General features: G+C 35.1%; 6 protein-coding genes, 1 long non-coding RNA gene and 1 pseudogene across 13 annotated transcripts; 6 read left to right on the top strand and 2 right to left on the bottom strand.

The window, feature by feature from the left end:
- The first annotated feature begins 3,635 nt into the window (after positions 1 to 3,635).
- On the top strand, positions 3,636 to 4,857 carry LOC110817199 (uncharacterized). The gene is made up of 2 exons (XM_022045633.2): positions 3,636 to 4,021; positions 4,189 to 4,857. The coding sequence occupies exons 1-2, from the start codon at positions 3,841 to 3,843 to the stop codon at positions 4,611 to 4,613; spliced, it is 606 nt and encodes a 201-aa protein (XP_021901325.1). The 5' UTR covers positions 3,636 to 3,840; the 3' UTR covers positions 4,614 to 4,857.
- LOC110817198 (MAK16 protein-like protein) lies at positions 4,728 to 12,121 on the top strand. Of its 2 annotated transcripts, XM_022045632.2 has the most exons (11): positions 4,797 to 4,867; positions 5,384 to 5,454; positions 5,996 to 8,478; positions 8,619 to 8,728; positions 9,099 to 9,217; positions 9,319 to 9,416; positions 10,073 to 10,160; positions 10,242 to 10,376; positions 10,481 to 10,589; positions 10,986 to 11,122; positions 11,829 to 12,121. In XM_022045632.2, exons 3-11 carry the CDS (start codon positions 8,417 to 8,419, stop codon positions 11,883 to 11,885), a joined length of 915 nt encoding a protein of 304 aa, XP_021901324.1. In that variant the 5' UTR covers positions 4,797 to 4,867; positions 5,384 to 5,454; positions 5,996 to 8,416; the 3' UTR covers positions 11,886 to 12,121. The 2 variants fall into 2 exon arrangements, with proteins under 2 accessions (XP_088064963.1, XP_021901324.1); XM_088208837.1 differs by lacking the exon at positions 5,996 to 8,478 and having other exon boundaries at positions 4,728 to 4,867.
- Positions 12,122 to 12,260: 139 nt separating this feature from the next.
- PIRL2 (plant intracellular ras group-related LRR 2) lies at positions 12,261 to 25,509 on the top strand. The gene is made up of 3 exons (XM_022045603.2): positions 12,261 to 13,318; positions 24,074 to 24,240; positions 24,430 to 25,509. Exons 1-3 carry the CDS (start codon positions 12,737 to 12,739, stop codon positions 25,076 to 25,078), a joined length of 1,398 nt encoding a protein of 465 aa, XP_021901295.1. The 5' UTR covers positions 12,261 to 12,736; the 3' UTR covers positions 25,079 to 25,509.
- A 694-nt stretch (positions 25,510 to 26,203) lies between these two features.
- LOC148252771 (uncharacterized) lies at positions 26,204 to 28,309 on the bottom strand. The gene is made up of 2 exons (XR_015813793.1): positions 28,085 to 28,309; positions 26,204 to 27,272 (listed from the first exon to the last, which is right to left on the bottom strand). It is a non-coding gene; the product is annotated as an uncharacterized LOC148252771 (long non-coding RNA).
- LOC110817176 (non-functional NADPH-dependent codeinone reductase 2-like) lies at positions 26,407 to 27,844 on the top strand. The gene is made up of 4 exons (XM_022045604.2): positions 26,407 to 26,750; positions 26,900 to 27,143; positions 27,229 to 27,408; positions 27,506 to 27,844. The coding sequence occupies exons 1-4, from the start codon at positions 26,407 to 26,409 to the stop codon at positions 27,728 to 27,730; spliced, it is 993 nt and encodes a 330-aa protein (XP_021901296.1). The 3' UTR covers positions 27,731 to 27,844.
- Positions 28,310 to 28,336: 27 nt separating the features above from the next.
- On the top strand, positions 28,337 to 30,467 carry LOC110817092 (non-functional NADPH-dependent codeinone reductase 2-like; annotated as a pseudogene). Its single transcript, XR_015813792.1, has 4 exons — positions 28,337 to 28,994; positions 29,332 to 29,577; positions 29,663 to 29,845; positions 29,952 to 30,467. The product of XR_015813792.1 is annotated as a non-functional NADPH-dependent codeinone reductase 2-like (transcript).
- Positions 30,468 to 40,732: 10,265 nt separating this feature from the next.
- LOC110817193 (ethylene-responsive transcription factor ESR2-like) lies at positions 40,733 to 42,207 on the top strand. The gene has a single exon (XM_022045627.2). It carries the CDS (start codon positions 40,863 to 40,865, stop codon positions 41,973 to 41,975), a length of 1,113 nt encoding a protein of 370 aa, XP_021901319.1. The 5' UTR covers positions 40,733 to 40,862; the 3' UTR covers positions 41,976 to 42,207.
- A 4,932-nt stretch (positions 42,208 to 47,139) lies between these two features.
- LOC110817063 (BTB/POZ domain-containing protein At1g67900) lies at positions 47,140 to 52,044 on the bottom strand. Of its 5 annotated transcripts, none has more exons than XM_088209645.1 (5): positions 51,887 to 52,044; positions 49,863 to 50,150; positions 49,705 to 49,774; positions 48,307 to 49,575; positions 47,140 to 47,811 (listed from the first exon to the last, which is right to left on the bottom strand). In XM_088209645.1, the coding sequence occupies exons 2-5, from the start codon at positions 49,919 to 49,921 to the stop codon at positions 47,314 to 47,316; spliced, it is 1,896 nt and encodes a 631-aa protein (XP_088065771.1). In that variant the 5' UTR covers positions 49,922 to 50,150; positions 51,887 to 52,044; the 3' UTR covers positions 47,140 to 47,313. The 5 variants fall into 5 exon arrangements, with proteins under 5 accessions (XP_088065771.1, XP_021901151.2, XP_088065772.1 ...); XM_022045459.2 differs by having other exon boundaries at positions 49,863 to 50,147; positions 51,887 to 52,027; XM_088209646.1 differs by lacking the exon at positions 51,887 to 52,044 and adding an exon at positions 50,613 to 50,768.
- Between the last annotated feature and the right edge of the window lie 1,420 nt (positions 52,045 to 53,464).

Below are 53,464 nucleotides of genomic sequence, written 5' to 3'. Positions count from 1 at the left end.
GAAGAAGAGGTTCTGTTTGATCAAACAATAGCCGTCCGATTCATCATGTTTGCGATGGACGGCGATGAGTGGTCGAGGAGCCGCGATACGTAGGATACAAGGATGTATCACAATAAACTTATATCTAGAATAATAAGAGGTGGGGTTTAAAGTAATTTCCTGGAGACGTCAGAATCGGTCTCCATCCAAATTGGAGCATGAGATTCCAAAAACCGAGTATCAGTGGAAACATATAGATATAGAGTTGGCACGTGTGGCGTCACACGCTTTTTGGAAATGGGCACATAAGGACAACCGACCCTCTCTCTCTCTCTCTCCCACAAGTTGGGTGGTTGCGTGTTCGACACTGAGGACCGTTATCATCTCTTATTACAAGTGGCCAAACTATGCCCATGCCACGTGTAAATAACCAGAAAAACAAATTGAAGACCATGTTTTAACTTAATATTAAAAGGTCAAAAAAAGAAGAACGAAAGCAAAGGAAAAAAATAAAAAAAATAAAAAAATTTACTACGCGAGGAGGGCAGTTTGCTGTGTGAATGCAGAGTGATTGTTAGAAAAGTATAGAAGGAGAAGGGGCAAAAGAGGTACGTGAATGAAAGAAAGCAAAGTGCATGATTCTCTTGTCAAAAGGATAAGGAGATAAAAGGTGGATATGCTTTGAAATTTAGAATTGAGGGACAAGGATATACAGTCGGTGGCTGAGTACTGGACCCAAACCACGCCGTAAGGACTCCTATTCCGGATTTATGCCATGACATAATCCATGAAAGCGACAATAAAAAAACCATTTTAATTACCTTAAAAAACTTTTAAAAATTTCAGCCCACTTAATTTTCCCAAACTGGATTAAACCCGTATGTACGAAACCTGCAAGTTTGATCGCATGCGTAATGCATTTTGCGTGTGGTATTGTCGTGCGAAACATGTTCTTACTCGCAATATTTTAAAACGGTGTTTGAATTAGACCTAATTAACGAGCTGCCTTGCCCCTAAATTGATTTTTGTATGGGAATATTTCAATCAGTCGGCATCAAGTACTAGAGTTGTTTTATAAAAAAATAAATAAATATCTACTGTGAGACCATTATCGTATATGTTAATTGGTCCAAAAAAATTATACTAATTAAGAAAAAAAAAAAAAAAAAAAAACAATTATAAAAAGACTTGGGGACATATTTATGATGCGTTCACTTTCGTGGGTAATTTGACGGGAGAAAAAACAAATTAAATACAAGTCCTAAAGACTTTATTTTCAGTAGTCATAATTCAAAATCGGTAATTCACTGCATATTAATATATTTTGTGAAAAACTATTCGCACATGACAACGTTATCTTATCATTTTGGACAGATTAACATGATAATGATGACGTTCGTTGAACTCAATTAATTAGTTATGTGTATCCAGCTGTATTCTCATTTTATATTTATTCATTTATAATAATCTTACTAACAATATACCGAACAGCCTTCTTGCTTTGGTAAAAGAAATTCCGACTTCCAGTCTTGTGCCTCCGGGAAAGAAAGAATAAATAAATAAATAAAAAAGGTTGAACCGCGGACAATAACAAAGCCACGTGTCACGAAATCCGAAATAAACGGAAGGAACTACTTACATCCGTGCGATTCTTTCGTTTATTTAATTTTATATTTACTTTTGAATTTAAAAATATATTTTTACTTCCAAAGAACTTTTAATTATCTCCGTCAATTATTTATTTTTTTTAAATATTTCTCTACTCATCTAATTGCAATAAAATTATTTTATTTTGTGTTTAAGATACTAATCATGCCACGAATGATGACTGGAGAGGTGGGACTGACGGGTCCCACTCAGTATTCCGGTTCCTTCCTCCATAAAAATAAAAAAGAAAAAATGACGTGGAGCCCATGAACACTGTTCATACGTGAGTACGACCGAAAGGTGGGCCACCCTTGGACTATTATTTAATCCGCATGTCAAAGGTATTATCTTTTATGCAAAATCAACTAATTTAAATATTTATCAACTTTTTAATTTACTAATCCAAATTAATTTCTAACCTTTTTTTAGTAAATATAATAAATATTTCAATTTTTACTTACTTTAAAATATATATCGCTTACAATTATTTGTGGACTAATTTTTTTATATTAAATATGATCATTACCGAAATTAAATCTAAAGGTATTAATACGTATTAAAAAAATATTGAAGATATTATGCCTCGAAATCTTAATTTTTTATGAAATATCCATTTGAAAATATGTTATTTATACTCATAACTTATTATTTTTTTTTAAAAAAAGAAATTCTTCCCTTTCACCTTTAAAAAAAAAACAAAATGCTTATAATTTTTTGATAAAAATATTTATTTTTATCAAAGCATTTGTACAAACAGTTATAAATTTAAAAAAGTAATAATTTTTTTAGTAAAAAATTAAACGGTTGATATGTAGCATGAAGATTTTTTGTGGTTGCCAAATAGAAAATGAACTTTAAAACGTAATTCCCATGTGGATCACCTGTTCACCTACAAAGAAAGCAAAATATTACAAATCTATATGTATATATGTGTGTGTGTGTGTGTGCATTATATATTTCTATTTCTTTGAGGTTATAAAATTTTAAATCCAATTTTTTAGAAAATAATGCTAGAATAAATTTTTTATTTTTTTAAATTTATAAATCTATAAAAATAAATATACAATATTATAATAAATTAATAAAAAATATAAACCTGAATCTATCATAAAAAAAATTATTCGCATCCAGCAATAAAATTTTTTAAATTAATACGATAAATTTTTGTAATTTTTATTTTATCTATTATAAAATAAAAATATTATAAAAATAGTATATACGTATTATAAATTAATGTTTAAATTTAATATATTAAAATTCAATACTTTTTAATTATATTTAAATAAATTTATTAAATTAATATTATGATACGCGTATTAAAATTCAACAAACAATAATATTCATAGGCATACAAAAGGAAGGAAGAAAAAAAATCTTTAATGACACGTTGATAAATTATTTATCAAATGAAGAAAGGAGAAAAAAACCCTGAGAATTCGTGGGTTGCCAATTAGGACAAATATTATTCTAATATATGTAATGGTTGAAATTTTTGTAATATATTTAAATATGATTTGTTTAAATAATTGAAGAACTAGAATTTATGTGTATTATTAATTGACGAAGATTCATTATAAATTTTTTTTAATGTAATTTATAATTTTAATTATTAATGTATTAATAAAATTATAGTAATTATATTAAAAATTTTGATAAAACATTTTTTTTTTTCTTAAATAAAGTTATTTAAGTTTGTCACAATTAAAAAATCAAACTGAAAATTTAGAACATATAATAATTTTCTTTAGTTTAGAACTGGTCAAAAAATTTGCAGGAGACCTTTTTTACTTAAATAAAGTTAAATTAGATTAATGACAATTCAAAAGTTTAACTGAAATTTCGAGCTGAGTTACATTTACATTCAAGGTTGACTTTTAAAGCAAATAAAAGAAAAAGAAAAAGAGAAAGTGTGAACATAGGATTAAATAAAAAACCTGGTGGAGTAAAAGGAAGGAACAACATATACGGCGGTAGTTCGTGGAAGATATTGGTGTGGGGAAGAGGAGAGTTGATGGAGTGTTTGTTAGTTTAGGATGGCCCATGGGCATGGGGCTACCGGGGAATCTTCCTGACGTATTAATGCAATGACCTTCCTCCTCATCTTCACAAAACTCTCTATAAATATGACCTCAACAAGCTCTTGCCTAGGCTTGAACAACCAAGCCCTCTTCTTCAATTCCTCTCTTCCCCCCATCTTCTTCAACTTCAGCAAGCATGGTCAACCCCACTTCTTCACTTGACACCACCACACACAATCTCCTTCTCAAACCCCCCACCATCAAGTTTCTCTGCAGCTATGGCGGCAAAATCCTTCCCCGTTACCCCGACGGCAAACTTCGTTATTTGGGTGGACAAACTCGTGTTCTCGCTGTCCACCGCTCCATTTCTTTCTCTGGTCCGTATTCTATCTTTCTTTCATTTTTCCCATTTATTTTTCATAATGATCTTCCTTCTCTAGTTTTAATACGTATCCTCTGTCCCGGTTTCTTATCATATATTCATATACTTGTTGTGTATGTATAGTAGATGTGGGTTTTTAAGTGCTTTGTGTTGTGTTTACAGAGTTGTTATTGAAGTTGAGGGAGATGTGTGGCACCGTAGTGACTCTACGGTGCCAGTTGCCGACGGAGGACCTGGACGCTCTGATTTCCATTACCTGCGACGAGGATCTCGCCAACCTCATCGAGGAATACGATCGAGTATCACCTCCACCATCTTCCTTAAAGATCAGAGCCTTCCTCTCTCTGCCCAAAAAGCCATCTCCTCCTCCGTCATCCAAATCGTCGTCGTCATCGTCGTCTTCTACGCCTAGGCTTTTAGTGCCGCCGCCATCGGATCGGTGTCTCCGTCAGGTGTCGGCGGCTCCCCCGGTTGCGGTCCCTCACTGGTTGGAGAAATCTGCCGGGAAGGTTCCTCACTATGGCTATCATGCTCATGGGAATCCTCCCCACTTCTACCTCATCCACAACGGAAATCACTGGCAATAACCCAGAACGGAGAACCAAATTGAGAACCCAAACAAAGAAGTATGAAAACAATACTACTGCTATAAATAGATCAACTCGAATCCAAAAGAAGAAAAAAGAAGCAGAAAAAAAGATATTTGAGAAGTAACTCGTATATAAATATATATCATGTAATGGAAGGGACTGTAATTACTCGTTAAGGATTGCTTTTTGATGCGAGGCGATTAATGAATTTCCAGTCCAATTTCGTGTTTGGATGCCAAAACTTTGTGATGGTGAGTTTGTTCATCTTCTTTTTCCCATTTTTTGGTTTAAAAAATTTATGGTATATATATCTCCATTACCATTAAGCGCGTAGCAGCTTCCGTTCTGTCCTTGTATTTGCCGTTAGGATTTTGTCCTTTAGCTCGTAAGCGTAACAGCAGGGTGCATGCTTGATCTGTTGTTTCGGATTCGTGTATGTGCGTGCCGTGTCCCCCCGTCTTGCTTTTATCTTCTCAGGTTTCGTTTTTTGTCGGCATGTATATGTCGTCCAGTCTGCCCTGTAGATTGCCATTATTATCCTCCTTGTTCCCTGTTACGTATTCTTTTCATGTCACCCATGTTCAGTTTTGTACTTTTCTTAATTTGTTTCTTTCGTCTTTCTCCATATCTCTCCCTCTCTCTTATCTTTTCTTTTTCTTTTGGTGTTTAGTTAGCTAGGTCTAATCTTATCTGTTTATTCTATAATTAATCGTTCCCATTTAGAATAATTTATTTGGATTTAATGTTCTTATCATTTGTTTGTGCAGGTCAGTGAAGTGAAGAGATTAGAAAGAATGGAGGTTGAAGATGATGGGGGAGAAAGTGCTGGTAAATCACAGTAAGTAAAACAATTGCTTTCTGGAACTAAATTACCACTTGCCAATAATATTAGTTACTTGCTTACATTCGATTACCAGTTGGCATTTCTGTATGTGCATAAGATATTCTTATCATCAATTAAGTACTTTTATTTTAAATGGGCCCCTTATATACACGCATATGTACATTAGGTTCTTTGAATATATTCGAGGAGATAGCCATTTAATGATTAGGATGCTCTGTTCCTTTCTCCCTTTTCCCTGTTTTTCTTATTCTCAACCCTCCATTTGGGTTTGCCTCTTGAGGACACAAACTGTCACATCCCATTAGCTGCCATGAATTATCATCTTCCCACCCTCCTCCTGAGTTTTAAAACAAATCAATGAGAAGTTTTAATAGAATTTACAGAGAAGATAATATAGTAGAAGCTTGAAAAATAATCCCAAGATTTGTGTTTGGCGTTACTGGTACGAGTTATATGATATTTGTTTGGTGATAAATGGAGCATGAATGACAAGGGGTGATTTTGATTTTGACCAGATACCCTGAATGGCATGCAGCTGGCATGGAACCACTGGTAGTTTGATTCATACCAAACAACAGAAGGGCGATGGCGATGTACTTGAAGAGATTGGTAGATGGGACCATCCGGGTGCTCTGGAATTACCCTCGATTAACTCGAAATTGGGACGTATGGCGAAAGAAACTAACATTCTTTAAAACTGATGGCATATAATAAAGACAGCAGAGAATCATATATGACAAAACCAGAAATTGGAAGTAAACGGAAAGCAATTATTAATGCAAATCCAAAATAGAAATATACCCGATAGAAGGAAAAGGGGAAAGAGCATAGAAGGTTTCTGGGGTAAGGATGTCCAGTAATACATGGCAGCATTTTCAAAAGGAGGATTCCCATGGCGGTGGGTGTTTTGGAGAGAGATAAAGATAACTAATTGTTAATTTGAGACATTAAAAAGAAGAAAGTGATTTTGGTATTGTTGTGGTCGTGGAGAGTAAAAGATAAAAAGTGATTTAAGGTTTAGGGTATACCCCCACCCATGTGCTGTCCCTATTTATTCCCTTTCATCTCCATCTCCATTTTATTTTTTTGTGGGAGAAGAGAAGATGATGTAGGGTAGGGGTAGGGTTTTCAGTCGTTTTTAGTAAAGAAGAAGAAGAAGAAGTGGGCATTGTCATGGATCCCACAACATTGAGAGTTGAGAGTGTTTGTTATGAAACATTAATTGCTGATAATGTGGACATCCACTGGGCTGCTGACGCTGATGAAAAGCCCTCTTGAGGGCTGTTGTTTCTGGGGGGGGACTCTTTTCAACCACCACTAATTTTGAAATCTGAATTATTATGAAAAAAAAAAGGTGTAGATTTTAAAGCTCTGTTCGTAAAGGAAGATATAACTTTAGGAAGGAGTTCCGGTTTTCTCTCTCTTGCTCGACCCTTCTTCGCCCGCCGCCCTGTCCTTGTCGTACTTACTCGTCAAAATTAAAATTCTTAAAAAGATTTTCTTTTAATATTATGTATTTTCATGTCTGAATCAACTCCAATTTGATACTTAACAATTTATTCTCTCTCATAATTATTTCCAAAGTAATTTATACAAGACATATAGTAATCGATAAATAAATGTGCCGACGACTTATTTGATGGAAATTAATTCCTTAATTGGCGAGCTGAACTACTCTAGTTGCGTTGCTTGGTCGAGCTAATGACTAATTAATTGGGTTACCCAATTTTATTATCTTTAAGTTAAGAAGGGTCATAAATGAGCTCCAAGTATAAACTAAACATCCATATAAAAGAAAATAGTGATGCTGGTTATCATTGAAGACTGAGTCAAGGTTAAATTTTGATTAGTATTTAATTAAAGAGATGTTACGATAAAATTTTTATATAAAAAGCATATCTTATATCTGATATGCACCGGGGTATTTCAATATAATTTTATTATGTGATTATTTTTTGTTTTAATTTTTAAAATTGGTTGTTCCGTTTGGTATCAACATTTTAGTGTTTGTTTATGACACAAATTTTTATAATTTAAATTATTAAATTTTTTATTTTTATGTGGATTTGGAACATATAAATGGTGGAAGGAAGTTAGTAAATTAGAGAAATTTTAAAGATAGGATTAACATTCAAAATTTGATACTAAACAAACTTTTTGTGCAAGCATAAATATGTTGAATGCTACTTCTTTTTAGACGTACAAAAGTCACCTTAGTATGATTTAAGATGAAATTATAATTTACTACTTTTTTCAAAAAATAAAAATAAAAATAAAAAAAGATAAAAATTTGTTTATTTTAATTTTGCAGATAAATTTGAAACTAAATACAAAATTTTAGTTATAAGATTTTAAACATTAAGTTAATAAAACTAAACTGAAATAGTATAGAGATTATAAAAAATAAAACCAAGCAAACTGCTATACTTTGAATATGTTTATGTTTTGGGTTTTATTATTTAAGTGTGTAAACATTAATATTTGCTTAACCGAAGGCCGAAATCGGTTGTTCCCTAACCACAGTGGCCCGGCCCATCTAGCAGCTTACAGTGGCCTGTGAGCCTACTCATCTAAGCATTTGCAATCCCTAGCCCCTTCGCCTCTTCTCCCCGTCGAGCGTTCACTCCCACAGCTCCTCTCCTCCTGTGTTTCGGTGCCTCCTTAGTAGCAGCTATTCTTCCCTTCTGACCCAAAAACAGAAACTTCATTTGACTTATTTGGGAACTTGATTCGAAGTGGCAGCAGGTTTGGTTTACGCCAAAACATCTTCAGAATCCAGTGTTTTTTTGCGGCTGCGGGCTTGCAGTTTTCTGTACTGCAAATATATCCCGTAGTACTTATAATTAGCCTCGTTTTCAATTTTCCCCTATAAACCCTAGCTTAACCCTTGGGGGTCTCGTCCAACGAAGAAATAGCTTTCATTGGAAAAACAAGCGACATAATTTATTGATAGAAGATGCAGCAGGACGAGGTTATATGGCAGGTTATCAGGCACAACCATTGCAGTTTCATGGCCAAGTAAATATATTTCTAAATAAATTTCAAATTCAAGAGCCTTGTAGTTTGTGTTCGTAATTATTAGCAATCGATTTACTCATTGATGTCTAGCTGGGTTTTACTTACATCATTTTATTAATGATTTTTTTTTTTTTGCATAGAATTGCAACCGGGAATTTCTGTAGAAATCCATATAACGTTACTGGGATTTGTAATCGAAGCTCGTGCCCTCTTGCAAATAGTCGCTATGCCACCATTCGGGACCATGATGGTACTTTAGTCTTATACTTCCTATTTTTTTTCTGCAGGAAAAAAGAAAATTGATTTATGCATTTTTGGAGTTTAGGTGACGGAATTGTTTCAGGGTAGAGAAAATAGGGTTACGCTGGCATTTTATTTTACTTTTATTCTCAATTTTCAAGTGTTCATGGCAGTGTAAGAGAAACATCTACGTTCTCTTCTCAAAAGACTTGGCTATGTTATGTTCTTTATCAAATGCAGCTTCAAATTAAGCTTCTCATGGCTATTTGTCCTATTCTTCGAGGACACCTTGAAATTGTAGCTGTTTAAGAGATTGATTCAGGTTGGTTTCTGGGTATTATTAACATGCGTGATATTTGTGTGTGGTTGGTTTTGAGCAGGAGTCTTCTATTTATATATGAAAACTATAGAAAGAGCTCACAAACCTAATGAGTTGTGGGAGAGAGTTAAGCTGCCAAGAAACTATGAAAAGGCACTTGAACTTATTGACAAGCACCTGGTATGCAGCATACCACCTATTTAGTTGTCTGAGATGATTTCTATTTTTGTTATATTCATGTCTGTTGGAATGCCTACTCTGAACTTGCCTTGTCTTTCCAGATGTACTGGCCGAAGTTGTTAGTTCATAAAACCAAGCAAAGGCTGACCAAAATGACTCAGATGCGAATTCGCATGAGAAAACTTGCTTTGAAAACGAGGTTCACATCTTCTGTTGTTTTCAACTGCTCCTGTTCTTACAATATAGTTTTTTAGGGGTTTTCCATTAGGAAATATTGTCTAGTAAAGTAAAATGGTAAAAACCTGTCCCACTGCATTAATTTGACTTTTGATATATAGTTGAAGTTCTTTTGTCAATTTGAGCTTTAGGCATTGCAGGCTTGTTCGTTCTTCTGAATGTTCATCTTGATCCAAGAAAAAGCTATTTCTTTAATTTCAAGTTTTCGGTCAGCATGGTTTTATCATTATGTCGTCTTTTTATCATGCTGCAATTCTAATATGCTATGTGTCTGACATTACTGGTCTTTGTACTTTTCTGGTCATTGTCTCTGACATTATAAGTTTCTGATAAACTTGTGCGAAGCTAAGATGTAACTGGTCTTTGTGAAGTATGGTTTCTGGGGAATACATTTGGATTGGGAGTTTGTTTTGCTGGGGATCTTCCTTTAGACATGATAGGATAACTGGAAATAATTGTGGAACTAAGGAAATGTGTTATCCTATCACTTATCATTTCTTTTTGGGGTAAATAATCTCTTAGTAGAGGTAGGCTGAAATCAGAAGAACTGTTCTTTTGCCATATTTGGCTAAATAATATTTTGCTTCCTTGTATTGGTTTTTTTACATGACTTCACAGGGAAAAGATAATGACAACACCAAGGAAGGAGAAAAAGAGGGAGGCCAGGAGAGAGGAAAAAGCGGAAAAAGCAGCACTGTTGGATAAGGTTATCCTGAACTTGATGTTAATGATTGGCATGAACTCTGTTTCTCCTTTGTAGCTTAACTGACACTATTTATTTGTGCAGAGTATTGAAAAAGAGTTGTTAGAACGCTTAAAGAAAGGAGTTTATGGTGACATATACAATTATCCCGCTGAAAAATACAATGAGATTTTAGATAAGGAACTGCAGGTTGCTGATGATGTTGAAGAATATGAGGAGGTATTCTGTCTAAATTCGTGAGAACTTTGATTATATTGAAACTCTTCTACTTTTGTTTCATAGGATAAATAATTCTTAGGAAACATTATGATTTGGATTTGCAGGAACCAGAAATAGAATATGTTGAAGACTACGAGGATCTTGAAGAGGAAGATGACATGGAAGATTTTGGTGGTCTAGAAATTAACGAACATCGCATGGGTGATGACAGTGGTAAAACATATAATAGATGCTTTTTGTGCCAATATATAATTCTGCCCTTTAATATGCTTGTAATTTGTCCATATATTAGTTGTTAGGTATGAATCGGTCACTAAAGCCCTTAATTTTCTTTTATTATTATTGAATTTTGGAAGTCATTTTCTTCTTGCTGTTAAACCTATTTTTGAAACTCTGCTGCTGGTCTTTTATGGTATAAAAACTTGGGATGCACATAATGGAATTTTAGTTCAGCTAGTTGGTGGTTGATTAAATATTAGTTGTCTTCAGTAAGATTAATGTGAGGAAGTACTATGTTCAATCATCCAGAATGAATGCGTAACCTTCGAACACGTAAAAATTTTTCCTGTTTACCTGGACTTATAAACTTCTTGGTGCCTAATGATACAGTTGACTCCGACGACGAGGAAGAGGCAGTTGCAGTTCACCGCAAGAGAGGAAGAGGAGAATCTGGTGTGGCTTTAAGAAAGCTTGAGAAAGAGACACCTGGTGCAAAATCAAAGAAGAAAGCAAGGGTACTTGTTGAGGTGAGGTTTCTCTCTTTCTGCTTCATTCAACGATATTTTGTAGGTCATTTTTTAGATGCTTAATCTGCCTTTAATGCATAGACTACTCGATTAATCTATCATCATTGATAGCTTGGAAATATGCTATCAAACTCTTCTTCTCCAAAATTTTCAAGGTAGTGAAGTGTGAAATAGGTTTATTGAGATATCACATCTCAGTTATTTCCTTCCGAGCATGTCTACAACATTTATGGAAGTTACTGGGTGAAATTAACATAGATAGCCTATCTATAATTATTAATTTTTCTACCTCCAATCCTGTCAAAGTGGTAAATATGTTGGAACTGTTGGCCTTTGGAATCCTCTGTTATCGAGTATCCTATCATAGGAGACGAGGTCATTCTTTATCCAACCATTCATCTTTCTGAGTCTGCAGGCATCTTCTTCTCCAGTTTGTTGAATTTCAGCTCTCCTTCGTAATTTACAAATTTAGAGAGATATGTGTATTATCTAGTGCTTTTGGATATTAACTTATAACAGAATCTGAACTCTGGCGATAATTTAATTTTATTGGTTGAGAAACAAGTTTGGACAACATGCACAAAATGAAATGACAGAAAGTTGCTAAGGGGATTGGCTAATTCTGTTTTCCCTCTTTAGAATTGATAACAATTATGCCAAATGTGGATTCTGGTGTCTCAAATTTCTTGGTCTAATAATTCCTCAGGTTGAGCGTGAAGATGCTGATGAAAGACAACAGGTTCACCAACTGGTTAAACACTGATTAAATGTTCTTGCGCGGTGCGGGCGGATATTCTTATCCAAGTTCAAGGTTACTAAAAGAAGAGAGGGAAGTTTTGTTTTTTTTTTGTGGTTTTGATATGCAAATTTTGGCCATTTGCAGAACTGTAGAAGAATGTGGTTTTCATCATACGGCAAACTATGGAAACATTTATGAAATTAAGCGAATTCAAATTAGAATTATAAAAAAAAAAAAAAAAAAGATTGATGTTGCACACATTTTAAATTTGTCTTACAAAAACATAACTAAACCATTTTAAATTAATGACGGATTAATTAACGGGTACAAGAGAAAAAAAAAAGAAAAAATTATACAATCACAACGTTCTCCCAACTCCAACTTGGCCTAAACAGATTGACAAAATTATGACTTATTATTTTATTTGAATAATTTTTTTAAAATATAATCTGTATAAAGAATATATGATCCATGCAATACAAAAATAACACAGGTATAAACTTAAATAAAATCAGATGATACAAAGACCATTTAATTATTCAAACGCTATTAAAAGAAAGAGGTAGAGGACAAACCTGAAAATAGAATGAGACCGACGATTGTTTAAGAACCTGATGAACAACCTCGCCATTGTGTGCTTGCCCTTTTCTTCCCCAACCAGTCTATCATTTTCAAGATGATGCAATAACCAATATTCTAATTGTCATTTCCAATCGCTGTTAAAACAGCCGGCTCTTCACTATGCGAGTCAGTTTGTCTTCTTCTCTAGCACTTTCTAGTCTTTCCACCGACAGAGCTACTATATAACTAGATCCTTCCTTGTTGCAAGCTTCATCTTGTTCGCAGATTTCTCAGAAGAACAAATTTAACAAGAAATGGGTCAAAATATAGCAAATTACCCGCTTCTTTCCTATATCCTCTACCGTCTGGAACCCAACTCTTATCCACCACTGTCGCCAGACGTACTAGAAAATCTGAGCACCCGGTTTCCTAGTTTGTCCAATCCAAGAGTCCTTTCTTCCCTATCCCAATCCATCCCCAACACCGTTACCCAGACCCACTTCCTCCTCCGCTCCCTCGGCCCACGTCCTGACCCAGCGGCGGTATCCTCGGCGCGATCCAAGATTCCGCAGTTACAAGAAATGGGTTCATCCCCAAATCAAGTGGAGAAGGAGACTGAGATATACAACGTGGTGGTGCGGTTGGAAGAGTTGCACGAGGAGTACGAGAAGCAGTTGAGGGATGTTGAAGAGAGGTTGGCTTTGGTTTATGGGTCTGTCGTAAAAGAGATTGATGAGAGTGAGGTAAATGAGGAAGTCGTTAGGATATTGAAAGAGGCAGAGAGTGGAGTTGTGGAAAGAGTTGCCCTGTCTGGGCGTCAATTGAAGTTTCTTCCGGAGGATTTTGGGAAGCTTCATGGCTTAACTTCTCTCGACTTTTCTCACAATGAGTTAAAGGTATGTTCCTATCACTCTCGCTAACCGTTTTTGCTTTTCACTTATCTGTAATCAGTGATTAATGTTTAGATTCAGAGGTGCTTAAAATTTTTATCTTTTGAATACTGTGGTATACTGGACTTGGAGTGTAAATTCTCATTTGTTTTGTTCGCCACTAAAGGATTTAGCAAGTTCTGATTATAGAGACTTAAAAGTAATTTTATTAGCGGGTTCAATATGATAAAATATTTGGATTAAGCTGGGGGGTTGGGGAGGGTGTTGAAACAAAAATAAAAAACAGAGGAAGTTTATAGAGTAGTAATATGAGAATAAAACACTAGAGAATGTTTACTGCTATTCTGGAAAATTAATGAATGAAAATATATCAGATACAAACTGAATATATAGGCAAAATACTAAAGTCAAACCCCTTAAAAATCTGCAACTACTACAAGAAAACTTCCGACTAAACAATCTGTAACTGTTATAAAAAATTTACAACTAAGTAATCTGCAAGTACTACATAAAAAACTTCTAACTAAATCTAGAACTGATTGACTTTATGTTCTACAAAATAGGAACTAATTTGTTGACATGGTAAATTTAAAAGTAAGATGCACTGATTTTTAACACTCCCCCTTAGTGCATGCTTACGATCAAGAACTCCAAGTGCAACTCTGAAACTTTCAAACTTAGGCTTTACCAAAGCCTTTGTAAATATTTCTGCAACCTGATCAACTGTGGAAATCCTTTTAGCTCAATTTTTTGGTCCAGCACTTTCTCTCGAATGTGATGATGATGTACTTCAACACACTTTGTCCGCCCATGAAAAATTGGATTTGATGCAAGCCTAATAGCACTTTAATTATCACATTTAATTTGGACAGCATAATCGAGTTTAGACACCGTGTCGCCGATTAATCTCTTCAACCACATACATTCCTGTGCAACCATAGTTGCTGCTACATATTTAGCTTCAGTGCTGGATAAAGCGACCACCGATTGCTTCTTGCTGCACCAGGATATCATTGTTGATCCAGTAATAAAACAGTAGCCTGAAGTTGAATGTCTATCATCTGCATCTCCAGCCCAGTCTGCATCAGTAAAACCACTTAACAAGAATTTTTTATGCTTTTTTATATAAGACCGTAATTAAGTTTGCCCTTTACATAACGAAAAATTCTTTTTGCTGCTTCTAAGTGAGGGCTTCTTGGACACTGCATGAATTGGGAAACTACACCAACAAATAAGAAATCTTAGGTCTTGTGGTAGTTAAATAGATTAAACTACTAACAAGTTGAAATTTTCTAACATCCTTCAATGGCACTCCATCTTTTACCAATTTGAGATGTGGCTCCATTGGAGAAGCTTCTCTTTTGACTCCCCCATGCCAAAACGTTGTAGAAGCTTTCCTGCATAGTTTTTTTGAGAAATAAAATACCCTTGATCTGATTCTTTAATTTCCAGACCAAGAAAATAGCTTGCCTGCCCCAAATTTTTCATCTCAAATCGAATAGAAATTTCATTTTTTAGTCTGGAAATTTCTGCTTCATTATCTTCAGTAATTATTATATCATCCACATACAATAAGATCATCAAGTGCATATTTGATTCTAATTTAATAAATAAATTAGAATTTGCAACAGAAACTTAAAAGCTACAAAAGATAAACTATTAGACAATTTTACCATACCAAGCACATGGTGCTTGCTTAAAGGCTATACAATGCCTTCTTAAGCCGATAAACATGGTAAGGATACTGCTTCGAAACATATCCTTTCCGCTGCTCCATAAATACTTCACGATCTAATTCTCCGTAAAGAAATGCATTCTTTACATAAAGTTGCCATAATTTCCAACTTTTGAATGCTGCAAGAGAAAAAATGGTTCTTATTGTTACCATTTTTGCAACAGAACTGAATGTCTCCTTATAATCCAATCCATAGCTTTAAGAGAAGCCACGTGCAACAAGTTGAGCTTTGAATTTTTCAACAACCCCATCTGAATTTTTTTTCGACTTATAAGCCCATTTGCAGGTGATAGGATTACAATTTTCTTGTTTTGGCACCAAATTCCATGTCTGATTTTTGTTTAAAGCTTCAATTTCTTCTTCCATGGCTGCTTGCCATTTTGGATCTTCTTTGGCTTCCTCATAATTTGCTGGCTCTTCATCCAATCCTCCTACAAAGAAGCAGGAAGCAACAGTGCAATGATTAAGCTGAACCTCATAATCTTTGAGGTAATTTGGTTGTCTTTTCTCCCTTGTGGATCTCCTTTCAGCTTGTCTTTCACCACCATTTATATTGCTTTGAGTAGAAAACTCATCAGTGTTTAAATTACTGTCAGGAACAAGCTGTGAACTTTCTAGACATCAAGAATGGCTTCTTGAGCTGAAAACATCTTGGCAGAATAATGGGAGGATATTTCATCAAACACAACATCTTTAGAAGTAACAAATTTCTTGGTTTCTGGATCCATACACCTCCATCCTTTCCTACATGAATCATAGCTAACACAAATACATTTTTTTGCTTTCGGGTCAAGTTTAGTTCGATTAGATTTTGGAATATGAACATGCATTTGGCTATACATTGTACAAGATCTGAAAAGGAGAGTTTTCTTTACCTGGCCATGGAGGGAAACGATTTATTACATGACATGCACATTGAAAAGCTTCAGCCCAAAGCTCTCGAGGGAGATTTTGTCATGTAACCATGCAAGACTTGTTGAAGCGATATGTGCCAACTTCCTTTCTGTAACCCCATTTTGCTGAGGGGTATTGGGACATGTCATTTGTCTTTAAATGCCATTCTTCTCACAAAATTGAAAGAAATCTGCTGACATAAATTCATCACCAATGTCACTCCTTAAACACTTTATTTTGTTGTCAAATTCTTTCTCTATATTATTGTAGAACTGAATAAATTTGGAAAGTGCTTCATTTTTCTCTTTCAGAAAATACACCCAAGTGAATCTGGGAAAATCATCTACCATTATCATTGCATATTGATTGATGTTGCGACTTCTTGTTTTTGTTGGTCCCATCAAGTTAACGTGCACCAACTCAAATGGAGCTAATCTATGATTAGAGGTATTTTTGAAGGGAAGACAATGTGATTTTCTATATTGACAGCCTTGACAAATCACATTTTTATGTATATTCTTCAAGGGTAGCATGCCATCTATCAATCTTTTTGAAGAAATTTGCTGCAACATTTGATAACCCAAATGACCCAACCGAGCATGCCAAATTGCAGCATTATCGGTTTGACTAGTTTTCTTCACATAAGCTTCACCTGCTGACTAAGAAACAAGGAGCCTTTCTTTTCATCAGTTAAAATAACATCAGCAGAAATATTTTTCATATTATCAAGCACCTTCATATTATTTGGCCCAAATAAGACATCCTTTCCAGAATTTGTAATTTGAGATACTGAAATTAAATTTTTCTTCAAAATTGGAACATGATAAACATCATTAATTTGATGTTTGTATCACCAATACCAAACTTCACAACTCCTTCATTCATTACTGGATAAGTAGAGTTGTCAGATGTAATAACAACTCTCTCTCCATCATGTTGATGCAGCTCCGAAAGCAGCGAATCATTTCCGGTGACATAATGTGAGCAGCCAGAATCAATAATCCACTCTTGCTTGCAGCTTTCATGGTTAAAAAGAGCTTGAACTGGGTCTGGTTCAACAACAACAGTTTCTTTCCTTTCAACTAGTTCAGTGGTGAAACATTGCTCCCAATTGAGTGATTCATTATCTTCACTTGCGATGTTTGCTTTGGAAAGCTTCACCTTACAATTCTTCTTAACGTGTCCAAGTTTTCTACATCTGTAACACTTGACAGATTTGCGATTTTGTGAGCTACCACCAGTAGATTGTTCAATACGTGACCATTTTTCATTGTTCTTGTTTCCAGCTGCTGAATTTTTCTTGTTCTGCTTTCCCTTTGAGAAGAGAACATGTGAGTCAAACTTTTTTGCCATTTGCTTTGCCAAAGCCTCTTGGTTGGAAAACAAATTTTCTAACTCTTCAACTGAAGGTTGCTTGGCCCATCCCTGGATAGAGATAATGAAATGTGTGTACTCTTTCTTCAATCCTCGAATAAGAAAACGTCGTAGTCTTGCTTCACTGATTTTCTCATCTGGGTCTAATTCTGAAATTTCAGCACAAATACTTACAACTTGTAAGAAATATTCAGAAATAGACATACCTCCTTGTGTTAGCATTGCTAATTCATTTTCCAACAATTGTAACCTTGCTGTATTCTTTTGGGAAAACAATTTCTCTAATATCTCCCAAACTTCTTTCAGTGAATTAGCATCATGAACATGGTCAATAAACTCTTTGCTAATTGAAGTCCTCAAAGCAAAAAGAGTTTTACCACATTTAATCTTCCATTTCCTCCGTGGTTCAGCATTTTCTGGAGTATCATCAGGAATTGCAGCTTCAACACCAACAACAAGTTCCCACAGATCTTGACCTTGAACATAGGCCTCCATACACATTCTCCAATACTTGTAGTTTGTCCCTACAAGCTTCTCAACACCATATTGTGTGCCTGAACTATTTCCCTCATTTGCTAGCTCCATACTGCTTATAAAAGAACCTCCCCTTCACAACTTTCAATCTCCTCCAACAAGACAAAACAACTTGATAGACAAGAAGAAGGAAAGAGCTGTAAAAGTGCTAGAACTTGGCTCTGATACCATGAAACAAAAATAAAAAAACAGAGGAAGTTTATAGAGTAGTAATATGAGAATAAAACACTAGAGAAGCTATTGTGAAAAATTAATGAATGAAAATACATCAGATACAAACTGAATTTATAGGCAAAATACTAAAGTTAAACCCCCTAAAATTCTGCAACTACTACAAGAAAATTTTCAACTAAACAATCTGCAACTGCTATAAAAAACTTACAACTAAGTAATTTGCAACTACTACATAAAAAACTTCCAACTAAATCTAAAATTGACACTTCATAATCCGACTTTATGTTCTACAAAATAGGAACTAATTTGTTGACATTGTAAATTTAAAAATAAGATGCACTAATTTTTAACAGTTGTTAGATATTTTATGGTAACAATTCAATGTTTTCATGCAATTTGGTTTTACCAGCCTCGTTGTCCAACGCTATTATGATCTCATATGCATTCAAATCTTTAAGAATGAGTAAGTTTTATCAGTTGCAGCAAAAAAATAAACGTAATAGAAGTCGAACTATAAGAAGATAATGAGTAAATAATTCATTTTATGGATAAAAGATCTAATTGATAGAGGAAGCATCATAAAGATCAATTAGCAAGGTTTTGGACTGATAAAATAACAACTGCTTATTTACATTATGGTATGAGATAAAAGTTCATAATCTACTTATGTAATAGAGTTGATCCCTTAAGATATTGAGCAACAGTGCGGGATCACATCCTAAAGATTGTAGGTCTTTTAATGAAGAATTTTTCTTTTGAAAAATTCTATTTAAATTTCTATGTGAAAAAGAAACCGAGATAGTTATCTTTCAAAAAATTGTAACAATAACTGAAATACCTATGTTTATTTTTCTTCCGAATGTGGGAGAAAATATAAGATAAAATTGATTATTATATTAATTTAATCAAATTCAAGTTTGAAACTCATGTATCAATCTCTTTTGGTTAACTTGCGAAAAAATAGAATATCTATGAGAAATTCCATTCAATTAGATATGCAGTTTAAAAATTTCTCCTTCCACTCCAAGTGTTCAGTTTCTTATATGATGTGCATAGATATTATTTTCTTGTCCCAGTTTTATTGGATGACGTTGCTATTTTTCTTCTTAGTGTTATCATTTCATGTAAAGATTTTCTTTGTAATTTAAAGTCTGAACTGGCTAGTGGCATGACTTATGGTTTTTACTGAGAGTTTGTCCTGTACAAACGCCTCAAGAGAAGGTTCTTCAAAAGTGTTGTAAAACAGAATAGCAGTAGCTTAAAACAAAAAATTAGAAGAACTGAAACTTAAAAAATTGGGTAAAAATTCCAGTTTGATTTCATTTCATGAACTGCAGAATTTATTGGTAAGAAAAATAACTAACTTCCCTAATAACTTCCCGCTAAACATAATAGATAAAACTGATGAGAAATTGCTAATAATCTCTAAGCCATAAGCAGCCACTAACTTACTAACATCCCTAATAACTCCCCACTAAATACAGGGGATAAAACTGATGAGAAACTAAATGAAACTGAAAAGAAACTAACAGAAACAGTAGATCAATGTGCTGGAATTAAAATGCCATATGTCTAACACTCTTCCTTAGCATTTTGATGACAAATTCTAATTTTTTCCTTTATTTAGGCAATGGCTTAGTAAAAATGTCTCCAAGTTGTTTTTCAGTGAACAAGTATCAGTTCATTAGATTGTTGGACTTCTCTAATAGAATGAAATTTAATCTTGATATGCTTGGTTCGTCTATGAAAGACTGGATTCTTTGAAATTGAGACTGCAGAAATGTTATCACACACAATCCTAGTTGCTTCAGCTTGCTCATGTCCCAAATCCTTAAACATCTTCCTCAACCAAATAGCCTGGTTGACGGTACAGGCAGCAGCGATATACTCAGCTTCTACAGTAGATTGAGCTGTTGTCTCTTGCTTCTTTGAGCTCTAAGTAAAAAAACTAGAATTTAGAGAAAATAAGTACCCTGAAGTGCTTCTTGAATCATCAACACAGCCTCCCCAATCACTGTCAGTGTGGTCAATCAACTTCAAAGTCTTTCCTTAGGATTTTGGGAAAAAAGTACCAAGAGTAGTGGTATCTTTGATGTGACTAAGTACATGTTTTACAGCTGTGAAGTGAGTTTCTTTTGGAGAATGCATAAATTTTGAAAGAACATACAGCAAACAATATATCAGGTTTGCTTGCTGTGAGGTAGTGAAGGCTGCCAACTAAGCTTCTATACAAGTTTATATCCACCTTCTCAGAGTCATCATCCTTACTTAACTTGATACTAGTTGTCATAAGTGTCCCCACGGGTTTACAATCCTCCATTTTAAACCTCTTTAGGATATCAAATGCATATTTCTGTTAGATAGGTGAAAATGTTATGGCTAAATTGCAACACTTTCATTCCAATAAAGTATTTCATAGTTCCAAGATCAGCTATCTCAAACACTTTTTGCATTTCGCTCTCGAACTCTTGGATCAGTCCACGTTGACTTCCTGTGATTAGCATATCATCAACATAAATAAAGATAATTAAGAAATGATTACCATAGGATTTTACATACAAGGTTGCTTCGTTTTGACTTCTGTTGAATCCAAGCTGATTAAGATGATTGTCCATTTTGTCATACCAAGCTCGAGGTGCTTGTTTTAAACCATATAAGGCCTTCTTAAGTAGGTACACATGATTCTCTTTTCCTTGAACAGCATATCCATCTGTTTGCTCTATAAAAATCTCTTCATCAAGAAAACCATTCAAGAAAGCTGACTTGACATCGAGTTGGTGAATCTGGCAAGAGTTATAAGCAGCAAGAGCAATGAGAAGTTTGATTGTACCATACCTTGCTACTGAAGCAAAAGTCTCCTGCTAGTCCACTCCATATTGCTGAGCATAACCCTTCACGACCAATCTGGCTTTGTGTTTACATATTGAACCATCTGGGTTGAGTTTTATTTTAAAAACCCATTTAACACCAATCATCTTGCGATCCCTAGGCCATTCAACCAGCTGCCATGTTTTATTTTTATTGATCATCTCCATTTCTGCATCCATTGCTCTCTTCCGTGCTAGAAAACCTTGAGCTTCAGCATAGCTGGTAGGTTCAATGATTGCAATAATGCACCTTTGGTAAATGTCATCAAAGGTCCTTGTACCCCTAACTGGAAGATCATCCACCAATTCATCAACTTCAAGTTGGTTCTGGATATCAAATGAAGAATCAAAATATACATTTTTTTTATTTTTCCAATCCCATGTTGCTGCTTCATCAATTTTCACATCTCTGCTTAGGATGACTTTTTCTGTTTGTAAGCAGAGAATCTTGTATCCTTTGGTTGCTGTCCCATAGCCTACAAGAATGCCCTTTTGAGCTTTGTTGTCAAGTTTGCTTCTTTTTGGCTCAGATATTTGAAAATAACGTATGCTGCCAAATATTCGAAGATGATTCACAGCAGGCTTGACACCATTCCAGGCTTCATATGGTTTCTTGTTCTCTAATGCCTTCGTAGGTAATCTGTTCAGCAAATACACAGAGGTATTGACTGCCTCTGCCCATAGTTTGTTTGGCATCTTCTTCTCAAGTAAAAGGCGTCTAGCCATGTCTATTACTGTTCTATTCTTTCTCTCACACACACCATTTTGTTGTGATGTGTATGGTATGGTAAACTGCTGAATTATACCTGCACTATTACAATACTCAACAAACTGATTCGAAGTATATTTAGTACCATTGTCAGATCTCAAGCATTTAATTAACATATTACTCTGATTTTCTACTAAAACCTTAAATTTTTTAAAGACATCAAACACTTCACTCTTGAGTTTAATAAAATAAACTCAGCACATCCTACTATAATCATCAATGAAAATGATAAAATATTTATTACCACAAAGTGCAGCTGTTTTCATAGGATCACAAACATCAGTGTGGATGAGCTGAAGCTTTTTGCTGGCTCTCCGTGTTTGCCCTTTAGGAAATGGTTGTTTAGTCTGCTTGCCAAGTTGACATATTTCACACAATTGAATTTCACCAATGACTGTAGGCATGTTTTCAACGATCTCCTTCTGCTTCATATTTGAGATACTTATCTGATTAAAGTGTCCAAATCTTTTGTGCTAAAGATTTGAAGCAACCTGAATGGTGCTGGAATAGGCATGTTCAGAAACCTTTTTCCAATCAACAGCAAAATTTACATTTTTCATCTTTATACAAAATAATTGTTCTCCAGAACTTCAAGAGAATAGTTTCTCTCAAGCATTTGTCCAACTCTCAGTAGATTTTGACTGATTTCAGATGTAAACAAAACATCATAAATAGTTTTAATACCTGAACTTGTTTGAACATTGACTGAGCCTTTGCCTTTGACTTCCAAAAAATTTTCATTGCCCACTTTTACTCTGGACTTGTAAGTCTCATCAAGATTTATGAACATTTCAGAATCATTGCACAAATTATGTGTGCACCCACTGGCCATGCATCAGATGAATCATTTGTTGAGAAGTAAGAAACTACAAAAAGTTGCTCCTTCTGTCCATTGGCTGCATTTACTAAATGAGCTTGTTGTGGTTTTAAGTTTTTATTTTTGAATTTACAGACCTTTGTAATGTGCCCTAACTGCTTGCAATTCCCACAAGTTGCATCAGGCCTCCACCAGCAGTATATCTCAGAATGTGTGGTCTTCTTGCAGTGTATGCAAGGAGGAAAATTTTTCTGTTTTGTACCTTCAGTGCTGCCACCACCTTCATTTTTGCCTTTGCTCTTCTGATTGAATTGCTTCTTGCCCTTACCAACTTGTTGCTTTTGCACATGGAAAACCCCTTCAGTTAATCTGTCTTGCCTAATAGTCCTTCTTTGCTCTTGTGCTTGAAGAGCCCTCGTTAGTTCACCTAATGAGATCAGTCTTAAATCCTTGGATTCTTCAAGAGATGGGATATTTGATTCGAATCTTTCAGGAAGAGTTACAAGCACTTTTTCCACAATTCTTTTGTCTGCAAAATCTTCACCAAGTAATCTGATGTTGTTAACAATCAAAGAGATTCGATCAACATACTTACCAATTGTTTCATCTTCCTGCATATTCAGAGATTCAAATTCTCTTTTCAGATTCAACACCTACATTTGGCATGTTCTATCACTGCTTTGGTATTCTTCTTTCAACCTGTCCCAAGCATCCTTCGCAGTATCACATGCCATAATTCTATAGAAAACACAATCTGCTAACAGAATTTTGAATAAGTGACTTGGCTTTGAACTTCTTTGCCTTTTCCTCGCTGTTGTGTTTGATCTGAGCTAAAGTGGGATCTGCTGGTAGAGGAGGTATAGGCTTGTCCTCAGTCACAGTTTCCCAAAGATCATAGGCTTCAAGAAAAGCTTGCATCTTCACTCAACAAATGTGGTAGTTTTCACTAGTGAAGATGCTGGGAAAATTTAAAGGTAGATCGTTGGATGCCCTTTTTAGGGGTTAAAAAAAAAAGTTTTGTTTGGGTCCTGTAAGATCAACAATGGCTCTGATACTACTGTTGTAAAACAGAATAGCAGTTGCTTAAAACAAAAAATTGGAAGAACTGAAACTTAAAAAATTGGGTAAAAATTCCAGCTTGATTTCATTTCATGAATTGCAGAATTTATAGGCAAGAAAAATAACTAACTTCCCACTAAACATAATGGATAAAACTGATGAGAAATTGCTGCCAATATCTAAGCCATAAGCAGCTCCAAACTTACTACATCTCTAATAACGCCCCACTAAACATAGTGGATAAAATTGATGAGAAACTAAATGAAACTGAAAAGAAACTAACAGAAACAATAGATCAATGTGCTGGAATTAAAATGCCATATGTCTAACAGTTAGGCTTCTTGAGTTGTAGAACAACTGCTGAAGATAAGGATGTAACTGGCAAGAAATTTATGGAGATCAACTCTCTTTTTTCCATTTTTAGCTGGTGAAGAGCCTTTTTCTTGGGCTTTGTCAAGTAAAATGTGATTACTTGGGACTCTTGGTCTATTTCTGATTCTGTTCATAACGATCTCTAATCTGTTTGTTGTGTAAACAGATTATTCCTGATGCAATTGCAGGACTTCAGAAACTTGAGGAACTTGATGTTTCTTCAAACCTTCTGGAGTCTCTGCCCGACTCTATTGGATTGTTGCTGAATTTGAGGGTCCTGAATGTGTCTGGAAACAAGCTAAATGCTCTTCCTGAAAGTATTAGCCATTGCAGGTATAATATCTTTTCACTGTTGGCTTATTTCCAAAAAAATATATATTTTTCATTGTTGACAATTAAAACTATGGTGTGTTTACAACTAATCATGCAGTACATTTCTTCTTTTTCCTCTTTTTGCTTCTGCTTTTATCTGGTGCTCTTTTCATCAGTTCTCTTTCTGACGAATAATTTATGTCTGTTCAGTTCACTGGTGGTGTTAGATGCAAGCTTTAACAACTTGACTTGTTTGCCAGCAAATATTGGGTATGGACTACCTAATCTAGAAAGGCTTTCAATTCAGCTGAATAACATTCGTTCTCTTCCTTCATCTCTCTGTGAAATGAGGTCACTGAGGTATCTAGATGTTCACTTCAATAAGCTTCATCAGCTGCCACGCGCGATAGGTAGATTGACAAACCTGGAGGTTCTGAATCTAAGCAGTAATTTCAGTGACTTGACAGAGCTCCCAGAAACACTAGGCGATCTATCTAACCTCAGGGAGCTTGACCTGAGCAACAACCAAATCCGAGCTCTTCCTGACACATTCTATCGGCTTGGAAAACTAAGAAAGCTCAACTTGGATCAGAACCCGCTAGTAATTCCCACAATAGAGGTTGGTAATGAAGGGGCTGAAGCTGTGAGAGAGTTCATGGCAAAGAGATGGGTCCAGATCATAGAGGAAGAACAAGAGAAAAGCATGGTCCAAGCGAGCGAGCAACAGGCTCAGACGGGATGGCTTGCATGGGGAAACTCCTTGCTGACAAACTTTGGCACTGGAATTTCTGAAAGCATTGGAGGCTATCTGGGGGGAGGAAAGGCCCCTAGGGATCCATATCTAGATCAACAACTATGATCCTGTGTCTCTGTTGATCTTTCTTTGTGTTAAACTTTCAGTACGTTTCGTGCATATTTCCTGGATTATACACTTCCCATCTGCAAGATAGCGATCAAAATACACTAGTCCAGTTGAGATATTGTCTGCTGGTCTTCTCTGTTGTAATGAATGTGGTATTGGACCTGGTCATGAACTCTTAGGCTGTGTCTGCATGTTTGGTGTGTGGATATCTTTGTATTAATATATGAAATGGGTTTGGGTAGTGAAAAGGTGATATTTAGAGGATAGTGAGAGGTGCCATTTTGTAGTGCTACTACTAGTCAGTTTCTTTATTCACAATCACTAGAATGACAAATTTGCCCTCCAACACATTCACCTTTGTAAATTTAGTACTTGATATTTTTGGTCTTTACATGGATAGAAATAAAATGGTGGAGTCTTTACAGGGAGCTTTTAGAGTGAGCAATGGAACTGGGTGCTATTCTTCTCATGGATTGGAAGAAGGGCTTTGAAAACTGGATACGGACAAACCCTGTGATTTTAGTCTCATAAAAAAAGGATGTGGATGTGGATGGTGATGATTAATTTGTACCTGAAATTATAAATGTAAAATTTAGATTGAATAATTTGCAATAGGATAAAATTTTAATAATCATATCATCAAAAAGTAGTAAGCTAATTGTTTTTCTTCAATTCAAGAAAATAAAGACCTTTACTATGAATTAATCCTATGACATTTTAGCTTTAAAATTATGATTATGAAGTTGACCCAACAAACCCAACTTACATGAATCTTTTTACCAATATACTTGAAATAAACTAATTGTAATAAAATATGAACCCATCTATTGAGTTTATAATTTCATAACCATGAAATTATATGTTTTAGAAATATACTGTATAATAATTAAAGAAGCACACTTTTATACTATATTCCTTGTTTAATTTATTTAAAATGAGTTACGTTTCAAACGAAGTATACCAGATCACAAGAAGAATTTGTACGGTATTTTCGTGGGGGTTGATAATTTTTTTATTTATCAGTCAAATTTTGCAAATCAAAATTAAATTGTTTTTCAGTCTCATCAAAAACAAATTATTTATAGTAAAAACTAACCGTTCAGGAGAAAAATGCTGGCAAAGTCATCGAAAAAGAATCAAATTGCTAATTATAAGATACAAATTTGTAAGATTACTTGGCTTAACTGATTCAGTTTTTTATCACGTTTATTAAATTCAGAATCTTTGAGTTGTTCTCCCTCGGGAACAAGAAGACTTTGCAAAACACGCCCACCAAGTCTCTGAGCTCTGTGTTAAAACCCAAAATTGGAAGCTTCAGAGCACAAATGGTTGCTGATCAGCAAGAACAAGAAGTCAACATGATCCCTGAAGTCATATTAAACTCCTCTTCTGGAAAACCGCGAATGCCGGTGATCGGCATGGGCATGGCAGCTGAACCTTTGGATGAAGCTGCCATGAAATGGGCTGCTCTGGAGGCCATCAAGCTTGGTTACAGAGTGTTCGACACGGCCACCCTTTACAAATCAGAGAGGCCTCTAGGAGAAGCCATAGCAGAAGCTGTAAAACTCGGCCTTGTCGCCTCTCGCCAAGAAATCTTCGTCATTTCAAAGCTCTGGATCACCAACGCTCATCCTCACCTTGTCATCCCTTCTCTGCAAAATTCTCTCAGGTATACCTCTTAATAGCCACTCTTTCGCGAAAACCTCTCTCCTTATAGTAATTATAGTTATTTGATTAGAGAGAAGAGACTAGAGGGTAGTAATAATTCAAACTTGAGTGCTGTGTATTTCTTTTGTTTGTGATTAACTATATATGCAGGATCCTTCAAATGGAGTACCTTGACCTGTATCTCATCCACTGGCCTATCAGTGCCAAGCCTGGAAAAGTTGAATTCCCAATTCCTGAAGATGAATTGCAACCGATGGACTTCAAGTCTGTTTGGGCAGCCATGGAAGAGTGTCAGAGACTTGGTCTCACCAAAGCCATTGGAGTCTGCAACTTCTCCTGCAAGAAGCTTGAGAACATACTCTCTTTTGCCACTATCCCTCCTTCAATCAATCAAGTGAGTCTCAGCTCTCAGCCAAACATCTGTTTCCTTATTAGTCAGAGAGCCAAAAGGTCTAATTGCACACACAATTTTTGTTAAGGTGGAGGTAAACCCTTTCTGGCAACAGAAGAAACTCAGAGATTTCTGCAAGGCAAATAATGTCACTGTAATGGCATACTCACCTTTGGGAGCAAAAGGAACTCGTTGGGGCACCAATCAAGTTATGGACAATGAGACATTAAAGGAGATTGCTAAAGCTCATGGCAAGACTGTTGCCCAGGTTCCAATACCTAATTATCTTTAATGACTTGAAATTCTGATATTTTCTATCTCACCTTAGTGATGGATTGATTACTAGCTACAAGATTTTTTGGCAGGTTTGTCTGAGATGGGCCTTTGAGCAAGGGGTGGCTTTTGTTGTTAAGAGCTTCAACAAAGAGAGGATGAAGCAGAATCTGCAGGTTTTGGATTGGGAATTAACACCGGATGATTACATTAAGATCAACAAAATTCCTCAGCGAAGATTACTACCTAAATTGAAACTGATATCGCCTAATGGACCCTTCAAGTCCTTGGATGATTTATGGGATGGGGAGATTTAATCATGTATAAATTTGTTTATCAGGCATCAAGTAGAAGAGCAAGAGTATGAATTGCGTTGTTCATGCCTGAAATGAATCTAAATTATTATGCCAATTTGCATATTCATTTGGGTACTATTCTCTCCCTACAAAAAGATTCAAACAAATCTTGTGAATGAACTCATTTTTTGAGTACAAGCAATTTCTAACTCCTCTTAATCTTCGTAATTGGCTAAGCATGAGGCACTAATTATCAGAATTTTGAATCGCAGAACAAACACCATACGCAATTAAATTAAATGCAGTTGAGTGAAGTCTCAAAATACTTGCACCTTTGAACTTATAGGAGAAATAGAACATAAATGCAAATCATACCCAAGCCCCAACTTAACCTTCTTCCTCACACGAACCACAGTCGAACGTGGCAAAAGAGCAGAGAAGCAAAACCATATGGCTCCGGTGAGAATAGTGTGTACATGTGCAATTCGAGCTTTCTGAGAAGAAAAAGCGGAAGCAGAGAAGCAGAAAACCCAGAGAAGATGAGCAGAGCAATTGTTGCTGCACAAAGCGGTAGTGTCAAAATGCCCGACCGAGTTTGTGTTTTATGAAGTTTTATAATTGTTTTAAATAAATTTCAGAAAATATTTTAGCAGAACAAAATTATTTTTAAACGTAAAAGAATTTTATAAATAAGTTCATTATTCAATTTAATTAATTAAAGATTGATTAATATATTAAAATTTTTAATTTTTAATTTATTATTCAGTTTTTAAAAAGTTTGTTAAATTATAAATAAATAAATAAAATTCCAACACAAGGACGACTTTGCAAAAGCCACACCAATCTGCTATCGTCCAAACCCAGAAAAGAAAAGACGTCTACCAACACCATCAGAGCTCAGCGATAAAATCCAAACTTGAAAACTTCAGAGCAGGAATGACTGCAGACCGTCCGTCGACAACTAGAAATCAACATGATCCCTCAAGTGATGCTAAGCTCCTCTGCTGATAACCGGCGAATGCCCGTGATCGGCATGGGCTTGGCGGCTGACCCTTTTGACGAGACTACCATGAAATGGGCTATTCTAGAGGCTATCAAGCTCGGTTACAGAGTCTTCGATACTGCCGCCCTTTACCGATCAGAGACGCATCTGGGAGAAGCCATAGCAGAAGCTCTAAGACTCGGACTTGTCGCCTCTCGCCAAGAACTCTTTATCATTTCCAAGCTCTGGTGCAGTGATTTCTCATGCTCATTTCGTCATCCCTGCTCCGCAAAATTCTCTCAGGTAAACCAACAATCGCTCTTTTCTCAAAAACCTTTTTTATTCACGAATAGATTTGTTCATAAATCGGGCTTTTTTTGACTTGCTCTTAGGATCTGTTCATAAGAATTACAAATTATTCAGCATGATGAATTTGTAACATCCATTGACTTGGAAAACCTTGTGCAATCCTCTCACTTTTCTATAATTTGCTATAATTGTTAATGTTGTTTAATCTAATCGTTTATAGGTGATATAACATATTAGTAAGGAATTAGAGAGAAGAGGTTGGAGGGTGATGAATAATCCAGACTTGGGTATTTGGGAACTTTATTTTTTTGGTGATTAATTAAGCAAGCAGGACCCTTAAAATGGAGTACCTTGACCTGTATCTCATTCACTGGCCCGTAAGTGCCAAACCCGGAAAAGTACAATTCCCAATTCCTGAAGATGAGATGCTACCTATGGATTTCAAGTCTGTGTGGACAGCCATGGAAGAGTGTCAGAGACTTGGCCTCACCAAAGCCATTGGAGTCTGCAACTTCTCTTGCAAGAAGAGCTTGAGAACATACTCTCTTTTGCCACTGTCCCTCCTTCAATCAATCAAGTGAGTCTCAAGTCTCTGCTAAAAAGTTTTTTGCTTTACCGGTTAAGGTCAAACTGATTTGATTGGGCGCTCAATTTTTGTTTAGGTGGAAGTAAATCCTGTATGGCAACAGAAAAAACTCAAGAGTTTTCTGCAAGTCAAATAATATCACTGTAATGGCATACTCTCCTTTGGGAGCAAAAGGAACTGGTTGGGGCACCAATCAAGTTATGGACACAATGAGACATTGAAGGAGATCGCTAATGCTCATGGCAAGACGGTTGCCCAGGTTCCATTACTTAATATCTTTAATGACCTTGTGTTCTTGATATTTTCTAAGTATCTTATTCTAGAGATGGATTAGTAGCTAAAAGATTATATGGCATGTTTGGCAGGTTTGTTTGAGATGGGCCTTTGAGCAAGGAGTGTCTTTCGTTGTTCAAGAGCTTCAACAGAGAGGGTGGAGCAGAACGTGCAGCTCTCCTTGATTGGGAATTAAAGCCCAGATGATTACACGAAGATCGATAACATTCCTCAACGAAGAACACTGCCTAAAACAAAACTGATATCGCCTAATGGACCGTTCAAGTCTCTGGAGGAGCTATAGGATGGAGAAATTTAATGTTCTATGTACTTGTGGAACACTATCAAGTGGAAGAGCCAGAGAGAGCACCTATGAGTTGCTCATATCTGAAACTAATCTAACCTATTATGCCCAATTTGCAGGTATTCCGGCCTTGCTAAAGAAAGATTGAACTATTCGAGAGGAGTATCAATATCTTGTGAATGATATACCATGTTGGCAATTTTTGCTTTTCATGTAGACACATTATATCTCTCTAAGGATATTTGAGACACTGTCAAAAGGGAAGATCAATTTGAATAAAATTTAAAACTTTAGGTTGTATTTAGATATATCTCCCAAATTTTTAACTATTCTTGATCTTTCTAACTGGGATCAGCATCTATACCAACAAAAGATGATTTTGGATTTTTTACCGACGAAATTGTCCAGATTGAATTGTAAGACGAAAACGAAAACCCAACTGCCATTAAATTCAACGTGGTTAAAAGTCAAGTCCCAAAAAGTTTAAAAGGTTGTGACTTCAAACCCGAAGGAGAATTAAGGAAGGAAGCGACTGAGAATTCCTAAGAGGAAGAATTAATTAAAAATGTGTAAGAAAGAAAGAAAGAATTTATAAAATGAGTTGTCAGAAGCATCGATTCAATTTGTAGTTAATATCTAATTACCATTGGAAACTGAATGGGTGGGCTGCAGATTTATGTTCTAAAAAGTTACAACTCCGTGTTAGACATGTGAGAGAGTTTATTGTTTCATAATTAAATAATAATATGTGAGGAATTAAACGAGAGTAATTTATTAAAAAATATATAGAAAAGTCAACTAACCGAGAGATGTCAGCAGCAATGCGGAGCGCACGCGCACGCGCACCCTATTAACTCTACCTAATCGACTTTAAGCAGCATGATTAAGTTTACGGAATACACGTGGCGGATGATTAATCGTTGATGAGTGAGAGGAAAAAATCCTGCCGCCGAATTTTTCTTACTTTTTTTGTCTCCTTGCTCTTTCCAATGACACCTTTCTCCATGTTTTTACGCCAGTATTTGACAAATATATTTAAAAATTTTATTAAAATCAATTTTGAGGTGGAACTCCGAAACTCTCAAGAATTTGGATCGCGATTAGCGGAGTTGACGGGACTGGGAAATGGGTGTCAGTGACGGGTCGTGAGAGTTAATTACATAGGTTTTGTTAATTAATCAAATTTAAGTATGCGGGTTATTTTAATTAAATCGGTTTCAAGCCAAAGCAGGCTTTTTATTTGGTGCAGCAGCAGCAGATAAATGAAAGATGGAGATTGAGAGAGAAATGGTCAGAGTTGGTTGATATTTGAGGAGACAATTTGCTCGGACAACTCTGAGTTTACCAGTTACCGCACTATTGTACTGGTTTCTTATAATAATTTACATACATTTTCTTTGATATTCCAATTTCCAAAACTCATTTTCTCTCCTTCCGTAAATATTTCAACACTTAATAAAAACACCTGTTTGTCTCTGATCAATTTCAATTTTTTTTTTTTTTTTTTAATTTCTGGTTGAAAATTAAAATGACCTTTTAAGGTGAGTGAAGAAGTATTTTGGGTGTTAGCCAGTCGAATAATTAGTGTTAATTTGATAATAATGAGAGTGGCGGCCCGGTTGCCTACTGAGATGGGTGTGTGAATTAAAAGCAATCAAATTAATTTAAGTTAGGGTCTTAATAAGAAAGTGACACATACTCTTTTACCTTTGGGTAAATATTTGACGGAGACGCTTCATTTTTATTTTATTTATTTTCGCCTATTTAATAATTAATTTTATTTTTTTTTATTATATCAATTATTACCTCTTTTCTCGAACCCTTTAATTAAATATATATATATATATGTATATTAATTTATTTTTTTTTATGTTATATAAATATATATATATATAAACAGTGAGAATTAAGTGTTAAACAAAACATAAGTTTCCACGCAACCTCAGTGCCATCCACATTCTGACCATAATGCGGAGTCCAACTTTAATACAATTAATTTATTGATTCTCAATTAAATTTGTTGGTATGGTCCATATTTATGTAGGCTCTGTGCTACTTAATTATATTATTTGTTAATTAACCCACCAGTGCCTCGTTGAAACTATGTATGTATGTATGTATGTATGTATGTATTCAATTTATTTACCCGGGCTATATGAAAGCGTACATTGAAAGCTAAAGCGGCCTAGATTAACCTCAATTTTTTTTTTTTTTTTTTTTTTAAGAAAAAGAAGGCATCAATATTTTTTGTAATTTTATAAATGTTAAAGGAGTCACAAATAAAAATTATTACAAGTGAAGTTAGAATATATCTTTTCGTGTATGCTATTGTTAATAAATTATAACAGTATTAATTCTGTTTTTAAAATTTTTTTTTAAAAAAATAATAATTGATGGGCACCACGGTTTAGTCTCAATGTTATGAGTTCTTATTTAATTGATAATTTATAATTTATGTTAAATTATGATTTTGAATATAATTAAACTGTAGCACCCGGAAAGGAGGAGGAAAAAAAAAAAAAAAAAAAAAAAAAAAAAAAGGGGGGGCCACGTCAGCAGCCGCGTCAGCAGCCACGTCAGCAGTCCCGGCCAACCAGGGCCTGCCACGTGGCAAGATCGCGTCACTCCGAAAGGAGCCACGTTGGCGATCCGCGTGGGTGCGATCCGACGGCCCAGATCAATCACGCGATCGGACGGCCCAGATTCAATCGCACGGACGGCCCAGATTCAATCAAAAACGAACGGCCCAGATTAAAACAAAATGAACGGCTGTGATCAAAAGGCAAGGGGTTATAAATAGAACCCCCACACCAGACCACAAACCCTAGCCGCCAGCCGCTCGCCGGAGAAGACGAACCAGAGGCCGACCGCCGCCACCCGCCGCCGCTCGCCGCCGCACCGGGGAAATTTCCGACCGCCGATCGAGGTAAATTTCATACCCCCGACTCGTTTTTCCCCACTGATTCCTCCTATGGCCAAATCGAAGCCGAAATCCCGGCCAAACGGCCGGAATACGCGGCCGAAGCCCAGCGGCGCCGCCGCGCCCCCTCTCGGTTTTTGCCTCCGACGAGGCCCTTCCCGGCCTCCGTTCGATGCAATTTTTATATCACCGTGATCACCATTCTTTTCTCTACAGGTTGACCGGAGCCGAATCACCAAAACACGAACCTCGCCGGAGAGCCGCTGCACCCGAGAGCGCCGCCACCGGTAAGCTCCGTTTTTCCGTGATTTTTTGGCCCCCCGAGGGCCCTAGGGTTGTTTTCTGACAAGGACCAATGCGAGTGTGGCCGAATTCGGCCGGAAACGGCCGAAAACAGTCAACCCGAGGTGACTCGCCGCCGCCAGCGGCGGCGCCGTCGCCGGAGCACGGCGGAGCCGCCGTGCCGGAGTTGCGATTTGGGCCGAAAGAGGCCCTGGGCCTAATTTGGAATTTTTTTGGAACACGTGCAGGTACTGTTAGTGTGTTTCAGTTCCCCGAGAAAAAAATTCAGGGAAAATTAGGGACAGCCTGCAGGCGCACTGTGAATCGTATTCGGATCTCGAAAACAAGTAAGGACCCCTCACCCTATTTCCTATCACGGTATTAAAGTTCAAAATGATAAAACGGTATTTCTTGAATTAACGCATGTGTGAAATTGCTTAAGGTTGCTAATGGAGCCCGAGTCTAGTGTGATTGGTGATTTACTGTTATTTGGCCTGTTTACAGCTTTAAATGCAAAATGAGGTTTGATGTGTTCATTTTACAGATTTGTGTGCATATACTACGTTTTTATTAATCATGGGTTGAATGACTGAAAAACTGATACTGTATGTTGTCTGTTTGGCATGAATTACTGTTTGCTTGTTTAAATGTGAATTGATGATGCTGATTGAGGAAAAGGAGAATGAAAGATTGTGTAGACTGATGATTGTATTATGGGGGTCAGCCTGACTAGATATCCTGGGAGATGGTGGACGGACCGGGTCCGTAGGGAACCCTACCGGGATTGTGGTCTCACATGCCGGACGGGGTATGGAGATCTTATGGTTTTGGCGCCCATACCGGACGGGGTATGGGGACGGCCCGTTTCACCCTCATACCGGACGGGGTATTGAGGTTTATGGTTTTGGCGCCCATACCGGACGGGGTATGGGGACGGCCCGTTTCACCCTCATACCGGACGGGGTATTGAGGTTCATGGTTTTGGCGCCCATACCGGACGGGGTATGGGGACGGCCCTGGAAACTGATTATGAATGTTAAAGGTTAACGGGTAGCGGAACCCCTATGGACCCCCACGGATACTAGTAGGCTGGTAAATGAGAAAAAAGATATGTTGTACAATGATTGTATTACAAGAGGCGTGATAAGTGTTATGTTTTACAGCTTAGATTATTCAATGATTATGATAATGTTATTGTTTTCTCATATTGTTTTCATAAATTCCACCAAGGTAAGTGGATGGTAAAAGTTTTATTATTGATAAAAGGTTTTGTTGTAAATTATGCTCCATTGGTCTTTTTGTGGTTTTCTACCCACCTTTATCTCCGTGACGGTGAGATATCGTGATGTTCTTACTGGGCTAGTGTAGCTCACTCCTTAATTAACCATTTCAGATCAGGAAGACATGGTTCCCGAGCCCGTTCCGCAGGAGGACGACGAAGGGGATGCCTAGAGACTCTGTAGTCATACGCATAGTTTATTTTCGAGTTTTCTTTCTTAGTTAGTTTAACCTTTTATATTTTAAGTACGTTTGTTTGGTTTTTCGTGTAAGGGATGTTAATTGAAATTTTGATCTCGCTTCCGCATTCGATATGATTTAAATACTCATTTCATTTTAATATTTTCCGGGGCCGTTACATAAACTGTGATCTAAATTTATTAAAACATATGTGTACATCATCTCATAATATTAAGATATATATATATATATATTGACAGTTTGGTATAAATTCATAAATATCTCATTAGTAAATCTATAATGGAAGGACCCTATATGAGAAATAATTTAAGATTAAGTCTTTCCCTTTCGCTTATATAATTATCATTTAGGAAAGAGATAAAAGAGGGAGACCTAACTGCAACCTTAAATTCTAATACGTGTTCTTAAAATATAATATAATATCTCAATCAGGTAAGCATATTCTATAAATACTTACTACGTGAACTTTGCATTTAAAATTTATATATTATATCCTATAAGTTGCTATTAAAGATTAATCATATAAATTGCAATAAACTTGTTAATTACTATATGTACATGAACAAATTTTTGTAAGCCAAATAAATCATTATTATTATTATTCTTTTTTATAATTTTCGTTCCAACAATAGAAGAGAAATCAAAGCATAATTAAATTTTATTTATGTAATTTTAAGTATATTAGTGTCGAGTAATTGATTAAAAAATTTGATTAAGTTCGATATTTTGGGTCTTATGTAAGTTTACAAAATAATCAGAAATCGATATCTTTTAATTTGACCCACACATTTATGTTATTTTATGATTTTGTCCTTAATTTTTAATAATTCAATTACGACCTTGTTTATTCAGTTTCTTATTTATATACGGATGTCCACCTGCAAAATTTCCTCATAATTATGTATTTGACCCAAATATTCTGTTAATATTGCAAAAATACCCTTACTCCTTTAATGTTATGAAATGAATATAATTATAATTTCATTTCCCCCAAACAATTATATTGCTTTTATTTAATTTTCTTAATATTATAAACTCAGTTATGTTTTGAAGTTTATTTACACTAATATGTTTATCTTTACGGTTTTTTTGGATTTTATTTTCTCTAAATAATCAAAATACCACATTCGAAATGTTGAATAAAACCAACTATAAAAAAATGAAAAGAGGAAATGGTGGTAATCTCTTTGCTCTCGTTTGTTCTGATTCTAATTTTGTTAATGTTCACCTAATAGTGGTTCAAGTGTTCGTATTGTTATTTATTTGGCAAATGACTTTGAATGCAAGCTTAATGTGAGAAATGATCTTGAAGTAGATGTTGTTAAAGTTATGAGAGGTAGTACACTCAAATTAGAAAACTAATGCCGTATGGAATATAATTTATTATTATTATCATCATTATAGGACACTTGTTGCACTTTATTTGAGTTCATTGTGATATATATTTTATATTAGTACATTATATTTAAAAATTCTTAAATAATTGATATACAATATTTGGTGATTTTTCGACGGCAAATTAATAACATTTTTATAATGAGAAATCATATTATAACTTGAGAAAATAACTTGTTAAGATCAAATATGAGTTATTTCTAACTATTTTTATAATTCATATCAATATTGTTGTTAATAATCAAAACTATGATTGGTTTTATATTCTTAGAGTGTACATCGACTGTTATGATTATTATTGATTATTTTTATTGGACCGACTTGATTTCTATGTTTTATATTCAAAAGTGTTATTCTCTCACAGTTGCCACATGGTAATTATAATTATTTAGCATCTTAAATAACTTTTATTGATATATTTATGTATATATTTTATTATAAAAAACTTTAATAAATATTATCCAAGTGGGAGATTGTAAAAATTTATAAGCTATTATTTTATTGAGAATTTGTGATAATTTATTAAGATTAGTTTTTGATATAAATAAATTGATTAATTATGTGATATACATTTATTAAAACTCATACAAACACCTCGTAGCATTATAATATAGTTTGACGATCTAAATGTAGATTCATAAATATCTCAATAAGAAGTCTGTAATTGGAGTATATAACCTAAGAGTTTTATTCTTCCATTGACTTCTTATATATATAATTTATTTATTAGATAATCGCGATTAAGTTTTTTTCTCGCAGACTGCAAACTCTGACATATATTCATTGAATATATTATAATGTCTCAATTAAAAATACATGTTCTATACATATTTACTAGGTATTTTTTTTTTTTTGCATTCTATATTTAAAGATCCAATGTTAATCATCAGATCTTGCTGCAGACTTTCATTCATATTGTATACACAAGTAACGCATATTATATATATATATATATATTCGAGAGAGAAGAATTTAAAAATATATTTGGTCTAGGATGTAATATTTGAAGATCCTTTTTTGATGGCTCCTAAAAATATACCTTAAAAAAAATCAGAAAAAAGAAAAATAAAAAACAGAGAGAAGCAAGAAGGCTCTCACCACAATCCAATCGATCTAAAAAAAAAGACGTTATCGGTGCATGTGCCATCTCATGCATGTCTTCTATCTCCCCTTACCTATCTGTCCATCTCGTTCAGTACTGTCCATGCGTGCCTGCACCAAAATTTCCCGGCCATTTTCTCTCAAACAAAAAAGCTGATAACACGCAGCCAAAAAGTTATATATGATTTTAGTGATTAATTTATTTCAGCTTATTGTTATTAGACTTTAAGGTTGCGCTGCCGGAACACCTCTACCCATGTATAGCATTTCAACATTTTATGTATAACGTTGTTGATTAGGGTTTTGAAAGAAAACAAAAAAGAGTACTGAGGCCGACAAGGAATGGATATTGGTCGCTTCCAAAGATACGATCCAAGAGGAAAGAGAGACAAGTTCGAGTTGGTAGGCATATAATAAAAGAGTTTTTGTATTAATATATGAAAAGAAAAGAAGTGGTATAATCAAACTGTGACTTGAGGCTGAGCATTAATTAAAGAGGTTTTTGCTTCGGGCAATGAGCGGGAGTGACTGGGCGCTATCAGTATATGCAATTGTATAAATGTCAGAATTAAAAGCCTCCAGAGTGATAACCCCACGCGTTGAACCTCATACTCAGCCGAGGGTATTTCGCGATGTTTTATGTTGGCGTAGGGAAGTAGGATTAGGTTTTCTTGCCTGTACATTTTTGGATTTTCCAAACCAAGTTCTGGCTAATCTTGTTTTCCCCAACACCACCCCTTTCTAATTTCTCCTTAACTTAGTCTTTCAGGGTTTTGCAATTGCATTGCATTGCATTGTATAAACACAGATATTGATTCTTGTATATATAGGAATTGAAGGGGAAGTGGGTTCATGAAAGGGGTGATATTTCTCTCATACACGAGGTTTCACCTTTCGATGTAATATATATATATATATATATGTTTTTCTTGAAAAGAAAAAGTAAAGGTGGTACCCTTTACTGAAAGCATTGTTTACACAGCTAATATTACACTACCCATGTAGAAACGATTACATACAGATATACATAAATCTGTTGATGAATACAGAAGTATTTCTTTTTACATCCATAGACATTTAATAGATATTACAAACCCACACGACGAACCATAACAGCTTGATCAGCCAAGACAGCAAACCGGTACGAAATGTATCATGTTGTTTTACAAAAATACAATCTTTTAGCGTGTGTACCTTCGTCCACCGACAGAAATTTTAATGACTCAGATATATTTTTGGACATGTTTAGGTATGTCGGTATTTATATAGTTTTAGTTGATAGTAACTGAGCTCTCGTATGGATGTTTTCACCTAATCATCTGTTTCCTGCGTGTAGACACACACACACACACACTTATATTAGTCCAGTTAATTTTTATTTGACCATTTTCTTCCTCCGGCAATGACAATTCTCAAACCCACAATTTAGTAAAACACTATGTATATGTATATAAATATATATTAAAAAAAAAGGCAGTCCAGATGGTTGAAACCTGAGCAGGGTATGATGGAAAGCGTGTAAAAAAGGAAGTCGTACGGTTTGAATTATGAGATAGAATTGAGATGGATAGTGTGTCATCCTCAAACATTAAAAAAAAAAAAAAAAAAAAGAAAAAAACAAATCAAAGAGATAGAATAAATAAATGAGGGGAAAAAGCTAAGAGGATCTTGAGGTGCTGCAAAAAGAGAATTGAATCGGGATATGCTAATGTACGGTCGGTTTTAATTTAATTGGATGGGAACTTAATGCCCACCCCCTGGTTCCTTGTCAAAAAAGGAGTTGCCATTACTTACGCATGTCTCTATCACCTTCTATATATTACTATACGCCAAAAAAAAAAATATATATATATATATCATAAACATAATTAAGTTTTTAATAAGAGGAGAAAATCACAATTACCTCATGGTAATTTAAATTATTTGATGGATTAAAGAATAGTGGGAAGGGGGGGAATGTGGAAAAAGTTTGGGAGGAGGGGGTAGTGATAATTGCATATACTCTGACAGAATCTCTTCTTTGTCGTTAGAAATCTCTTGTTGTTGTTGTTTGTTCATCTTTTTCCGGTTTGGCGTCTCTTTGGCCTTTTCCCAAAACCCCCTCCACCGCCATTTATTTACACCAACTACTACTTTCATCGCTTCCATCAAATCACTCATCTCAATCCATATACAATGCTCCCCAACTAAACTTAATTACTCAATATATATTTAATTTTATATATCTATTTCTTTCCAACCCCATTCCAAGATGAGGCTTCTCGTGTTACTCTCTAAAGTGTGAGCGTATATATATATCTAGTTTTTGATTATATATACTCATTTCTTAAGTTTAACAACCATAAAATTTAATGACATTTTAATTAACGATTTCGGTACGGTTATTATTATTTATCTTTTCTATAAAATATTATTAAAACTATTATTTTGATTAATATATCTCAATAATCACTATTTTTTGAAAAATCATACATCTAATTGATAATTATTTTTAATAATAATATATAAATTTATTCCAAATAAGATTTGAAACTAAAATCTCTATTTTAAAATATAATTAAGATAATTATAAAATCAAAGTCAATTGATATATATATATATATATAAATAGTCTTTAATTCTATTTCATGGAATTTTAAAAGATTTTAAAAATTACAAAACAAATAATTTGAAAATTTAACAATTTTTTTAAATAATATATTTTGAGATTAAGATAATACTATATAGAAAATATGCTTAGCATTGAGTACATTATAAGTATAATTTAGAAGAAAACGCACAGAGATACACACGTGTGTGTGTGTATCATCCATATGTTTAAACTTCACTAGTTTTTTTTTTTTTTGGGCTAAATTACATTTTTTTTCTCTTAAATTTATTATATTATACAGAACTCACATTTAAAAAAAAAAAAAATTGGTTCAAAAATATAAAAATTTTAAACTAGCTAAATATACATATTGTTTTAATTCGTTATCTATTATATTAAAAAAAAAATCCGTTCAATTTTCTTTATAATTTTATAATATATATTTTTACTAAAATATATACAATATGCAGATAAGACACTTAAAACGTTAAAAAAAAAAAAACTAAAAATTTATTTTTTTACTTTTTACTGATTGATTGTATTAATTTTTTATACCATTAATTATTATATAATTTATATATTTGATAAAACTTATTTTGTTGATGTTAGATAAAAAAATACAAAAATTTATAAAATTTTATTACATTTAAAAAATAAAAATTTTGTTATATATGCTGCTGTAAATTAATCAAATGGAGCAAAATCCAATTTGCTCTCTTTTGTCTTTGTTTTTTGTTTTCTTGCTTTAAGACGCACGCCTTTAAGCCTCCGTCCCCAGTTTCCAATTATAAATACACACGCAGAGCCCTCAGTCCAGGTGCCAACCCCTGAGCCCTAACCCATCTTTATTCTCTTCTTCATTTCCCCCTCCATTTAAACCAACCCTCTTCTTCTTCTTCCTCTTAAACTTCCAGTCACTAACACCCACAAAAATGGAAGAAGCACTAAGAAGGCTAAACGGGATGAACCACGTCCTCGAATCCGACCCCTCTGACTCCCTCCCCGACCATCAGAGAAAGTGCACCATCACCGCAGCCACCGCCACACCGGCCGTCAACGCCACCGCCTCAAACAAGAGGTCGCTGAAAGAGAACGGTGGCAACGGTGGAACCATGCGGTACCGTGGGGTTCGCCGCAGACCTTGGGGCCGTTACGCCGCCGAGATAAGAGATCCACAGTCGAAGGAGAGGCGGTGGCTCGGAACTTTCGACACCGCCGAGGAAGCTGCCTGTGCTTATGACTGCGCGGCTCGAGCCATGCGTGGTCTCAAGGCTCGAACCAACTTCGTGTATCCTACTGCGCCTGAGCCTCACCCCTCGGCTGACCATCTTCTCCCCGCTTCTTTTAACTTTTCCAAGCAATCTCAGCCTTCCAGTCGTCACTTTCCTCCATCTTCTCACTGGCCATCTGCTGCAAATTACCCTTTGGGTGATATCTCCTGTGGCTCTCCCTCTCGCAGGAATCCTTCACTGAACGTTCTCGTCCTACGTGACTTCTTGAATTCCTCTTCCTCGTCTTCTTCCTGCAGTCAACTTTCGTATGATCAGTTTCCATGCACTTTGCCCCTTGGTTTCTCAGCGAATCCTTTTGATAGTTTTACGACCTCTGTTCCACCGGCTGATGATCATTGTCAAGGCCAGAACTCGGGGGAACAGGTAATTAACGGATGCACTCAGGCTGATGGTGAGATTAATTTCCTCCCTCAAGAATCTCCAGATTCCGGGCTGTTACAAGAGATCATTCAAGGATTCTTTCCAAAACCCTTGGCCAAGATACACAACGACGACTGTTTAAAAGGTTCATGTTACACCCAACAACACCCAGTAACTGAGATTCAAGAAGGTATGAAGAGTGAGATAAAGACTGAGCCTTGTGATGCGTACTTCCGAGGGGGGCCGCAGCAACTCCAGAGTTTGAACGGGTTGGTGGGTAATGGAGAGGAAATGGCAGGAAGCTTTCAGGTGGGTGAAGTCTCTATTTTGGATGATATTTTCCAATACCCGGAGCTCCTGAGTTCGATTGCAGCAAGGGTCCAGAATACTTGATCTGTTTATGTGCAAATAGGGTTTTGTGGTAGAAAATCTAGGTATGCAAGTCACGGCTTGGAGAACTAAATGTTTATTTTTTAGGGTTTTGCAGTATCTCATGGTTTCCTTCCGTTATCTATATTATGTATTTGTGTGCTTCTAGCTTCTAGAAATTTTATCTTCGTGTTATATCACTAGCTGAAGAATATGTACCCAGTTGACAAATAATTATGTTTTACTTATTTATCGATCTCTACGTCCAAAATTGTTCTTCTACTCGTTTTTTCTTTTCCTTTTAAGTTGCATGTGTTTTGTTCATGAGCACCAGAAGTATGTTTAAACCTAAAAAGAGAAGATGTGAAAGAAGATGAGAGAGAGAGAGGGAGAGAGAGAGAGAGGAAAGTGCCGGATCCTTCCAGTGTGTAATGATCACACAGCTTTACATTTGGGTTGACCTTGGAACTGAATAGACTGAGTATTTGGTTCCATCTTCTTTACCAAACAAAAGGCAGTGAGAAAAGAAGGGATCTAGAGAGTACGTGTTGTAGGATATTGTAAACCCTAAAAGAAAATCTATTCTTCGTAAAAAGTTTATAGAAAGTGGTGATAAGATCGGAAAGGAAGGACACCAAGTAAGAAAGCCCAGAACTGTCTTATTTGCTTCCATTACTGGATCTGCATGCACTTCATCTTCCAAAAGTCAGATCGGGTTGAGACGTACATGTACATTCCAATAAGACACTCCTTGGATCTTCATTTAATTGTAGAATTTCAAAACTTAACAATATTTATTCTTTTAAGTAAGCAGAAGCAGCAGCATATATACATATATGTATATGTCTTTTTTAACTTGAACGAAATAAATTTCTCACAAAAACTGTATAAATTAAATCTCCTAATTGGTAAAAAAAAAAATAACTCATACCAAATTATTAGAAATTATTTAATAGATAGTTATAATTTATACTGTAGATCTTAAAAAGTGTTAAATAAAAATAAATAAATATAATAAAATATTTTTTAATTCAAAATATATTTATTTAAAAATTAATTAGAATTTAATAGTCAATTCATTATAATTATTATAATACATATTTATGTATATATAATAGATCTACATATATATAATTTTCTATACATAAATATAAATTATATATTATATTCATGTCAGATATTATATGTATAAAAATAAATTTTATCTATGATAAAAACTATATACTAATATGTTATAATTATATTATATGCAGATACAAATATATAAATATAATATAAAATATTCTTTATATTACACACACACACACACACACAATATATATATATATATAAACGAGAACAAGAATATTATAGGAGGACTATACATATATATATATTTATCCGACAAACCTTTGATCCTTTGACCATTATATACACCAAAAACACATCAAATCTTTTTCCATCTCCTCTGCAACAGATAAAAAAGGGAGGGAAACATAACATTATATATATATATATATATACACACACATACACACACACCACAGATACTCGTAAGAGAGAAAGAGGAAGACACCGTTCGGCTTACCATGAGGAGACTAAAGAAGCAGATCTACACGGTTTTGAATATTTATTAAAAACTTGTACGAATTGATTGTTAAATTTCCCATCTCTTAAACTCCAATTTAATTATTATTAGCAAAAATTTAATTATTTTTTTTAAAAAGTTGTCTTTATTTATTACTGCATATGAAATAGTAATAATGATTGTGTTTCTTATAACTCCGGTGGACAGCTAAATTATTTATATTGGGATCAATAAATGCATGAAATAATAATTTTAATTCTATAATTTCTAATTAATCCATCATTTTTCTATTGGAGCCGCGACCGAGCATTTAACAGAATAATAATTTATTATAACTTGCCCCCCCCCCCCCCCCCTCATTTACTGCGTCCCAGTCTGTAATTACAAGAAATTTTTACCGGTCAAAAATAAATAATTTATTTTCTTTAATTAACCCGTAAAACACGAGAGTTGTGGTAGGGGCCTAATACAAATTATTTTTCTCACTACTTTAAATACATATATATATATTTAATAATGTTATAATTATAGTTTTCTGTCAGATACATGAATTTAATAAAAAATATAACTAAAAATAAGTGAGGAAGTAGAATTTCAAACTTCTAGTGTAATTTTTAGTTATTTTCTTCTTGGAAATTCTGTTTTTGCATGTTATTCTGAAATCAAATTTTCATTTGTGTTATTTTGGTCATTTGCTGTTATAAAAATTGTGATGGGTTTTCAACCCAAAGTTTTAAATGAACAAAATATTAGAACTTAGGCCCAGCCCAAATTTAAGATGGGTCAGGCCTTAAATATTTCTTCCCGTACACTAGTAAGGGCCCGATCCCCATGAAAAGTTTCTTTTTGTTTTTGGGGATGAATCGTCTGTGTACATTCAAGTTCATGCACAAATTCCACAGACGGAAAAGGTGCGTCTGCGTATTAATTCACGAGATGAGAAATGAAGGGATAAAGATTTGGTTTCAAAGATATGAAAAAGGGTTTTTTTTTTTTTCCTTTTCCCACAAGAAAAAAATAAAATGGAAAAAGATAAAACTGATGATGATGAGTTTGTGAGAGTGGTTGGAGCATTAAGAAAAGTGAAAGGTGTAGGTGGGATGTTAATGGACATGATTATCACTCCCGTGATATACCCAAAAGAAAGAAGGATTTTCTGATCTGTTTTATTTTCATCACCTTTTCCCCTTCTATTTTTAGCTCTATCAATTTCCCACTCTCCCATCTCCATCTTCTTTATAAAACAAAAGTGTTTAGCTCTCTGGTCAAGTAGTTTCTGCAGTTACTGGAGGCCTATCTTCATCAACAGCAGGTAACATGCATGTTAATTACTCAATCTATGAATTCATTTTACTCTGACACTGAGCTAGTTTCATTTGATTTGGTTGAGTAAATTTCTAATATATTATATTAACTGGTTTGATGATAAGTGATCAAAATGGAGAATGATCAAATAAGATGCAAGAAGGATCTCAAGGTTGAAATTCCAACAGGGAGTGAAACCATGATTCAACAAGCACCTACATCATGTACTTTGACAAGGCAACCCAGTGTTTCAAAGACCAACTGCCTTTGCTCTCCCACCACTCATGCTGGTTCCTTCAGGTGCAGACTTCATCGTACTCCGACCCTCCACAGAACCAAAAGCATTGACGATTCTTCTGCTCTTCACGACTCTCCACCTGCATCCAACCCTAATTCTACTCATAAGTAATTACATATATGTCAATATCATCTCCTCTTTGTTAGTTGTTACTGAATGGTTCAACAAAATATGCACACACACACACACACATATATATATAAACCATCTTAATTCCTGCACTGTTAATCATCCGTTGATTGATGTTATCACATGGTTCGTAGGAAAACTTCTAAAACTGCTTCTTTTGGAGTTTGAATTGTTACCCATAAATGGCAGATGGCTAGGTTCATGCAGCTTTTATGAAAGAAATGGTGACTGATCTGGGTATGGCCTGTCTGTGATCCAAAAATCATATTGATGTTGCATTATGGCTATGCTTTTTTTATTTCATCTGGTTAGCTCATGGTGTACAGACCAATTATGTACATATATGTATATGTGTATGTTTATCTACCTGTAAGATCCAGAACAAATATTAATTTTTTTTTTCACCTCAAATAAGTTCTAGAGAATCAGTTTTTCTTTTTGCCTGAAAGATCAATGGTGGTGCAATGTAAAGGGAGTTATTGACATAATTTGATGCAATTGGAGAAAAAGACATTTCAACATCTGCCTTAGCCAGCCCTGTAAATGCAGTTTCTAAATAGTTCATGGCCATAAACTGATAAGACATGAAGATATCTGAACTAACACCACCGATTTATGCCCCACCTCACAAAATGGTCTTTCATGCTTGGATGCTGGCAATGGCCATGCTTCATATACTGACTAACCCACCCATTACTGATGTATACATAAATGCATACATATATATATATATATATATATAACTGACAGTAGATGCAGAAAGGCACCCCAACTATTAGACTTAAGAAAATTAAACAACGCAATCAACAAGCTGTAAGCGATGTGTTCAGTCTTTTTAACCTCATGAAGCAGGGTCTTAAGTGTTCTTTACAGTTAACCCTCTGATTAAAAAATTATGGTAATTTGAACAGTGAACAGTACAAGATCACCGTAACTTGCACTTTCATTATGAAATGAAATTTAATAATAACAACAGTAGTAAAAAGTGATAACAAGTTGACATTGATCCAACACCTTGATTTTTTTCCCCGAAAGTTGAGATCGAGGCTAAAGCTTATTTGCATTGGGGGACACATCTCAATCAGCATGCAGATTTGATCACAATCATACCATCCAACATAACTTGCATTGCAATAGTAGATTGTCCACAATGCCACTCTAATTGTTGTTCACAAAAAGCAGAAGAATCTAACAAGCATGATGAAGAATGTGAAAACAGACTGGCATGCATCACCTATTTTCATACTATGAAATAATTTGATGCTTCATCAAATTACTACAACGAATAGCAAACCAGTCTGATAATTTTTCTAAATTTTAATCACTTGTACTCCTCAATGTCTGTGTATTTCCACCAATCATGAAAATGTGGGGTTCCCTGATATTTTTTTCAAAGTGTTGCTTTTCTGCACAAGGGTAAGATTGAGCACTGATGAGTTAACTTTGTGTTGGAGATGATGAAAAGCTACGTTCATGTGATTTCTTTTTCATCACTGTAAAATCACGTTATGGTTATTTAAAAGAGACTTTTCACTAAAAAGAAATCAGAACTGGCTTAAATCTGATTAAGGAAGATGCCTATAACCACGTTCGTATACTTTAGGACTGTGTGTGAAAAAACTGCATGAGATGGTTTGATCAGAGACAAATAAATAGGACAAAGAACTTTCACTAAAGCACCAATCTGTTATGTCAGAAACAAGGAAATTCCAAGCCCCAATTTCAATTAAACTGGTGAGGATCCAATGAGCTGCAACAAGGAGACAAAGACCGGTGTTGCAGATTTATAGACAAATGCGACAGAGTATGCCCCATGATTAGTCATTCACAACTAAGAGGTTTATTCTATATTTATACAAATGGGTATAATCACGAAGAGTTTCATATCATGCGTTGAAAATATTAATTCTTATTATATTAGATCACATCAACAATTCACATTGAGGTTCTTTTACTTTTCTGCTAAAATTACAAGGCATTTCTTAACGACAAAAAGAAAAAAAGACGAGTATATGTTACCCTTTCAAATTACCATCGTCCCAACCTTAAGTAAATGAAATCATTCAGTTCTTTTCGCTTGAACTTCTATTGATCGACAACAACTTACCGAACATCTTTTTGGGTCTTGTGGGGATTGCGCAGAAAGCTTTAAACTTAGAAGTTCGTCCAATCCCATCTGGGTGCATACCGTTTACATCCACCTCATCGTCTTCAGCCAGCTTCATTCTTAATGTTGAAATCCTTGACTTAGGTGATTTTAGGCCTGAAACACTCCATTGATCGTCTGCTTGAATGCTAGTAGTGGTGCTTAATGGTGCTGTGAGCTTTGAAGGATCCATATTATGGGAAGCTAAAAGTGCTTTGAGGTTGCTAGGCAGTTCAGTTACTTTGCCACCGGCCATCGATGCTCTGGCTTGCTCAAAGAAGAGAACTTGTACTACGACCCTTAGTGGAAGCAATTCATTTTGTGCGGCGTGCATGCAAGCCTCCACAGAGAGTTTTTTGCAGTCCAGGATCCGGCAGAGCCTTTTTCTTTCACTCTTGCTTAAATCTGGATGTGCCTGGATGGTCATAGAGAGGACTTTTGTAATTTCTACTTCTAGAAACCTTGCAGAACTTCGACTCTAAATGTTAGGTTGAATCTACTTGCAAACTTTAAAAGAGAAAACACGGTAGAAATAAAAGGCTAGGCTTATCAGTCCAATTTGATAATGACAATCGTATAAATTAAAAGGAAAATCTATTGATAATCTGACAGATTGATGGCCGCATATCAGTAGAAAGTATAGACATCAAAAGCTATAAAATCCCAAGGATCTAGATCCAAGATGATGAATTCGTTAGGTCAGCCTAATCCATACCTACCAATCACTTGTGCAGTGTACAAGGTTCAAAGGTCAAGAGAGTTGGTCATCTACTGATAATAGTGTCCACATTGTAACAGTTGATAGTGAAATCTCCAGGCAGTTTTGTTCAAGTATGATAATGATAATGATAATGACATAATATGAAGCTTGGTAAGTTCGTTTAGACCAAAAAGCTAGTTTGTCATTTACCTTGAGATAAATATCAATGGCCCTGTAGAGGTCATCATGATCAAGCCTTGAGAAATCTGGTATGGTCTCAGCTAGTGCAATGAACTTTGACAGAGGCAAATTCACATCTCTGGCAATCTCTTTAAGATATCCATCCACAAGTTTTGCCACCTTTAGTTTTGAGCTATGTGATGCTGAAGAAGATCTCCTACTCTCCTGAAACTCAAGATCAATATTCTCCGCTGAGCGAGAACGTCTCCTTTCAAACCCCAGCTTGGATCTTTGGGGGCTTGTTGGGGGACTCTGCCCCTGTAACATGAACTGCTCTAATATAGCCATGACCATGTCTACATCATACAACATATCATTTGTGTATGACAAAGAGGGTATTAACAAATCATTAACTGTTGCTTCCTCTAACTGGAGTCCCACCCTTCTTGCCAATTCCATCTTAGAAGAAGAGGAAGCATTAAGAATATTGGCTGCCTTTAAGAGTTTAAGTAGAAAACTGCAAGAGACAGCACCCTTTTCTGCCGGGAGTAAGCTGACTATTGATTCCAATAGCAACCTGTGCTTTGAAGAAATCTCACTAGCAGAGTCTGAATCTGAATCGGATGACCCCCCTTTGTTACAAATAATATTTCCAGCTTTTGATATGTTGGGTAGCCATCTAGAGGCATATATCTTTAATGCATCACCAATGAGATTAGAGGGTATCTTCCCACCAGATTTAACCGCTATCATGGTTCTCCAATAAAGGTCTATACCAATTTCTGCCATGTCTTCAGCCCACCATCCCTTGCTTGCCAGTTTATGTCTCTGGCTCTCGGCCCCGTTGCAAGACATGTCATCCCTTCCCCTCCGTGAATGGCTGTGTGACAAGCTCACCTTAGAGGGGTGAGTAAGGACCTTGGAAGCAATAGCTTCGATACACCTGCTTGTGATGCCAAGATCTTCTGACCACAAGGGGAAGGCCTTGGTGCTTTGCAAAGTGACAATAGAATCCTTCCAGCCATTAAGGATGCAGGAATTGAAGAACACTTCAATCTTGTAGATTAGGTTGCCTTTCTCAACATCCTCTGTCATCTGCAGATACTCGGCAGCACATCTTGCAGCTACAATGTTATAAGCACTGAGAGTGATTGTAATGCCATAACAAAACTTTGCACACAGTTCAAATGCTTCAACTCCTCCCGGAAAATCAGGGACCTGGATTATCTGGTGCTGTGATGTTTCAGGAGATTCAGAGCATAGCCTTTGCAGCCGCAAACACTTGGATAGCAGAGGAAACTGAGAGCCATAAAATTACAAAAGAAAAACACCACGGGATCATTATTCAACTGAATATGGGACAATCCTGGTAATCAAAATTATTCTTTCTGGGGAACAAATTCCCAGCAAAATTGCCAAAATTCTCACCTTGTGAAGCAGATATCTGCTTCCTTTCACTTGAATTATGAGGTCACTAGACACTTCAGAGGAGACAGACCTGCGTTAAGGAATGAAATTCTTTGGTATCTTTGACGAGGAAAATGCATCATTAGAATAAAATCATATCCAATCAGTCATAGCTTTACCTCACAGCCTCAGCAGTGTAGAAGGTGTCAGGCCGAGATCCAAGTTTCATAAACTTCATGGCTGAACTTGTATGTATGTATATGTATATATTCAAACTTTCTTATGTTGTTGATCACCAGCTGCTTGTTACAATAACCAAATCAAGAAAATCCAGTTTCATGGCTGGTTTAAGCTTTCCTATTAGTGAACCAAAAGTCAGAAAGCGTTTTCTCTCCAGCAGCAAGATAAAGACGTTCTCCACCCAACAAATTTACTGACTGGACCAACCATTTATAAAATTTCCCCTACTACAAACAAAAACAAACAGAAGAACTTAGCTCGCAAAAAATGATATAAAAGAACTCACCAACCTAACAAGACAAAACAAATAAAAGTTGGAAGATAAAAGTTTTCATGGAGGAGAGACTATAGATGGTATATCCAAGGAGAAAGGAATACCAAGAGTTATTATGTTGATTTTTACACACCCTCCAGTTTAATATATAGAACAAAAATGGTGAAATGAAGGAACCCAGAAGTTTAAACGTTCTACAGCTGATGTCATTGCAGTCAATTCCATACCCCATGTGATATGGACACGCAAACAGAGAATCGAACACACTGAAATTACATCAAGATCCCATGTACTCCACTTACCCACCAAGTAAAAAATATAGAATAAACAATCTGAGTTAAAAAAAAAAAAATACAAAAGAATATTTATAATCCCAGAACAGAAACACAATAGAGAATGTTGTGAGAACAGCAACCTGAAATCTAAGAGTAGCAGCCACCTTTGCTCCTGCCAATCATTCGAAGCAAAAACCAACTATCATCTAAATTCTAATGTTTAAAGCTTTTAAACCATTTAATTTTCCTGTTGGTAAGTCGAATATGAATATCCAAGGCAGCGTGCGATGAGAAAGAAGATACCCACGTGCTTATCCTGCGCCCACTTGTGCCCCCTCCCTCTCATCATTGCCACCCCATTTTTTTTTTTTACTGTACACCCCCTTGATTATCTTAGTCAAACACTAATCTATACGCAACATTATACGCCCCTCAATTACTTTCTAAGTATAATTAAAAGGCATCAAATTTAATCAGAATACAAGAAAAAAAAAAAAAAGCCTTTTTCTTTTTTGCTGTCCCCTGGTAATCTCTAAATCATGATAAAGTCTCTGTGTGTTTATGAATAAATATTTATAAACAGTTAATTAAAAAGTCATGGAATCAATGCTTCAAGAAAAAAAAAAAAAAAAAAAAAAAAAAGTAACAGTTAAGTGCCCTTCAATAAAATTAATGACATCCTTGAATTTATGGCAGTCAAAAAAACAATATCTAAGTTCTATTACCAGCTAAACATATATTAATGTGGCGGTTGAGAGTCTCCTTCAACTTCCTTTACTTTCCACATATATATAGTTTTTCTACTATTTATTTTTTTGACTAGATCAATTTACTTGTAAACACGAGTGAGTTCGAGTCGTATTGTATTTATTTTTATTATATTATGATTGTTATTTATGTGTCAAAACGATGTTGATTTTCTTGAAATTCATGCTTTTATATAAATTAGTGGAAAATGATTAAGAAAAGTGGAAAGTAGATAGACTAGATTATAGTTTTGTGGTCAATCAATTTTTAAGAGAAAAGTAAGTAGGCAACCCTACAGATGGATTGCTCACAGCTCAAAATGGGAGTGTTTACATGAGTACTCAAATGATGAAGCTATTGCTTTTCCAGCTTCTGGGTGCTTTTTTTATTTTTTTTCTAGGAGGAGTAAGCTCTAAACGGCAAGATGATCCAGTGAGAAAGGGAAAAACCCATATGCTGTCACCACTCATTTCATCATCAAATGAAGCTTATACATTTGCTCTTAAAAATATATATTATACAGAAGCAATGATTCACGGAATTAAAATGTTAGCAAATGGACTAGGTTTGGCTGCTACTTTAGAATGTTCAAACCTAGAAGAAGTAGAAGACGAGGAGAATATTAAACAAAAGAAAGAAAGAGGAGAGAAGGGTGTGCTCTGCTTACCTAAACATAATCTCTTTGAATAATAAGGTTGGGATTCGAGCAATAATTGGTAGAATAGCGAACAATCAATCTTCTTCTGTTCTTGACAGAGCGATATTCTTAAAATTCCTGTACTTGAAAAATTTTCTCACCAACTTAAATAAATAGGTTCTAAAATACGCCCCCCCAAAAAAGAAGAAGCAATTTTAAATATAAAAAAAAAAAGGTTTGTGTTATCCGAGAGGTAATAAGTCCAAGAATTGTCTACTACAAAAATAGAGCCGAGCGTATAATAACAAATGTGAATGAGACCCAATACGCTCCGTGTTGGCTCGATCAGTGTCTGCCAATCCACCATGTCTCGCCTCCATCACTCCCAACTGGCCAATCCCCTTGTACATTTCCAGAATTTTTCAAACAAAAACATATTAAATTCAGATTTTTATATAAAATAATATGAAATTATATATGTTGAGAAAATAATTATTGTAATTCAAGCTAATAATGGTAAAAGTAAAAGTAAAAAAAATAAAAAAAAGGGTGGGCAGTTTTGAGAATTTAAAACTTGAAGGTTGGATACAGCCATAGGCAGGTAAAAGTGGGGCTTGAGGCTATAAATTTGTAATTCAGAAAAAGAAAAAGTTGGTATAATGGTCCACTTCTCTGCCACCCAACGGGGTAGCCAACAGACAAAACGGCCTTTGGTGGGCCATATTGTGGGCCCATTAAGTGGGTCCCTTGTACCCCAATTTCTCAAACTTTGAGACCCACTAGGGTTCTGATAAAAACTGGCCTCTCACGTCTCATTCGGTCCATTTAGACTTTTTATACACGTAATACGCATACTTTCAATCTTATAATAATATGTAAAAATCATTTATCGTATAATATATTATTACTTTTAAAATATAATAGAAATTTAATTCTGCAAAATAATTACATTCATATATTTTTAACATCACTACTTACGAAAATAATCAAAAGGTAAAAACATTAAAAAATATATATATATATATATTTATATATATAAATTTAAAATTTTAATTTTTGATAATTAAACATTATAATTTATGGCAAACCAAGCCATATTAACAATTATTGCTTTGTTTTTTTTTTTAATTTATTAATGTATAACTGAAGGCAATTTAGCTTTTAAAATCTAAAACCCAAAATTTTTATATGTATTTCATAAAATTTTCTTATGGATGTGATTAATTTATGAGAAAAATAAAATGCAGCATCTCTTGTGAATTGATAATTAACGTATGCATGTTACCAATTACATTGTCAACTTTATATAATATATAATTGTATCTGCTTTTCATCTCTTGTTATTGAAGGCCCCAGTTTTCCAAAAAGAAAACCTTATCAGAAGAGATATACAGAATATGGTTACGTAGTTCACAGACAAAAGACAGTAAAAATAGAATTATGCTAGAGCCGGAAATGTCAAAGATGACAATCCACAAGGTCGAATACATGCATGTGTGTGTGTATAGATATTTCCAGGCATCTAAAACAAAATTGATTAAGCTTAAAAATCTTGGTATAAATTAATTGAGTTCATAAATCAATCAATCAATTGTAAGAAACTGAATT

The sequence above is a fragment of the Carica papaya genome, chromosome 8 (genome assembly GCF_054855325.1).
Source record: "Carica papaya isolate Zhongbai chromosome 8, ASM5485532v1, whole genome shotgun sequence".
Classification (NCBI taxonomy): domain Eukaryota; kingdom Viridiplantae; phylum Streptophyta; class Magnoliopsida; order Brassicales; family Caricaceae; genus Carica; species Carica papaya.
Note: the sequence above shows the minus strand (reverse complement) of the source record. Positions and strands in the feature narration are given on the sequence as shown.

What these genes read in the sequence shown, in the direction of transcription:
- LOC110817199 (XM_022045633.2), top strand. Translation starts at nt 3,841, where the DNA reads ATGGTCAACCCCACTTCTTCACTTGACACCACCACACACAATCTCCTT. An exon ending in CCGCTCCATTTCTTTCTCTG is followed by an intron (nt 4,022 to 4,188) that starts GTCCGTATTCTA and finishes TTGTGTTTACAG; the next exon opens with AGTTGTTATTGAAGTTGAGG.
- LOC110817198 (XM_088208837.1), top strand. Translation starts at nt 4,820, where the DNA reads ATGAATTTCCAGTCCAATTTCGTGTTTGGATGCCAAAACTTTGTGATG. An exon ending in AACTTATTGACAAGCACCTG is followed by an intron (nt 9,218 to 9,318) that starts GTATGCAGCATA and finishes TTGTCTTTCCAG; the next exon opens with ATGTACTGGCCGAAGTTGTT. An exon ending in AAGCAAGGGTACTTGTTGAG is followed by an intron (nt 11,123 to 11,828) that starts GTGAGGTTTCTC and finishes ATAATTCCTCAG; the next exon opens with GTTGAGCGTGAAGATGCTGA.
- PIRL2 (XM_022045603.2), top strand. Translation starts at nt 12,737, where the DNA reads ATGGGTCAAAATATAGCAAATTACCCGCTTCTTTCCTATATCCTCTAC. An exon ending in TTTCTCACAATGAGTTAAAG is followed by an intron (nt 13,319 to 24,073) that starts GTATGTTCCTAT and finishes TTGTGTAAACAG; the next exon opens with ATTATTCCTGATGCAATTGC. An exon ending in GAAAGTATTAGCCATTGCAG is followed by an intron (nt 24,241 to 24,429) that starts GTATAATATCTT and finishes ATGTCTGTTCAG; the next exon opens with TTCACTGGTGGTGTTAGATG.
- LOC110817176 (XM_022045604.2), top strand. Translation starts at nt 26,407, where the DNA reads ATGGTTGCTGATCAGCAAGAACAAGAAGTCAACATGATCCCTGAAGTC. An exon ending in TCTCTGCAAAATTCTCTCAG is followed by an intron (nt 26,751 to 26,899) that starts GTATACCTCTTA and finishes CTATATATGCAG; the next exon opens with GATCCTTCAAATGGAGTACC. An exon ending in ATGGCAAGACTGTTGCCCAG is followed by an intron (nt 27,409 to 27,505) that starts GTTCCAATACCT and finishes ATTTTTTGGCAG; the next exon opens with GTTTGTCTGAGATGGGCCTT.
- LOC110817193 (XM_022045627.2), top strand. Translation starts at nt 40,863, where the DNA reads ATGGAAGAAGCACTAAGAAGGCTAAACGGGATGAACCACGTCCTCGAA.
- LOC110817063 (XM_088209645.1), bottom strand. Translation starts at nt 49,921, where the DNA reads ATGAAGTTTATGAAACTTGGATCTCGGCCTGACACCTTCTACACTGCT. An exon ending in TACACTGCTGAGGCTGTGAG is followed by an intron (nt 49,775 to 49,862) that starts GTAAAGCTATGA and finishes TCCTTAACGCAG; the next exon opens with GTCTGTCTCCTCTGAAGTGT. An exon ending in CCATTGATATTTATCTCAAG is followed by an intron (nt 47,812 to 48,306) that starts GTAAATGACAAA and finishes ATGACCATCCAG; the next exon opens with GCACATCCAGATTTAAGCAA.